The following is a 72,089-nucleotide window of genomic DNA, read 5'->3' on the forward strand; positions in this document are numbered from 1 at the left end:
AAATCATTTTCGGCTAGTTTTCTTTGATCAGTGTTTAAATCAATATAGGGCTTTAACCAGCATGATTGTGTAAAAGACAAAACCCTATGTATTTTTTTTACAATTAAACCATGCTGTATACAAAGTTGAAGCTGTTTTAAGTGGATAATGTATTCGCTTTTATTCGATAAATCAGCTATAAGTTTTTGCTGCTTACCTCCTGGAGGAACTTTGTTTTCTGGACAGAAAGGCAAGTAGTTATGCGAGTCATGCCGATCAGTAGGATGTTCTAAATCCACTTCTAATATATATCCTACATTTCCATCAGCAGAAATATTTTTGAAATCGAAAGATTCTAATTGATCATTACTTAAAAATTTAAATCCTGAAAGCGGTAAGGGTTGACTCATTGCCCAACCATATAAATTATTTGCATCAATATAGCTGAGGTAGTTATTTGGTTTACTTGAATCGAAGTTAGTTATATATTTATTATTAGCTATAGAAATTCTTTGGGTACATTAAGTTAACCCACCCCTTATCGCTCTTTTTAAAAAGTTGTACATGTCTCCGTCACTAATAAGTTCTAAATTTACATTAGTATACTTGAGCATAGCATCCCAAGATATTAACGGTGCTGTAACATAGTTAATAGGGTCAAGCTTATAAATTTTCTGACAAATTTTTCTAAAATTTTCGAAAACATCGGTCAAAACTAAAACATCACTTTCTAAATAAAGTTTTATATAATCTTTTATAGTATTACAGTTAAAAGTTTTCCAAAACTTTTGTGCAAAATTGTAATCATCTATACTACAATTTTCTTCGCTGAGAGAATTGTAAAAACTATCAATGTCAGGAAGCTGGGTATCCTTAAATTTTTCAAAACTATCTAAATAGTCGTAAGGGAAGACAACAATTTACAATTTTTATGAATGGGACCCATGTATTTTCCAGAAAATTGATCAAAATATTTGTCCAGATCGTCAGCGTTTATTTCCTTTTCACAGGCACAGCAATTTCCTTCCTGTTCATGGATTGTGCTAGCAATCGGGTTTTTGGGGGTCGACCAGTACATGTAAAACAAGCTCGTAGTTTTTTCCTTTACTGATTTGCAGAATTTTTGTATGCAGTCAGCGCCTATAAAATTATACAAAATTTGAATTAGTTTTTAAAATACTAAGAAATTAATTATTTATTGTTTTTACATACCTTCATATGTCCACAATTCGTTAAGATCCGGATTATATTTATGTGCTATATAAAATGATACGGCACATGCAGTATGCTTCTGCACTTTTGTTGTTGACGATGTTGAAGACGAATTTAGGCATGTTCTATAGTTTTCAAGAACAGCCTCAATATCGGCATATATCACCACCGGAGGAGATAATTTTTTATGAAAGCCCTTGAATGAAGTTGTAGTGTTTGGTTCAGAGTAAAACGAGGCCACTTTTCCGCATTCAAACTGTAGACAGTTATCACAAAAATATCCTCCTGATTTTGCCTTGGAATGCTGTGAGTAGCATAATCTTTTTACACTTATAATGTAAGCGTAATGCATACTGTCCTGGTTTACGTTATTTATTCCCAATATATTGATGTGGTTGGTTTGAATACATTTGGTTCTAAACGTTGGGCCGATAATTTTATCACCATCAGCGTCGATCTCATAAACATTTATACTGAAGTCTTTATTATTTTTCTCGAAATGGATAATCCCTTTATTCGTTATTGGAAACTCGATTCCTGAAAAATCCAATCTTATTCCGTCATATACAATTATTTCATTATTAATATTAATGTGGTAAGTTGTGGGCTTTGTCATTTTCTCTCGTGAATACTTTTTTTGCTTTGCTGTTATAAAGGTAGCACTCTCATGAGTTTTGTTAGCTATGAATGCCAGTATGCACCATTTGAAACAAAATACGTCAGTATTCTGTACGTTTATAAGTGCATTTCGGGCTCTTATATTCTTCGGGGCCTGAATGTATCCGCTAGCAGGAATGTTTTCTAGCTTTATTATAGTAATTTCAAAATAATTGAAATTTTTTATTGCCCAACCAGAGTCTTTTTCTTGAAACTCACTGCTCGATGCTAGTAAGCTATCTACTGCCATATTAAGTTCATCGATAATGCTTTCATTTTGGTATACAGATTTATAAGATGTCCCAAAATGTTTTGTTGTTTCAACAGTAACTCCTTCGTCTGTTTGTTTAATATAGGTACCATAAACTCTTAGGTTGAATTTAATGGCTCTATATTCTATCATGCAATGCTTTATAATTTCAATTATATTTTTTTGGCAAAGCTGATAAAAATCTTTTAAATCAATAGTGTTTTGGACTGTACTATTGATTCGATATGATTTAACAGGAAAAAAGTTTGAGAGTTAAGAAGAATTATGTTTTCATTATTTTTTACTTCTCTGGCTGATGCTTATCGGTCAATATATGTTGACGTTCCCTTGATGCAAGATATTTATCACCACAAGTAGGACGTAAAAGTTCTAATTTTAAATCAATTTTATTTTTGGTAATCTTAGCTTTTTTCCATGTTTGAGTACTTCCTTACCCTCATCCATTCTCATCCGTTTGAGAGCACTTGATGATGTTGTGGGATGATCGTCCAAATGATTTGGCCTTCTTTTTTGTGGTTGCCGTTTTTCAACATTCATTAAAACATTGAAGGCATTTATAGGTCCATTACAATTTTGATAGTGCTCGTTAAATTCATAATTTTGAACTAAGGTAGAGCATAAGTCACACCTTATTTTTGATTTACACATTAAAACCTCGAAGGCATTCCGAGGCTTTGAGCACTGAGCATAATGAGTTTCAAACTCACTCATCTCCATATTTTTGGTGCACAAATCACAAGCAACGAATGACTCAATTTTTAGGGTTTTGGTTTTAATATTTTTATTCAAAAAATATATTGTTATATGTTGTAATGTTGTTAACAATTTTCACCCACTCGTTATAAAGGTAAAAAGCACGATAATGTTGTTACCAATTTTCACCCACTCGTTTAAAAGGTAAAAAGCACGATTAGAATTGTTAGGCGCGATTGCAAGGACCGATGTGGATCTAATTATTTTATTAGAATACAGTACTGAGGCATTTGAAGAACTGATCCTGAGCAATTTGAGTGGTGTCATTTTTATAGTCCAGAATGTTCACTTAACAGGTTGACATCTACAGGGAGTGCATACAGGCATGTTTTACTCCTAGAACCAATCTGATTGGTTCTCGAACAAGGAGCAGCCCAATACCCCAGTAGAATGGTTATTAGAAGGAAAACGAACACAAGGATTGATAACAAGTTACCGGGGGTGAACGTGGTGTAGGAGGGGTCTGGATGTAGGTAAATATCGAAGGTGTGCAACTTCGACATAGGTTAAGGAAAGGCAATCTCTGTGTAAGCAAGATATGAATAAATGGTCAGTTAAAGTCGGGCCAGCATTGGCATAAGATGTCGCGAAAAAAAAATTATTTTTCACTTAAAACTTTATAAATATTTTAGGTTCAAAAAATTTTGATAAAAATTAATTTTGAGATGTCTAAAAATTTGGCCGATTACCATGAGTCTTACAATTTTGGCTTGGCAGGATTGAATTAATTAAATAGACGTGCTACAGGCAGCGCTCTAGAATATAGTTTACCCAATCGCCGTGATCGACAGTCCACTTCCTGGACAAAGAAGACTTCTCCTTTTCTTCGCGTTTTGCCTTGCAAAATCACAGGAAGCCACAATATGCCGCTTTGAGGGCAGGTGCCTGTCCAAAGTAGACTCAAGGACTCAAACGTGTCGGAGTGCTTTATTAAACGGTGAGGTTGAGCGTTTAGCTCCTTCAACGAAAAGGTAGCATGTCTAGATTTGGCAGGACAAAAAATGATAAACCACCTTAACGCCCAGGCTTAGGGTAGAGTGGTCCGAAACCGACCCTCTAATTGTAATCAATTGAAAAATTGTTAAAAAATGTTTTATTCCTTTGGTATATATGTGGATGCTTTAAAGGAAACCGTTACCTACATTTTGAGCCGCTAAACATATTTTTCGGATCGTAATTGTTGAAGGTGACGTGGCCGTTATGAAATTGAGCAATTCGGCCGTATTAGAAAAGCATGGTCCGAAACCGACCCCCCCATGGTCCCATTCCGACCTTCTATTTCTTAAGAAAGAAAAGAAGGAAATTACTACTTTAAATGCACTTTTCATGTTTGAAGTGAAACACAGCAGTTGTAGAATAATTTTATATTCATATTTTGTACTTTATTTTTACATGAAACCTATTTATTAATTATATTAGGTTTTTTCAGAGAAATGTTGAACAAAAATGAATATATAAAATGAAAGTTTTTTCCGCTTAAATCTTCGTCCCATTTCTGCAATAAACATGCGTTGGAAGTCAACCATGGGTGGATAAACCATATTAGACTCAAAGACACACTGGTTTCGGACCACCGTGTATTTTTTGGTAAATGATTTGCCGTTTACTCAAAACGATGCAAGCTATTTAAATTCAAAATCACGTTCAAAAGTCGTAGCTGTAACAAATCGAAAAAACTTACCTTCAAACTTTTGATGCCGAAAAGAAACACTGTTAACGCGTTTTACCTACAGCTCCAAAATGAATTTTGCGCCTGTCAAAACTGAAAATGTTTGAAAAACATAGGTGATGATACGAGAGGAAAATGGCGGCATACTTCCAAATTGTCGGCAATATAGAAGCTTTCAAAAGCCACCACCGATACATTTTATGGTATTGGTATTATGGATCGGTATTGCTGCCATTGGCAGAGGTTAGCACCATTCCCGTCTGTACTGCCATGCTCAATGGCCTTGTTTAGTTTTAATCGCTTTTGTTTGTCTTTATCTTCCTTTGTATCTATAGGCAGTATTTGAAGAGAAAAATCAAACAATCAAATGTACCGTCCAGCTGGCTGACCACTGTCTGTAACCAAAAATCCATTTTTCAAAAGTCGTTAATATTAAATTCTTATGGTGACATAGTGTTGGGAAAACCTCAAGATTCGATGTTGCGTAACAGACATTTTGATTTTAAATATAGACTGTTTTCAAAAAAAAAAAATCCTCTTAAAATTATTAAAATAAAGGCACTAAACTAAGTTTTTATAAAACAAGAAGTAATGGCATTGAAAGAGAGTCGTTTTTACTATATGTTTGTGGTTACCAATTGTTTGATTTGATGGAGCTGTCCCTGCCATAGAGCGTTTTTCAAAGCACATTTAAAAATAAAAACTTACATTTAAATAGAGATAAAAAGTGAGTTTAACCCAGTTTCACCTTAATATTTCCACTGAGTTGTAGGCACTTCAATTCTTCTTCATAAAAATGTAATACTAAAGTGCAGTTTTGCGCACTTTTGTCTCAATTTTTCTTTCAACTTCACAACCTCAGATATGGAATTTTGCGAAACTTGGAGTTCTGCTGTGACCAAGAGTAAAAAACAAATTTTCCACAGTGAAAATAGAGTAAAGAAGATATCGACAGGCCGGCCGTCATTGAACTTTATTTTTTGTTGAGATAAAGAACTCAGAGAAGAGCGGGGTTAAGTTTAGTATGATCCACAGCTGGAAATAATAAATTAGTAACCCAATCAGCTAGTAGGGCTTAGCGTATGAGCCTTAATTCAGATATGGCATACAGTTTAAAAAGCTCTGATGAGAATTAGGATAATACTGAACACGAGCCAATTCAGTTTAATGATGTGGAACTTGACACCGAAGATATTACAATAACAAGGAAGCACGCTATAATCGACTGCCTCGACAATCAGATACCCTTTACTCTGCTTGACGGAGAAAAAAAAAAATTGAGATATATAAGCAGCAAATAAATATTCTAAAGCACCATCTACCCGCTATTTTGGTATACTCGTATGTTATGTGGGCGGCAAAGAGAAAAAACATTTTATTTGGTCAATCGGTCAGTTAAAATTATTTTTTATCATAAAAACTGTAAGCGCTACCGATTTTCTCGGATTATGGGCGTTAAAGTGGGCGTGGCACCTCGCTGAAACAAACTTGCGCTGCGCAGGAACCCCAGGAATCTGCATGCCAAGTCTGACGGTTCTAGCTTTGTTAGTTTCCGAGATCACAGCGTTCATACGGACAGACGGACATGGCTAGATCGACTCGGCTAGTGATCAAGAATATATATACTTTATGGGGTCGGAAACGCGTCCTTCTACCTGTTATATACTTTCCGACGAATCTAGTATACCCTTTTACTCTACGAGTAACGGGTATAATTATTCATATTTTTACATCCGAACGCAAGTGAATCGTCCCAAGGCAAATCACTTCAGAAAATCTGTTTTTTTTTTCAATGAGTTTTAAACTATTTAAATATTGAATTTAAAATAAATACATATTTACTTCATTTTATTAAAATTTTTTTATTTAATTTTTCTGTTGAATTACAGTTATTGTTCGTAAGTCTAGTTTTTGTTTTGTCAATTTCTAAACATTTTCCGGGTCCTTGCAATCCCTGTCCAACGCACCTGAAAAAAGGACATTTGGTAAAAAATAGTTGTATACCTTTATATTTACCTTTCCAAGCTATGTAAAAAAAAATTCAGTAATTTTATTAAATTGAATTTGAAATTCTTAAAAATATAAAAATTTATATTGCCAATATTATAAGATAATATGTCAAAAAGCCCCAAAACTATAATTTGTTTCACTTTATTTCCCACCAATTATCCGATCGTTCCTATGACAGCTATATGATATAGTCATCCGATTTTAATAAAATTTAGTTCGAAATTCAGATTACTAATTAAAAAATGTTCTTTTCAAGCTTAAAAAACACCAAAGATATAATTTTTATTTCAGGTTTTTCGACTAATTTTCCGATCGTTCCTATGGCAGCTATATGATATAATCGTCCGATTTTGATAAAATTTAATTCGAAATTCAAAACCAAACAAAAAATGTTATTTCCAAGCGTAGGATGTTATATGTTAAAAAACACCGATGATATCATTTTTCCATATTATTTTACCACTAATTTTCCGTTTGTCCCTATAGGAGCTATATGATATAGTCGTCAGATTTTGATAAAATTTAATTCGAAATTCAGAACTAATTTAAAAATGATATATTCAAGCTTAGAAAAGTATATGTTAAAAAACACCAAGCATATAATTTTTTCGTACTATTTTACCACTAATTTTCCGATCGTTCATTTGACAGCTATATGATATAGTCGTATAATTTTGATAAAATTTAATTCAAAATTCTGAACTAAATAAAAAATGTTGTTTCCAAGCTTAGAAGGTTATATGTTAGTGCCCGATAGTTTTTAAACTGAGAGACTAGTTTGGGTAGAAACGGACGGACGGACGGACAGACGGACAGAGTGACAGATGGACAGACTGGCAGACGGACGGACAGACGGACATGGCTAGATCGACTCATCTTGTGACGCTGATCAAGAATGTATATACTTTATGGGTCGGAAACGTCTCCTTCACTGCGTTACAAACTTCTGACTGAAATCATTATACCCTCTGAAAGGGTATAAAAATATTATTTTTATGTGTATACATATTTTAACTACATACTCTGCCTGCCTAACGCAAACGTAATACCAAAAAAATATTGTAAAGCGCCTCTTACTGGCTATTTTAGTATGACATTTTTATGCGTTTTAGGCATTTAGGAGGCGTTACAGTGGGCGTGGCACGCTGAAACAATAGTGCGTTGCGTAGGAAGCCCAGGAATCTGCATTCCAAGTCTGACTGTTCTAGCTCTTATAGTTTCCGAGATCCCAGCGTTCTACGGGAGGACGAGCGGACGGACAGACGGATCGACTCGGCTAGTGACGCTGATCAAAAATATATATACTTTATGAGGTCGGAAACGCTTCCATTTAACTGTTACGTACTTTTCGACGAATCTGGTAGGCCATGGCTAAATAACAGCAGCGGGCCGACGGTTTAGGAACACCTTTTGGCTTTCAAGTCATTGCTTTTCATAGCCTTATAACATAAAAAAATAACTACCAACTTTACGGACGGTATTGGGTTGTTGTTGTTCAAAAAATACGAAAATATAATATATGATCTACTAAATAAATACACTTTCTATATTTTTTACATAAGTATACTTATGGCTCCTTTCTCGCCAAACTAGTTAGTTTTTCCAAAAGTGTTTCTTATATATTGAGCTGTTTAAGATCATCTTAGATTTCCAGGACCTTCAAATGGAGTTTGGATTTGCATGCTCAGGTAGTGTAGGAACTGCTCTGAACTGCTAATGCGACCAATTTTGTTGATTAATAACTTTAAAACGGGTATTTTTACAAGAATGTGTCGTATGCCAAAAGTTGAAGAATCTAAAGGGCTATACAACTTATCATTAAATTTAAAAAGGCTACACAAAATGTAATTAAAACACTTTGGATCATAATCCGATTGTAACAGTTGAAGTGTCATTTTAAGTGAGAATATAAATAGGTGAATAGCGGCGGGTACACACAAGACCTAACAGATCAAATTCCTACAAAAAATAATAATACATTTTCAAACCAGCAATTCCTTTAGTTTTAGCGATACCGCTCGATTGATCACTGTAGGTTTTAATTTTTTTTGCACATCCTTTGCACACCCTTTTGGTGCGCTTCGTGGACTGCTGACCCCAGTGATAAGTATTCGCTGCACCTCAGACAGCGAACAAAGCTTTAATTATTTTCGTTTTATTTTCCCCATTATTTATCTAATCTTTATAATACAGAAAATTGTATTAAAAATTGTGAAATAATAATTAAAATGATAATCCAAAGAGATGAAGATATTATGTCAAAAAACACAGATTTGGATTTAACACTTAAACACTTAAAACCGTCCACGAACTGTGACTAATGTGGTCCTCAAAGCGTTCGAGATTGTGTGGTAACAAGAGTCGGATAACGCATGCTAATGATAAATGCCTGGCTCGGATTGGGACATCGTCTGGGATGGGTACAAGTATAGATACAGATTGCAGTGGTTGTTGCTTTGGCTGTTGTTATTGATTGCCTTCTGCGTAGTCAAGACAGCAGGGTATTCATAATTTTTTCAGATTCGTATCGTTTAAACATTTAAATTTATTAAAATGCGATAAATCATATCGCCCCAGACACACTGGAAGTTAAGAATTCAGGACCCTCAACATGTACGAGTGATGGAACGATTTATGCGCATTGACCATAATTAAAGTGTTAACGGAACGAGTTATTAAGCTACTTTTAATGAGCGGAAAAATTGCCTGAACAGTATAGCAGCACTTCGATACATCTTGGCTTAGCTGCGGTCTCAGCCTTAACCTCAGGCCAGCTATGTATGTATATACATAAGATGTCAAGAAATGTAACATAAGCCGACCACACGTAAGTCTCTCATGCCGCACAGCTGGACACTGAAATCAGTCCTCAGCTCGAGAGGTAAAGGCTGGTTCGCCATATCTTGTGAGCTCTGCAAACAATAAATTTTAACACGTGAGTGGATGCGAATGTAGACGGGTCTCAACTGAAACGGACCGATTGCAAAAGCCAAAATCCCACAACGGCAACGAAATCGCAGAACGATAAGTGATGAATAAGCTGTGTCCCCCGATTGGAAAAGAATCAATGTCAATGACCTGAAAGATGGGAAAAGTATTGTGCAGAATTTCACTATAGAGCTACAAAGGGTTTTATATATATTCCCACTACTCGACTGAAAAAGGCAAAAAACGACGATGACCTCCGCTACCGTAAATAGTATACCCCCTAAATAAAAAAAAAAAAAAAAAAATTGGTGTCATTGGAAAGCATTTTCCAAGCCCTTTCCAATGGTATAATTTTCTCTGTTCTAAAATAAACTGCACATTTTGAACAAAACTCACAAAATTAAAATTTCACACCTTCGCGCACAAGCAGTCATGAGCAAGGACTCGAGGGTAGGGGGAGAGATTCGGGTTCTTGGGTACGCACGTTCACTTTCTCCTGCTCATTCTCAGAACGAGCACGAGGGGTCACAATATTTGAAATGCAATAAAACAGGAGGGATCCGTGGAATACCAAACACACTGATTATGGGATGAGTATACGCTTGCAATTAAAAACAACTCATACAAAATCCATTTAATACCGCCTAAAAACCTCGGCAACCGCTTTAAATAGCTACTTTTAGCTTAAGGCTTAGGAAATTCGAATGGTTGCATCGCGACATCTTCTGCCAATGGTGGCCCGACCTTAACTTACCATTTATTCATATCTTGCTTACACAGAGATTGCCTTTCCTTAACCTATGTCGAAGTTGCACACCTTCGATATTTACCTACATCCAGACCCCTCCTACACCACGTTCACCCCCGGTAACTTGATATCAATCCTTGTGTTCGTTTTCCTTCTAATAACCATTCTGCTAGGGTATTGGGCTGCTCCTTATGTTCGAGAACCAATCGGATTGGTTCTATGAGTACAACACACCTGTATGCACTCCCTGTAGATGTCAACCTGTTAAGTGAACATTCTGGACTATAAAAATGACACCACTCAAATTGCTCAGGATCAGTTCTTCAAATGCCTCAGTACTGCATACCTATGGATCTAACCGTAGAATTTATCGATTCGGAAAACGAGGTTGAGATTGACAACCCGGAATTACCACCCACGCAAGATTCTGATCTCGAAATAATCGAAAACTCGGATCTGGAACTTGTGCAGGTTTCCGAAGCAGAAGATTCGGTTGATCGCCTTCTACAAAGCGTATTTCAACCGGCTGCATCGTCGACCCAAAATAGGGACCCAGGATTGGAGTCTCTTGAGTGGAGCCAGTTTCCATTGGGGACTACAACGCAGTCTTTCTTGGAATCCCTTATCACACACGAAGAAGGTGAAGATGTATTTCAGTGCGCACAGGAATTTCAATTGGACGACGACCTATCCAGGCCAGAAGATGAGGTTTTTCCTAACGACGACCACATCTTTGAAGAACTTATGGGACCTCAACCGCCACCGACTAACCATTATTTAACTTTGCTGGATGATGGAGATGACGACGCATTACTAGATGTTTTATTTGACCTAGATTCTTAACTTTTTAATTATAAATACACCATGCATAAAGAAAAATAAAGTAAAAACTATTTTAAAATTGAGGGCTTATAATTGTTTTTTATTTATTGAACAATTTTTCTTTGCCTTACAAATACTTTTTAACTCTGCGTTGTGAACCAATAGACGATGCATATTAAAGTCGTATCGCAACCAAATTTTCCGTACTTTAGGACAGAAATAACAATAATAAAAAGAGAATTTAGATTTCTGATAGGCGAAGTTGTGTATTTTTAATGTATGCCCTTTTAGGCCGCTGGGAGTAGTAAAGGATTTTGTTTCTGAACACAACTTGCAATGTGCTTCACCATTTCGATGTTTTTAAAAATAAACTGACTTTTCTATAAAAAATTTATCTTTTATAGCATTTGAGGGACAATTCTTAAGTTATATAAACTAACTTTATTTTAACGCTATTGAAAGATTTATATAAATATAAAAAGAGATAGACATACTGATATGTATTTCTGACTTTATTCTCAAGTATTACATAGTTTGAATAAGTATTTTGGTACATATAATGAAGACATATTGTTATCTCATTTACTACACATGAATTGATAGAAGAAATAGTTTTCCTTAAAAATGTACGCTCAAAAGATAGAACTATTCTTGATGCAATTTGAAGGCATGCTTATCGAGCAACACCTACAAAGGATGGAGTTACTAAAAGCTACTTTGGAGGATTTAGAGGAAAAAGAGTTGATCCATTCGAAGTTTGGATTCCATTATAAACTTTGTCCCTGGAGCGACGATGATGCCTCATCTGGACCAGACACATGTCAGTGTCATATGCTGCCTGCACTGAAAGAGGAAGCCCTTAGTCTAATGATTAAATATTATAAGTTAAACAAACGTATTGCTCCAAAACCATAAATAAAACGATTTAATTTTACCTAAATATATATGTATATATATGTTTTTTATTTTTTAAAATGGTTCTTAAACATTTTTATTATTAATTTATCATTAAATAAATAGTCGTTTTTCTTGAATTTGCTTTAAAAAAAATTAGTGTTTTCTTTATACTTTTAAAAAGACCGAACAGCATACAATAATGTCCGCAAGTGTTAGAAAAGTATCCCTGCAGTTGTTGCTTATCAAAAAAAATTTATAAGTGTTAAATTTTAAAAATTTTAAAAATTATTAGTGCGGGATACTTTAAAATAGTTTTTGGTAACCTATCAGAAGGAAAAGATCCTTCAATAATAGATTTTGTCTTTGAATGCTTAGAAAGAAAATGTTCAATTTGTAAAGTATACATTTTAAAAGAGCGTATATTTCTATGCTTATCAATATCAATCATTGAATCGTATTCACAGTATACCAAGCAAGTAACTGCTTCAGCAAGTGGTTCCGAAAATCTTCCTTCGATTCTTATAGTACCTTGAGAGATTAAATTTGAACATATAGTTGAATTTGATTGATCACCAGTTAAATCAAAGGCTAATATAAAACTGTTTGAATCAAACATTTCCTTGGTAATTTGTAGTCCACGATCGTAATGTTTAATTCCACATGATCTAAAAAGCATATTATAACCTCTTGAGCTTTGAATCTTTTCAGCGTTCGAGTAATCGAACTCCAGAGCCTGGGAAGGAACTTGAACTCCGTTAACCAATAGGTTAAAGCGGAGAATTTTTAAATGTTAAAATTAAAATGGGTCTAAGCCTCGGTTTCCTGAGTATGAGCGGTTCTTAACCATACAAAAGGCCAGAAAATTTGGTATTTGATCAATAACTGCGTTGTCTATCGACAGTGTGTTGTTTCCGGATATATTGTAAATGATTTGACTTCAACCTTGCTGAATGGGTACAGAGCATTTTTTGTTTGTAAAACATGATGAGCCAATAAAATTTGATTCAGTACCAGTATCCATTAAATAAAACGCTGTTTATCCAATATTGAAATTTATTCTTAAATCAACATTGTTAACAAGCAGTATGGTTTGATTGAAAATATTTCCATGAACTTTTCCGAATAACTCAACCTTGTTTCTATTTTGAAACATATTTTTAAGGGTTTCATTCGAGTCCCTGCTGTTATTCTTCCAAAATTGGGAAAAAAAACCTTGGGAGGCCAAGTGACTTTCAGATGCGTCACTCCCACAGTTTAAAAACTTCTAAATATTGAATGTAGAATATTGTTTACAACACCAACAGCATTTCCTTCAGTGCTGTTGTTATCATTTTTTTTAAGTTGCACAACAAATGGTAAATAAACACTTGATAAATCTCGATACGTTTCACCATTTCCCAAGCAAACAAATTCGATTGAAGAGGCACCGTCCAAAGAAGCAATTGGGTTGTATGAGACTTCTTCAGTTCTTAGAATAGAACTTTGCGTGGTGTGTGCCGCAACAAATCTAATTCACTTTTCATACATCTAAAAAATAAAAATATCTTTAATATTTAAATTTCTTGCTGATTTTTTTTTATGTTGCGTTTGGGTTTGCGTTTTACGATGTCGTTAGATGTATAATGAAGTCGTTTTTTCCTTTACCTAGCCTTTTATTTCTTTTTCCACTTCCACTTTGAAAACGGGTAATTTTATCAGTTGCTTTATTTGAAAGATTTTTTAAAGCAATTTTACTTTGTTCTTGAATTATATTTCTTAAAGGCTTTCTCCCAAATTCATTGATTACAGCCTTACCAGTCTCAGCAGCCTGATTTTTTATAGCAGTTATGCCCGAAAGAAAAAGTGGTTTTATGTAATTAAAAAGACCGCTGAAAAAATTTCCTATTCCTCGTCCTTGTTGCACTATATGCGGAGATATGTAAATAGTTCCGATGTTGCTTAAGACCCCCCCACCCTGATTTACATAATAATCCTGATAAGATTTCACCATGATGACTATTTTGGTTCTAAATAAATAACATTTGGGTATGCATTATTTATAGTCCTGACCTTCTTCTTCTTCTAAAGTGAAGAGTAACGAAAATGGGAACAGCTGAAGTTTCAAATGGTACCTTATATCCATTGGAATCAGTAATGAGTATTGAGATTTCATTTGGCGACCATATGTCCAAAGGGTAATATTCAATATTTTTAAATTGAATATTTCTTTCCTTTCCATTATAATGCATTACACGAAGACATCGCGGTCTTTTACTATCTACTGACCTTGGTTTTATTATGTCAGTGTAAAAAAAATTCAATCCATTTTCAGGAATATTCGTTTGAACGGATACATTTTTATACCTAAATGTTTCAGCATTTATAAGACTAACAAACTCGGTTTCTTCAACGACATTTTTATCTTGGTTAGGTGTATTTAATGTAATTATTCAGATATATATCTGAAATATGTAAATGCACACTTTATGTTGTCAGGAAATACATTCATTGAGTCATTACTTAACAATGTGATAAAAATCTCTTTTAAATAACCTATATTTGATTTTTATGGAAGTTAATAATACGAAATCCAATTTAATTTATTTTTACCAGTTTGTACTGGATTTTTTGTTCTAACCGATCGCATTAACCTTTCACGTCCTGTTACATATTTAAAATTTTGATAAGGTAAAGTTTCCGTTTTCAATTTTTGTAGTTTTGCTTTGAATTTGCGTTGTCGTTCATTAAGCTTCGCTTTGAGCACTGGTTTCTCTAATCCTATTTTCTTTTTATCAGTTTCACTATCTAAAAAAGAGGTATCACTCACTTTTCGTTTATCTGATACAACATTTTCTTTTTTATTTGAACTAAAATTTTCATTATCACTTTCATGTGGTAAATTGGGAAACTCAAATTTTTCCGGACGTGAGTGATCGTACTTTGATGTTGATTTTGATGTGCTGGGTTTTATATCAATCCAATTAGTGGTTTTGGGATTCGCTTTTTGTTCATTTTGAAAATTCCATGATTAATTACGTTTTTTATTTTAATAGTAACTTAGTTCTTGACGAATTTTGATCCATTTATCGAAATCACTTATTTTGTTATTATTTAATATTGGTAACATTTTATATTTAGTAATTCATTTCCTTTATCAATTTCTGATAGCTGTTAGGATGCATTAAAATTACTTTGCTTAAATTATGTTTATTCTTAATCATTTTTTAATAGTTTTCCAAAAATTCCAGAAAGCAATGAAGTTATTAGAATCGGTAGAAATCCCCCTTTTTGAATAAGGACTTTTCTCTTAGAGTTTAATGTACGCTTTGGGCGCGAAAGGTAGCGCAATGCATTTTTATACTTTTTTAGAGCATTAAGATGGGATTTAGTAACTTTATGGTTTCCCTGTAATGTGTTCAATACAATCTCTGCTATTGTTTTTACCAGGTCACTATTACTATTGCTTATAATTGCCTTACGTAGTCTATTGTCGGCCTTTTTGAGCACATACAATAAATGTTTGTTCGCTTTCAAGCGATTTAGGCTCTTTTTGTAAACCGTTTTCATTTGAATAGCACACAGAATATTCTGAATTAAAAATGTCAGATCTAAATCTTAAGAGATCGTTAATGCCCTGAGTGAGATCAATAAGTAAATATCCGTGAGGTTGCTCCGTTACTTCTTTATATATTCTAAATAGCTCCGTGGGGTTTTCTGGGTAAATTTGTCTTGCTAAACATTGAAATTGAAGCTAATCACGAGGATTTTTGAAAGCAACAATGTATTTGGTATTTAGTGAAATATCTCTGGTGTGCGAAGATTTATGAAATATGTTCTGAGTTACCACTATTACTGATAAATTCCTATGGTGTGATCCTTTTGTAAACAGCTCACACACATTTTTATTAAAGGCTCCCATCATCAAGTCATCCAATATTAAAAGAATTGGTTCATTCGTTTCATTTTCAACTGTTTCAGGGACTCCTTTAAAATATTCAATCTTTTCGAAATTGGGCTTGGCACTCTCCTCTGCATAACACCAAATAATTCGATCTATTGAAATATTTAAAAGATTGGTTGTTTTTCCCGATCCTGAGGGTCCACAAATAAGCATTGTAAAAGGATGTACAAATTGTGTAATCATTTTTTATTAAAAAAATTTATTTTATTCGAAATGAATTTTAATATATTATATTATTACTAATTGCTTATATAATGTTTTTAAGTTATACTAGGTTTTATTAATATTCTCTTGATCGCGTTTCTTGGAGCAGTTCTTCTCGAAATGAGCATCAGATCCGCAATAATTACAATAAATAAGTTGCGTGTATCGATTTTTACGGGGATCATTTCCAAAAAATCTCTTAAAAGAATCCATAATAAGAGACAACCTGATAGGACCATGAATTTCCTTTTACTAAATTTTAAACACATGTGTCACCATTACTATATATTTCATAATTGGTGTTTTCTAAGAATACTAACAGCTTAAATAAATTATTTAATGAACATCGAAGTGTAAGTTTTTTCTTGTGTATTCTACAATTCGTAAACAAATTGGGTAGTTGAGTTAAACTTCTTCCAATATCTATATCGATAATGTGTGTTGATAAATACTTGATTAAAAAATTTCTTCTTTTTAATTTCACCACGAACAAGAACTGTGTGATACTTATTGTGTGGTGTGAGTATTTCTTCAAGACTTGTGTATGGAATATCTCCACCTGACCAATCCAATCCGTTTACGTTCTGCTGGTTAAGGTGCTGCTGCTTAAGAGCTCCATTATCCATTATCTTTTATGTTATATGGCGGTTTGAAATGGAAAAAATTAGGTATAACAGTTCCAGCAGGCATAAACGCCAGCTCCTTAACGAAAACTTGTTTGTTGTTACCAAGTACATATTGAAAATCTACTATAATGCTTGAATTACGATCGACTGTGTTCATCATTGGTTGAGATTTTTTAATCAACTGCGGGCGATGGTTTGGATGCAAAGTAAAAATAATTTCATTGGATTTGACAAAGACGAATGGATGCAACTGCTTACGTATAAGAAATTTATTCAGTTGAAACTGGACCAGTATGACTTCATGATGCCTGATACAATTATTGATCATCCGTGCTTGCACTCCATAAAATGTAACTTTAGATTTAGGAAATCAGATAATCAGTACGTTTTTGTGATTAATCAGTGGGTAACAAAATTGAGTTTGATTCTGAGTCCTGGAGATCATTACTAAGATTAGGCTATTAGATATTTTTTACTACATTTTTATGTTGGAACTCCATATTAAGACAGCAAGTAATATATCTTTACAAGTGTGTATCTTTACAAAAATTTGTTATTTAACTATCTGATTTGGAAGGTATCTATGATAAGGATGTGCAAATAGATTTAACACGATTATGTTTTGAAATTTCAAAAAAAAATGCGTTCAGAAATAAAAAGGGATGTTCTTGTATATAAGCAAGCATTATTGACCAACCATCGTCATCAAATAAAAAATAACACTGATAAATCAACACCTTAAGATGAGCAAACAACAGGTTGTCGATGAAATTCACAAGGCAGCGCGAAAAAACTTCATACGGCGAAAGTTCGTTCAAAAAGGGATAAATGACACATGGCAAATTGATTTAGTTGAAATGATACCATTTTCGAAAGAAAATAAGGGTTTTAGATATTTACTGACCGTTATTGACACGTTCTCAAAGTATGCATACGCCGAGGCAGTTAAGTCAAAGTCTGCCCTGGATGTAGCAGAGGCAATGAAATCTGTTTTTAAAAAGGGTACACCCAAGAATATTCAGTCAGATCAAGGGAAAGAATTTTTTAATTCCACTTTTAGGAAATTAATGGATAAATTTGATATAAATCATTATCATACTTATATGCATATCAAGGCTTCTATATGTGAACGCTTTAATAGAACATTAAAAAATCGTATGTGGAAAATGTTTAGTATGCAGGGTAAATATAAGTGGATTCATAACATCAATTATCTCGTAAATCAATACAATAATTCATATCACCGAACAATTAAAATGAAGCCTATAGATGTCTGCACGAAAAATGAAGAGTTTATTTTAAAATCGGTATATAATATACCAAAAATATTTCCAAAACATAAATTTTTAGTAGGTGATTTTGTTAGAAAAAGTAAATACAAGGGAGCATTTATGAAGGGATACGAACCTAATTGGACCACAGAAGTTTTTAAAGTTTTAAAAGTCAAATCTACATACCCCGTAACATATGAAATACAAGATTATATGGGTACCCCTATTAATGGGTCATTTTATAAAGAGGAACTTCAAAAAGTGAAAGACAAAAATGCTTTCCTAGTAGAGAAAATAATAAAAAGGAAAAATAATCAAGTCTTGTAAAATGGAGCGGTTTCGATTCCAGCCACAACTCATGGATATCTGTAAATGACCTGCTAAAGTAATAAAACGCAATAATAACAAGTTTAATTTTTTATCTATTTATTTACAATTTTTTATTCTTATAATATAAACATATAAACATTTACTTAATAACGAGTTTAATTTTGACTACTTAATATATGTTCAATATTAATCAATCAATAATGACCATGAGCCAATGTATTACAATTATCTGGTAAAATATATCTCTTATCATCCTTATAATTAAGACTTATTTTATTCATAATTTCAGTATAGAGGATGTGCGACCTACTTCGAATAACTCGCTGGGATGCATAAAATGTTTTTTTATATTTTATACATTCTATATAATCTTCATGATTCAGTTTTTTAATAACTAATTTCTTAACTCCTTTAATTTTTTTTATACATTCGTTTTCGTTTCCTTCCTTATCAACTAAACAAGAGTAACTCTACCTGCATGTTCATCATTCATTTTTTCAGGTTCCCTATTATTAGCTTGAACTATATTAAATTGGTTTTCTAGTTTATAATTTGAGGTATCGAATCGTTCAGGATTTTCTTTCATATTTTCGTAAAAGTCTTCCTCTGAAGATAAAATAAATGAATCTGTATCCATATAAATTATTTTCGAAGAAGGACTTTTAAGTAATAGAAAATTATAATAAAATTCATACATTAACCATTTAGATAATTCTAAAACAGCAACTCCTATGTATATTGGCTTATCATACATAATTTTTGATGGTGTTGATTCAATCGCTGCAAGATCTGTCCCAAATATCTCAACGCTATGGAAGTCATGTCTAGCTATGCGTTGCCTGAAGCCTGGCGAATTTTGTCTTGATTTATAATGTTTTACTAATACTATATTTCTACGCTTGGCGACATTTTCCATTGTTTTGCCGTATACTGCATTATTCATTAACTTAAAAAATTTTTTTTCAAAATAATTTTCGGCTATTTTTCTTTGATCAGTGCTTAAATCAATATAGGGCTTTAACTAGCATGATTGTGTAAAAGACAAAACCCTATGTATTTTTTTTACAATTAAACCATGCTGTATACAAAGTTGAAGCTGTTTTAAGTGGATAATGCATTCGCTTTTATTCGATAAATCAGCTATAAGTTTTTGCTGATAACTTTGTTTTCTGGACAGAAAGGCAAGTAGTTATGCGAGTCATGCCGATCAGTAGGATATTCTAAATCCACTTCTAATATATACATTAAATAAATTTACATTAGTATACTTGAGCATAGCATCCCAAGATATTGACTGTGCTGTAACATAGTTAATAGGGTCAAGATTATAAATTTTCTGACAAACTTTTCTAAAATTTTCGAAAACATCAGTCAAAATTAAAACATCACTTTCTAAATAAAGTTTTATATAATCTTTTATAGTTTTACAGTTGAAAGTTTTCCAAACCTTTTGTGCAAAATTGTAATCATCTATACTACAATTTTCTTCGCTGAGCGAATTGTAAAAACTATCAATGTCAGGAAGCTGGGTATCCTCAAATTTTTCAAAACTATCTAAATAGTCGTAAGGGAAAACATTCTTCCTACGCATTTGCTTAAATTTTTCTCCCTGAAATTTAATACTTAGAATTTTAAAATCTTTGTCCTCCGTGTAGCTCGATAGTTTTTCTAAACTAGAATTTAAAAGTCTAATCGAATCGATATATCTTATTTTATATCTATTTGATGAATTTATTTTAATTGTCTGCATTAGCGCAATATAAAGCTCTTTATTACAGGGTATGGGGCTTAAGTCTCCTTCTAATTCAGTAATGAATAAATGTATGTCATATTTAGATAAGTTATGAAATACTACAGGAAAGAAGGGATCACTTAATTTGTACTTTGGCTTACAATTTTTATTAATCGGGCCCATGTATTTTCCAGAAAATTGATCAAAATATTTGTCCAGGTCGTCAGCGTTTATTTCCTTTTCACAGGCACATCAATTTCCTTCCTGTTCATGGATTGTGCTAGCAATCGGGTTTTTGGGGGTCGACCAGTACATGTAAAACAAGCTCGTAGTTTTTTCCTTTAGTGATTTGCAGAATTTTTGTATGCAGTCAGCGCCTATAAAATTATACAAAATTTGAATTAGTTTTTAAAATACTAAGAAATTAATTATTTATTGTTTTTACATACCTTCATATGTCCACAATTCGTTAAGATCCGGAATATATTTATGTGCTATATAAAATGATACGGCACATGCAGTATTCTTCTGCACTTTTGTTGTTGACGACGTTGAAGACGAATTTAGGCATGTTCTATAGTTTTCAAGAACAGCCTCAATATCGGCATATCACCACCGGAGGAGATAATTTTTTATGAAAGCCCTTGAATGAAGTTGTAGTGTTTGGTTCAGGGTAAAACGAGGCCACATTTCCGCATTGATGTTTGTTGTGGACAGTTATCACAAAAATATCCTCCTGATTATGCCTTGGAATGCTGTGAGTAGCATAATCTTTTTACACTTGTAATGTAAGCGTAATGCATACTGTCTTGGTTTACGTTATTTATTCCCAATATATTGATGTGGTTAGTTTGAATACATTTGGTTCTAAACGTTGGGCCGATTATTTTATCACCATCAGCGTCGATCTCATAAACATTTATACTAAAGGGTTTATTTGTTATTGGAAACTCGATTCCTGAAAAATCCAATCTTATTCCGTCATATACAATTATTTCATTATTAATATTATTGTGGTAAGTTGTGGGCTTTGTCATTTTCTCTTGTAAATACTTTTTTTAGCACTCTCATGAGTTTTGTTAGCTATGAATGCCAGTATGCACCATTTGAAACAAAATACGTCAGTATTCTGTACGTTTATAAGTGCATTTCGGGCTCTTATATTCTTCGGGGCAGGAATGTTTTCTAGCTTTATTATAGTAATTTCAAAATAATTGAAATTTTTTATTGCCCAACCAGAGACTTTTTCTTGAAAGTCACTGCTCGATGCTAGTAAGCTATCTACTGCCATATTAAGTTCATCGATAATGCTTTCATTCTGGTATACAGATTTATATGATGTCCAAAAATGTTTTTTTGTTTCAAAAGTAACTCCTTCGTCTGTTTGTTTAATATAGGTACCATAAACTCTTAGGTTGAATTTAATGGCTCTATATTCTATCATGCAATGCTTTATAATTTCAATTATATTTTTTTGGCATTGCTAATAAAAACTTTTAAATCAATAGTGTTTTGGACTGTACTATTGATTCGATATGATTTTACAGGAGTTTTCCAATGATACCAAATTTTTTTTTTTTAGTGAGGGGGTATTTATTTAGGTATAAAAAAAAAATTTGGTATCATTGGAAAACATTTTTTAAGCCCTAAAATAAAAACTGCACATTTTGAACAAAACTCACAAAATTAAAATTTCACACCTTCGCGCACAAGCAGTCATGAGCAAGGACTCGAGGGTAGGGGTGAGATTCGGGTTCGTGGGTACGCACGTTCACTTTCTCCTGCTCATTCTCAGAACGAGCACGAGGGGTCACAATATTTGAAATGCAATAAAACGGGAGGGATCCGTGGAATACCAAACACACTGATTATGGGATGAGTATACGCTTGCAATTAAAAACAACTCATACAAAATCCATTTAATACCGCCTAAAAACCTCGGCAACCGCTTTAAATAGCTACTTTTAGCTTAAGGCTTAGGAAATTCGAATGGTTGCATCGCGACATCTTCTGCCAATGGTGGCCCGACCTTAACTTACCATTTATTCATATCTTGCTTACACAGAGATTGCCTTTCCTTAACCTATGTCGAAGTTGCACACCTTCGATATTTACCTACATCCAGACCCCTCCTACACCACGTTCACCCCCGGTAACTTGATATCAATCCTTGTGTTCGTTTTCCTTCTAATAACCATTCTGCTAGGGTATTGGGCTGCTCCTTATGTTCGAGAACCAATCGGATTGGTTCTATGAGTACAACACACCTGTATGCACTCCCTGTAGATGTCAACCTGTTAAGTGAACATTCTGGACTATAAAAATGACACCACTCAAATTGCTCAGGATCAGTTCTTCAAATGCCTCAGTACTGCATACCTATGGATCTAACCGTAGAATTTATCGATTCGGAAAACGAGGTTGAGATTGACAACCCGGAATTACCACCCACGCAAGATTCTGATCTCGAAATAATCGAAAACTCGGATCTGGAACTTGTGCAGGTTTCCGAAGCAGAAGATTCGGTTGATCGCCTTCTACAAAGCGTATTTCAACCGGCTGCATCGTCGACCCAAAATAGGGACCCAGGATTGGAGTCTCTTGAGTGGAGCCAGTTTCCATTGGGGACTACAACGCAGTCTTTCTTGGAATCCCTTATCACACACGAAGAAGGTGAAGATGTATTTCAGTGCGCACAGGAATTTCAATTGGACGACGACCTATCCAGGCCAGAAGATGAGGTTTTTCCTAACGACGACCACATCTTTGAAGAACTTATGGGACCTCAACCGCCACCGACTAACCATTATTTAACTTTGCTGGATGATGGAGATGACGACGCATTACTAGATGTTTTATTTGACCTAGATTCTTAACTTTTTAATTATAAATACACCATGCATAAAGAAAAATAAAGTAAAAACTATTTTAAAATTGAGGGCTTATAATTGTTTTTTATTTATTGAACAATTTTTCTTTGCCTTACAAATACTTTTTAACTCTGCGTTGTGAACCAATAGACGATGCATATTAAAGTCGTATCGCAACCAAATTTTCCGTACTTTAGGACAGAAATAACAATAATAAAAGGAGGATTTAGATTTCTGATAGGCGAAGTTGTGTATTTTTAATGTATGCGCTTTTAGACCGCTGCGAGTAGTAAAGGATTTTGTTTCTGAACACAACTCGCAATGGTACTTCACCATTTCGATGTTTTTAAAAATAAACTGACTTTTCTCTAAAAAATGTATCTTATATAGCATTTGAGGGACAATTCTTACGTTATATATACTAACTTTATTTTAACGCTATTGAAAGATTTATATAAATATAAAAAGAGATAGACATACTGATATGTATTTCTAACTTTATTCTCAAGTATTACATAGTTTGAATAAGTATTTTGGTGCATATAATGAAGACATATTGTTATCTCATTTACTCCTTATGAATTGATAGAAGTGTATAGTTTTTGACAAGTATAAAAGACCATGTAATTTCTGGTTAAAGAATTAGTATACAACAGTTAGGTACTAGTGCACGACGAATCCAAACTTACGCTGATCAATAATGGTATGCATATAAATTAAAAGTAAATACTTTATCACCTAATTTTGTTGAATTTTATAGGACTTCTTAGAGACCTTAAATGACGTGAAGCCTGTGATTGGCTACACAAAAATTGAAAATCTATGTATTGGATTTGAGTATAAGATCACTGGATGTAAGCTGAAAAAGACACCATATGGAACTAAAATAGCTCTGTATTTAACTGATAAGGACGATAAAGATGTTTGGATATTTCTACCTAAAAGTTATGTGAACAAATTTTCTACAAAGACACCATTTAGGAAATTAAATGAGAATGGAATAAGTCATATGGTATATAAAGGAAAAGATCTGAACAGATTTAGTTGTGCTCAAATTGAATTTTTATCAGTAAATAAGTAAAGTAAATAAGATTCTTCAATATAAAGAGCTGAGTTTTTAAATCCAACAACAGTCTTAAATCAGTCTCAAAAAGAAATAGTTTTCCTTAAAAATGTACGCTCAACAGATAGAACTATTCTTGATGCAATTTGAAGGCATGCATTTCAAGCAACACCTACAAAGGATGGAGTTCCTAAAAGCTACTTTGGAGGATTTAGAGGAAAAAGAGTTGATCCATTCGAAGTTTGGATTCCATTATAAACTTTGTCCCTGGAGCGACGATGATGCCTCATCTGGACCAGACACATGTCAGTGTCATATGCTGCCTGCACTGAAAGAGGAAGCCCTTAGTCTAATGATTAAATATTATAAGTTAAACAAACGTATTGCTCCAAAACCATAAATAAAACGATTTAATTTTACCTAAATATATATGTATATATATGTTTTTTATTTTTTAAAATGGTTCTTAAACATTTTTATTATTAATTTATCATTAAATGAATAGTCGTTTTTCTTGAATTTTCTTAAAAAAGAATTTAGTGTTTTCTTTTTACTTTTAAAAAGACCGAACAGCATACAATAATGTCCGCAAGTGTTAGAAAAGTATCCCTGCAGTTGTTGCTTATTAAAACAAAATTTATAAGCGTTAGATTTTAAAAATATTAAAAATTATTAGTGCGGGATACTTTAAAATAGTTTTTGGTAACCTATCAGAAGGAAAAGATCCTTCAATAATAGATTTTGTCTTTGAATGCTTAGAAAGAAAATGTTCAATTTGTAAAGTATACATTTTAAAAGAGCGTATATTTCTATGCTTATCAATATCAATCATTGAATCGTATTCACAGTATACCAAGCAAGTAACTGCTTCAGCAAGTGGTTCCGAAAATCTTCCTTCGATTCTTATAGTACCTTGAGAGATTAAATTTGAACATATAGTTGAATTTGATTGATCACCAGTTAAATCAAAGGCTAATATAAAATTGTTTGAATCAAACATTTCCTTGGTAATTTGTAGTCCACGATCGTAATGTTTAATTCCACATGATCTAAAAAGCATATTATAACCTCTTGAGCTTTGAATCTTTTCAGCGTTCGAGTAATCGAACTCCAGAGCCTGGGAAGGAACTTGAACTCCGTTAACCAATAGGTTAAAGCGGAGAATTTTTAAATGTTAAAATTAAAATGGGTCTAAGCCTCGGTTTCCTGAGTATGAGCGGTTCTTAACCATACAAAAGGCCAGAAAATTTGGTATTTGATCAATAACTGCGTTGTCTATCGACAGTGTGTTGTTGCCGGATATATTGTAAATGATTTGACTTCAACCTTGCGAATGGGTACAGAGCATTTTTTGTTTGTAAAACATGATGAGCCAATAAAATTTGATTCAGTACCAGTATCCATTAAATAAAACGCTGTTTATCCAATATTGAAATTTATTCTTAAATCAACATTGTTAACAAGCAGTATGGTTTGATTGAAAATATTTCCATGAACTTTTCCGAATAACTCAACCTTGTTTCTATTTTGAAACATATTTTTAAGGGTTTCATTCGAGTCCCTGCTGTTATTCTTCCAGATTGGGAAAAAAAAACCTTGGGAGGCCAAGTGACTTTCAGATGCGTCACTCCCACAGTTTAAAAACTTCTAAATATTGAATGTAGAATATTGTTTACAACACCAACAGCATTTCCTTCAGTGCTGTTGTTATCATTTTTTTTAAGTTGCACAACAAATGGTAAATAAACACTTGATAAATCTCGATACGTTTCACCATTTCCCAAGCAAACAAATTCGATTGAAGAGGCACCGTCCAAAGAAGCAATTGGGTTGTATGAGACTTCTTCAGTTCTTAGAATAGAACTTTGCGTGGTGTGTGCCGCAACAAATCTAATTCACTTTTCATACATCTAAAAAATAAAAATATCTTTAATATTTAAATTTCTTGCTGATTTTTTTTTATGTTGCGTTTGGGTTTGCGTTTTACGATGTCGTTAGATGTATAATGAAGTCGTTTTTTCCTTTACCTAGCCTTTTATTTCTTTTTCCACTTCCACTTTGAAAACGGGTAATTTTATCAGTTGCTTTATTTGAAAGATTTTTTAAAGCAATTTTACTTTGTTCTTGAATTATATTTCTTAAAGGCTTTCTCCCAAATTCATTGATTACAGCCTTACCAGTCTCAGCAGCCTGATTTTTTATAGCAGTTATGCCCGAAAGAAAAAGTGGTTTTATGTAATTAAAAAGACCGCTGAAAAAATTTCCTATTCCTCGTCCTTGTTGCACTATATGCGGAGATATGTAAATAGTTCCGATGTTGCTTAAGACCCCCCCACCCTGATTTACATAATAATCCTGATAAGATTTCACCATGATGACTATTTTGGTTCTAAATAAATAACATTTGGGTATGCATTATTTATAGTCCTGACCTTCTTCTTCTTCTAAAGTGAAGAGTAACGAAAATCGGAACAGCTGAAGTTTCAAATGGTACCTTATATCCATTGGAATCAGTAATGAGTATTGAGATTTCATTTGGCGACCATATGTCCAAAGGGTAATATTCAATATTTTTAAATTGAATATTTCTTTCCTTTCCATTATAATGCATCATCGCGGTCTTTTACTATCTACTGACCTTGGTTTTATTATGTCAGTGTAAAAAAAATTCAATCCATTTTCAGGAATATTCGTTTGAACGGATACATTTTTATACCTAAATGTTTCAGCATTTATAAGACTAACAAACTCGGTTTCTTCAACGACATTTTTATCTTGGTTAGGTGTATTTAATGTAATTATTCAGATATATATCTGAAATACCGACTTCCCAATCATCGTTCATGTCTTCTGGAATGTTAACAATGTTTGTAAATGCACACTTTACGTTGTCAGGAAATACATTTATTGAGTCGTTACTTAACAATGTGATAAAAATCTCTATTAAATAACCCATATTTGATATTTATGGAAGTTAATGATACGAAATCCAATTTAATTTATTTTTACCAGTTTGTACTGAATTTTTTGTTCTAACCGATTGCATTAACCTTTCACGTCCTGTTACATATTTAAAATTTTGATAAGGTAAAGTTTCCGTTTTCAATTTTTGTAGTTTTGCTTTGAATTTGCGTTGTCGTTCATTAAGCTTCGCTTTGAGCACTGGTTTCTCTAATCCTATTTTCTTTTTATCTGTTTCACTATCTAAAAAAGAGGTATCACTCACTTTTCGTTTATCTGAAACAACATTTTCTTTTGTATTTGAACTAAAATCCTCATTATCACTTTCAGGTGGTAAATTGGGAAACTCAAATTTTTCCGGACGTGAGTGATCGTACTTTGATGTTGATTTTGATGTGCTGGGTTTTATATCAATCCAATCAGTGGTTTGGGCTTCAATTGTTTTGGTTGTAATAGGATTCGCTTTTTGTTCATTTTGAAAATTCCATGATTTATTACGTTTTTTGTTTTGATAGTAACTTAATTCTTGACGAATTTTGATCCATTTATCGAAATCACTTATTTTGTTATTATTTAATATTGGTAAAAATTTTATATTTATTAATTCATTTCCCCTATCATTGTTTATCAATTTCTGATAGCTGTTAGGATGCATTAAAATTACTTTGCTTAAATTATGTTTATTCTTAATCATTTTTTAATAGTTTTCCAAAAATTCCAGAAAGCAATGAAGTTATTAGAATCGGTAGAAATCCCCCTTTTTGAATAAGGACTTTTCTCTTAGAGTTTAATGTACGTTTTGGGCACGAAAGGTAGCGCAATGCATTTTTATACTTTTTTAGAGCATTAAGATGGGATTTAGTAACTTTATGGTTTCCCTGTAATGTGTTCAATACAATCTCTACTATTGTTTTTACCAGGTCACTATTACTATTGCTTATAATTGCCTTACGTAGTCTATTGTCGGCCTTTTTGAGCACATACAATAAATGTTTGTTCGCTTTCAAGCGATTTAGGCTCTTTTTGTAAACCATTTTCATTTGAATAGCACACAGAATATTCTGAATTAAAAATGTCAGATCTAAATCTTAAGAGATCGTTAATGCCCTGAGTGAGATCAATAAGTAAATATCCGTGAGGTTGCTCCGTTTCTTCTTTATATATTCTAAATAGCTCCGTGGGGTTTTCTGGGTAAATTTGTCTTGCTAAACATTGAAATTGAAGCTTATCACGAGGATTTTTGAAAGCAACAATGTATTTGGTATTTAGTGAAATATCTCTGGTGTGCGAAGATTTATGAAATATGTTCTGAGTTACCACTATTACTGATAAATTCCTATGGTGTGATCCTTTTGTAAACAGCTCACACACATTTTTATTAAAGGCTCCCATCATCAAGTCATCCATTATTAAAAGAATTGGTTCATTCGTTTCATTTTCAACTGTTTCAGGGACTCCTTTAAAATATTCAATCTTTTCGAAATTGGGCTTGGCACTCTCCTCTGCATAACACCAAATAATTCGATCTATTGAAATATTAAAAAGATCATTCTTTTTGGTGATTAGATTTTCTAAAAAGGTTGTTTTTCCCGATCCTGAGGGTCCACAAATAAGCATTGTAAAAGGATGTATAAATTGTGTAATCATTTTTTATTAAAAAAATTTATTTTATTCGGAATGAATTTTAATATATTATATTATTACTAATTGCTTATATAATGTTTTTAAGTTATATTAGGTTTTATTAATATTCACTTGGTCGCGTTTCTTGGAGCAGTTCTTCTCGAAATGAGTATCAGATCCGCAATAATTACAATAAATAAGTTGCGTGTATCCATTTTTACGGGGATCATTTCCAAAAAATCTCTTAAAAGAATCCATAATAAGAGACAACCTGATAGGACCATGAATTTCTTTTTACTAAATTTTAAACACATGTGTCACCATTACTATATATTTCATAATTGGTGTTTTCTAAGAATACAAACAGCTTAAATAAATTATTTAATGAACATCGAAGTGTAAGTTTTTTCTTCTGTATTCTACAATTCGTAAAAAAATTGGGTAGTTGAGTTAAACTTCTTCCAATATCTATATCGATAGTGTTTGTCGATAAATACTTGATTAAAAAATTCTTTTTAATTTCACCACGAACAAGAACTGTGTGATACTTATTGAGTGGTGTGAGTATTTCTTCAAGACTTGTGTATGGAATATCTCCACCTGACCAATCCAATCCGTTTACGTTCTGCTGGTTAAGGTGCTGCTGCTTAAGAGCTCCATTATCCATTATCTTTTATGTTATATGGCGGTTTGAAATGGAAAAAATTAGGTATAACAGTTCCAGCAGGCATAAACGCCAGCTCCTTAACGAAAACTTGTTTGTTGTTACCAAGTACATATTGAAAATCTACTATAATGCTTGAATTACGATCGACTGTGTTCATCATTGGTTGAGATTTTTTAATCAACTGAGGGTGTGCTTGCTAGGGCTTTCTCCTTTATATACCGGTAAGACTAGAACATATTAACAGTTTATTTAAAGTAGTCTTACAGGAAACAGGACCACGAAGTCATTTTTGGATTCGAGTATTATGTTGTTCATAACATAAAATTGAAATGTGGTCTGCCAACTACTCGAAAATTTTTGCCGATGGTTTGGATGCAGCAAAGTAAAAATAATTTCGTTGGATTTGACAAAGACGAATGGATGCAACTTCTTACGTATAAGGAATTTATTCAGTTGAAACTGGACCAGTATGACTTCTTGATGCCTGATACAATTATTGATCATCCGTGCTTGCACTCCATAAAATGTAACTTTAGATTTAGGAAATCAGATAATCAGTACGTTTTTGTGATTAATCAGTATGGTAACAAAATTGAGTTTGATTCTGAGTCCTGGAGATCATTACTAAGATTAGGCATATTTTTTACTACATTTTTATGTTGGAACTCCATATTAAGACAGCAAGTAATATATCTTTACAATAATCATATTATTCCTAAGTGTGTATCTTTACAAAAATTTGATATTCAACTATCTGATTTAGAAGGTACCTATGATAAGGATGTGCAAATAGATTTAACACGATTATGTTTTGAAATATCAAAAAAGATGCGTTCAGAAATAAAAAGGGATGTTCTTGTATATAAGCAAGCATTATTGACTAAGCAACCATCGTCATCAAATAAAAAATAATACTAATAAATCAACACCTTAAGATGAGCAAACAAAAAGTTGTCGATAAAATTCATAAGGCAGCGCGAAAAAACTTCATACGGCGAAAGTTCGTTCAAAAAGGGATAAATGACACATGGCAAATTGATTTAGTTGAAATGATACCATTTTCGAAAGAAAATAAGGGTTTTAGATATTTACTGACCGTTATTGACACGTTCTCAAAGTATGCATACGCCGAGGCAGTTAAGTCAAAGTCTGCCCTGGATGTAGCAGAGGCAATGAAATCTGTTTTTAAAAAGGGTACACCCAAGAATATTCAGTCAGATCAAGGGAAAGAATTTTTTAATTCCACTTTTAGGAAATTAATGGATAAATTTGATATAAATCATTATCATACTTATACGCATCTCAAGGCTTCTATATGTGAACGCTTTAATAGAACATTAAAAAATCGTATGTGGAAAATGTTTAGTATGCAGGGTAAATATAAGTGGATTCATAACATCAATTATCTCGTAAATCAATACAATAATTCATATCACCGAACAAATAAAATGAAGCCTATAGATGTCTGCACGAAAAATGAAGAGTTTATTTTAAAATCGGTATATAATATACAAAAAATATTTCCAAAACATAAATTTTTAGTAGGTGATTTTGTTAGAATAAGTAAATACAAGGGAGCATTTATGAAGGGATACGAACCTAATTGGACCACAGAAGTTTTTAAAGTTTTAAAAGTCAAGTCTACATACCCCGTAACATATGAAATACAAGATTATATGGGTACCCCTATTAATGGGTCATTTTATAAAGAGGAACTTCAAAAAGTGAAAGACAAAAATGCTTTCCTAGTAGAGAAAATAATAAAAAGGAAAAATAATCAAGTGCTTGTAAAATGGAGCGGTTTCGATTCCAGCCACAACTCATGGATATCTGTAAATGACCTGCTAAAGTAATAAAACGCAACAATAACAAGTTTAATTTTTTATCTATTTATTTACAAATTTTTATTCTTATAATATAAACATTTACTTAATAACGGGTTTAATTTTGACTACTTAATATATGTTCAATATTATAATGACCATGAGCCAATGTATTACAATTATCTGGTAAAATATATCTCTTATCATCCTTATAATTAAGACTTATTTTATTCATAATTTCAGTATAGAGGATGTGCGACCTACTTCGAATAACTCGCTGGGATCCATAAAATGTTTTTTTATATTTTATACATTCTATATAATCTTCATGATTCAGTTTTTTAATAACTGATTTCTTAACTCCTTTAATTTTTTTTATACATTCGTTTTCGTTTCCTTCCTTATCAACTAAACAAGAGTATGCCTTAGCCTTCAGTCCAGCAAAAGAAGGCATAACCCTACCTGCATGTTCATCCTTCATTTTGCCAGGTTCCCTATTATTAGCTTGAACTATATTAAATTGGTTTCCTAGTTTATAATTTGAGGTATCAAATCGTTCAGGATTTTCTTTTATAGTTTCGTAAAAGTCTTCCTCTGAAGATAAAATAAATGAATCTGTATCCATATAAATTATTTTCGAAGAAGGACTTTTAAGTAATAGAAAATTATAATAAAATTCATACATTAACCATTTAGATAATTCTAAAACAGCAACTCCTATGTATATTGGCTTATCATACATAATTTTTGATGGTGTTGATTCAATCGCTGCAAGATCTGTCCCAAATATCTCAACGCTATGGAAGTCATGTCTAGCTATGCGTTGCCTGAAGCCTGGCGAATTTTGTCTTGATTTATAATGTTTTACTAATACTATATTTCTACGCTTGGCGACATTTTCCATTGTTTTGCCGTATACTGCATTATTCATTAACTTAAAAAATTTTTTTTCAAAATAATTTTCGGCTATTTTTCTTTGATCAGTGCTTAAATCAATATAGGGCTTTAACTAGCATGATTGTGTAAAAGACAAAACCCTATGTATTTTTTTTACAATTAAACCATGCTGTATACAAAGTTGAAGCTGTTTTAAGTGGATAATGCATTCGCTTTTATTCGATAAATCAGCTATAAGTTTTTGCTGATAACTTTGTTTTCTGGACAGAAAGGCAAGTAGTTATGCGAGTCATGCCGATCAGTAGGATATTCTAAATCCACTTCTAATATATATCCTACATTTCCATCAGCAGAAATATTTTTGAAATCGAAAGATTCTAATTGATCATTACTTAAAAATTTAAATCCTGAAAGCGGTAAGGGTTGACTCATTGCCCAACCATATAAATTATTTGCATCAATATAGCTGAGGTAGTTATTTGGTTTACTTGAATCGAAGTTAGTTATATATTTATTATTAGCTATAGAAATTCTTTGGGTACATTGAGTTAACCCACCCCTTATCGCTCTTTTTAAAAAGTTGTACATGTCTCCGTCACTAATAAGTTCTAAATTTACATTAGTATACTTGAGCATAGCATCCCAAGATATTAACGGTGCTGTAACATAGTTAATAGGGTCAAGCTTATAAATTTTCTGACAAATTTTTCTAAAATTTTCGAAAACATCGGTCAAAACTAAAACATCACTTTCTAAATAAAGTTTTATATAATCTTTTATAGTATTACAGTTAAAAGTTTTCCAAAACTTTTGTGCAAAATTGTAATCATCTATACTACAATTTTCTTCGCTGAGAGAATTGTAAAAACTATCAATGTCAGGAAGCTGGGTATCCTTAAATTTTTCAAAACTATCTAAATAGTCGTAAGGGAAGACAACAATTTACAATTTTTATGAATGGGACCCATGTATTTTCCAGAAAATTGATCAAAATATTTGTCCAGATCGTCAGCGTTTATTTCCTTTTCACAGGCACAGCAATTTCCTTCCTGTTCATGGATTGTGCTAGCAATCGGGTTTTTGGGGGTCGACCAGTACATGTAAAACAAGCTCGTAGTTTTTTCCTTTAGTGATTTGCAGAATTTTTGTATGCAGTCAGCGCCTATAAAATTATACAAAATTTGAATTAGTTTTTAAAATACTAAGAAATTAATTATTTATTGTTTTTACATACCTTCATATGTCCACAATTCGTTAAGATCCGGATTATATTTATGTGCTATATAAAATGATACGGCACATGCAGTATGCTTCTGCACTTTTGTTGTTGACGATGTTGAAGACGAATTTAGGCATGTTCTATAGTTTTCAAGAACAGCCTCAATATCGGCATATATCACCACCGGAGGAGATAATTTTTTATGAAAGCCCTTGAATGAAGTTGTAGTGTTTGGTTCAGAGTAAAACGAGGCCACTTTTCCGCATTCAAACTGTAGACAGTTATCACAAAAATATCCTCCTGATTTTGCCTTGGAATGCTGTGAGTAGCATAATCTTTTTACACTTATAATGTAAGCGTAATGCATACTGTCCTGGTTTACGTTATTTATTCCCAATATATTGATCTGGTTGGTTTGAATACATTTGGTTCTAAACGTTGGGCCGATAATTTTATCACCATCAGCGTCGATCTCATAAACATTTATACTGAAGTCTTTATTATTTTTCTCGAAATGGATAATCCCTTTATTCGTTATTGGGAACTCGATTCCTCAAAAATCCAATCTTATTCCGTCATATACAATTATTTCATTATTAATATTAATGTGGTAAGTTGTGGGCTTTGTCATTTTCTCTCGTGAATACTTTTTTTGCTTTGCTGTTATAAAGGTAGCACTCTCATGAGTTTTGTTAGCTATGAATGCCAGTATGCACCATTTGAAACAAAATACGTCAGTATTCTGTACGTTTATAAGTGCATTTCGGGCTCTTATATTCTTCGGGGCCTGAATGTATCCGCTAGCAGGAATGTTTTCTAGCTTTATTATAGTAATTTCAAAATAATTGAAATTTTTTATTGCCCAACCAGAGTCTTTTTCTTGAAACTCACTGCTCGATGCTAGTAAGCTATCTACTGCCATATTAAGTTCATCGATAATGCTTTCATTTTGGTATACAGATTTATAAGATGTCCCAAAATGTTTTGTTGTTTCAACAGTAACTCCTGTAGCAGGATTGCTACGTCGTAGTATGTATGTATGTGTATGTTATTGTATTCCTTCTAGATCAGTCGTGTAAGTTCTAAGAATAAGTTGTTGTTGTTGTTGTACGATGCCGCTCACTGTTCTCTAACTCTCTCTCTCAATCTCATCGCTCTCACACTCTCTCAGTGAATCGGGGGTTGATGCGGATCGTGAGCTGAGAGCGAGAGTAGTTGAACGCCGACCGTGATCCTGAACAGACCAAATTAAATTAAATAAAAGAAAAGACTAGAAGTCATATTTGTGTTGGTGTTTAACTTCAGGGGAATACGTTATACCCCTACAAAATCAGAAGTGGGCCGATCACGAGCCAATTAATTACAAAAAGTAAATAAAATGGAATTAAATAACGCTTCGATCGAACAATTAAAAAGGTGGTTGAGTGTGTTGAAGCTATCAACAACCGGAACGAAAAAGGAATTGATCTTACGGTTAAATAAAGTACCAAAGGAAGTTCGTGGAAAAGTTGACGAAATGGCGAAACAAAAAGGAGATGAAGACGGCGATAAAAGTAAGGGTAATGATTGCAGCGACGAAATTTTCGAAGACGGCGGCGGAATTTTCCAGAAAGAAGGCGGCGGCAGAAGTAATGGCAAAGACGGAGACAAAAGTAATGGCAAAGACGGCGGCATTCAGAGCTACGACGAAGAAGACGGCGAAAAAAGTAAAGGCGAGGACGGCGGCATTGAGAATTACAGCGAAGAAGACGGCGAAACTAACGGTGAAGATGATGAAGCCAGTGACGAAGTGGCTGGCAGCATTCTTAGAATTAGAGGCAAACGGAGCAACGGAAAAGGCGGCGAACAAAACGAAGACGGTGGAAGGAACGACAATTATGCAGAAGGCGACATGCACAACCAGGCTGGAGACCAGTCTAGAAACGCAAGAAGCAGCGAACGTAAAGCGGCGGTGGAAAATTTTAACGAGAGCATCGACGTCTCGTTGGGCATGGCAACACAGGTGTTGAGTGAGTTTTCTGGCGAGTCGTGTGCCCGCAAATGGACTACTCAATTGCAAAATATCGCGACCATTTACGGAATAAAAGGAAAATTTGTAAAGATGCTAATGTTGAGCAAAATAAAGGGAAAAGCTTATGAGTGGCTGCACGCAGATGCAGACCGCGTGTTGCTACCGTTGGATGACCTAATGGCAGAGCTGATCTCAACGTTTAGGGGAAAATCATCGAAGTTGGAGATACGACGCAAATTCGAAGGGCGCAAATGGAAAAATAGCGAAAGTTTCGGGAGTTATGTCGACGATAAGATAATGCTTGCTCAGGGCATTAATATTGATGCAGATGAAATGTTGAGCTGCATCATTGAAGGTATCCCCAATCAAGGGCTACGCAATCAGGCGCATATTCAATGCTTTGTGGATGTTGGGCACATAAAGAGGGCGTTTGCGGATGTAAGCTTGCCAAAGCTATATGGAGTTGGCAGGCCGACTACATCAACGGATCCCAAGGACAGCAAGGAGACTCGTTGTTTCAATTGCAATGCCAAAGGGCATTGGGCGTATGAGTGCAGGAAGTCGAAACGGGAGAAAGGATCATGCTATGCGTGCGGAGAGATGGGACACTTTGTTGCGAGATGCTTGAAAAACAAAAACAAGAACGAGGGCGAAAACAAATATGTAAGATATGTTGAAATTAATTTTGTTAACGATTCTAATACCAGGTTAATTGCAGAATGCCTCATAGATACAGGAAGCCCAATTTCATTTATTAAAATATCCAAAGTGCCAGAAGACATTTCAAAATTACCAGTTTTAAGTTCATATTATGGTTTAAACAAAAGTTACCTAAAAACTTATGGAAAAATACTATGTTATGTTTTGAAAAATTTAAATAAAGTACATTTTAATTTAGTTGTTGTGGCAAATGAATCTATGAGTCATGATGTAATCTTGGGACGAGATTTTATGGATGCTTGTAATCTAAATTTGAACCTTGACACTTTGAAAATGGTTACGGTTGAGAATATTGAAAATCCTTCTGATGTTAGTGATGAAAAGCAGATAGTTAGCGACAATGTTAGTGATGAAAAGCAGATAGTTAGCGATGATGTTAGTGATGAAAAGCAGATAGTTAGCGATGATGTTAGTGATGAAAAGCAGATAGTTAGCGATGATGTTAGTGATGAAAAGCAAATAATTGGTGATGTTGTTAGTAATGTTAGGAATAAAAACACAAATTTTAGCGATGTTAATTATGGAACTAGGGACAGCAGGGAAACAAATAAAGAAAATTTTAGTAAAATCAGAGATGAAGAAGAAGCTATGAATAAAAATTATATTGAGCCTGAAATAAACCTAGTGGAAAAGGAATTATTTAATATAAATTTAACGGATGAAAGTGTAGAATATAAAGTTGGTGATAATGTGAATTATAATGTTAGGTGTCAGTTTGTTAGGATGGTAGAGAGTTGTTATGTAAATAAAGAAAGGCCAAAGGAACCGGAGGTTAGATGCGAAATGAAATTGAGATTAGAGGATTCAAAACCATTCAGTTGTTCGCCCAGACGTTTAGCTTACACAGAGAAAGAAAAATTACAGGTGATATTAGACGAATACTTAAGGGAAGGAATTATAAGGCCGAGTGAGTCTGAGTATGCATCTCCAATAGTGTTAGTTAAAAAGAAGTCAGGCGACTTACGACTATGTGTAGACTACCGAAAGCTTAACAAGACTATGGTGAAAGATAATTATCCGTTACCTTTGATTGACGATTTATTAGATACATTAGTAAATAAAACAATATTTTCGAAATTGGATTTAAAACATGGCTACTTTCATGTATTTGTGGATAGTGAATCGATAAAATATACCTCATTTATGACGCCTTTAGGACAATTTGAGTTTATGCGGATGCCAATGGGGCTAAAGAATGCACCAGCGGTGTTTCAACGATTTATCAATAAGATTTTTGCAGATATGATAAGGGATGGTAAGGTAGTTATATACATGGACGATATCATGATTGCGAGTAAAGAAATGCAAGAACATTTAAGTGTTCTTAGAGAAGTTTTTGATCGATTAGCAAGGAACAAACTAGAATTAAGAATGGACAAGTGTGAGTTTCTACAAGCAAGTGTACAATACTTAGGATTTTTGGTAACTAGCAAGGGAATACAGGCTAACGACAAAGGAATAGAAGCTGTTAGAGATTTTCCCGTTCCAGACAAAGTACACAATGTTAGAAGCTTTCTAGGCTTGTGTTCGTATTTTAGAAGGTTCATTAAAGATTTTTCGATAATCGCTAAACCTCTATATGAATTGTTGAAAAAGGATAAAGAATTTGTATTTGAAGAAAAGGAATTGCAATGTTTTGAAATGCTTAAGAAAAAATTAGTGGAAGCTCCAGTGTTGGGATTATATTATTACAAGGACGAGGTAGAATTGCATACAGACGCCAGCGCACAAGGTTTTGGGGCAGTTTTGCTGCAAAGGAAAGAGGATAAAAAGCTTCATCCTATATTTTATTTTTCAAAAGCAACAACAAAAGACGAAGCAAAGTATCATAGTTTTGAACTGGAAACGTTAGCAATAATTTACGCTCTTAGAAGATTTAGAATTTATGTGCAGGGCAGACGATTTAGAATAGTCACAGACTGTAACTCACTGACGTTGACGTTAAACAGAATTGAGTTAAACCCTCGTATTGCACGGTGGGCATTAGAATTGCTAGAGTATGACTTTGAATTAGTCCATAAATCGGGAAAACTTATGCAACACGTTGACGCTTTAAGTAGAAATACACACATAATGGTAGTTGAAACGAATAGCTTTGAAGATAATTTAATTATTTGTCAAGCGAAAGATGAAAAATTAAAAGATGTTAGAAAAAGGTTAGAAAATGAGGAAGATAAAATGTTTGAGATGAGGAATGGAGTTATATATAGAAAGTCGAATAATGGAAAGCTGTTATTTTGTGTTCCAGAAGAAATGGAGGAAAAGATATTATACAAATATCACAATGAATTAGGTCATTTAGGAAGAGATAAAGTTATGGACGCAATTCTTAGATCATATTGGTTTTCGAATATGAAAGAAAAAGTGGTTAGACATATTCAAAATTGTATAAGATGTGTAGCATATTCGCCAAAGTCAGGGAAAGGGGAAGGACTGTTGCACAGTATACCAAAAGGAAATGTGCCATTTGAAATTATACATATTGATCATTATGGACCGGTTGATAATGGAAGAGCAAAGAAACATCTCTTTGTGGTTATAGACGGATTTACTAAATATGTTAGGTTATACGCAACAAAAACGACGAACACAAAGGAAGTTATTATAGCATTGAAAGACTACTTTAGGTCTTACAGCAGGCCAACTTGTATAGTTTCGGATAGGGGAAGCTGTTTTACGTCGGAAGATTTTGGAAAATTTATGGAAGAATGTAATATTAAACATGTCAAAATTGCGACTGGGTCACCTCAAGCGAATGGACAAGTAGAAAGGATTAATAGAATTGTGGGACCAATGATAGCTAAGTTAGCAGATCCAGAAGAGAAAATTCATTGGGACACAGTTGTGGAAGATGTTGAGTTTTCATTGAACAACACGAAGCAAAGAAGCATAGCACAAATGCCAAGTAAAATGTTGTTTGGAATCGAGCAGAAAGGAAAAGTTATTGATGAATTGAGACAAAAGTTAGAAGAATTAGATAATGTTAGTGATGTTAGAGATTTAGACAAAATTAGAAAAGATGGTTCAGAAGCGCAAAGAAAATTACAAAAAGACAACGAACAGAGATATAATGAAAAAAGAACAAAGAGTTCGGAGTACAAAGTAGGAGACTATATCATGGTAAAAAATTTTGATAGCTCAGTAGGAGTCGCAAGAAAGCTAATACCTAAACACAAGGGCCCTTATGTTATAGATAAAGTTTTGAGGAATGATAGATACTTAATAAAAGATGTTGAAGGTTTTCAATTATCGCGTTGCCCTTATCAAGGTGTCTGGAGTAGCCAAAATATTAAGCATTGGATTGGAAAACGAAAATAAAGTTGTGAATATATCTAAGAATTTGTAAATACAAAACTAAATTATAGAAACTAAGATAAATATAAGCAAAAAAAAAAAATTAATTGTAAATTAACACAAGATCAGGGGATCTTAAAATGTCAGGACGGCCGAATTGTAGCAGGATTGCTACGTCGTAGTATGTATGTATGTGTATGTTATTGTATTCCTTCTAGATCAGTCGTGTAAGTTCTAAGAATAAGTTGTTGTTGTTGTTGTACGATGCCGCTCACTGTTCTCTAACTCTCTCTCTCAATCTCATCGCTCTCACACTCTCTCAGTGAATCGGGGGTTGATGCGGATCGTGAGCTGAGAGCGAGAGTAGTTGAACGCCGACCGTGATCCTGAACAGACCAAATTAAATTAAATAAAAGAAAAGACTAGAAGTCATATTTGTGTTGGTGTTTAACTTCAGGGGAATACGTTATACCCCTACACTCCTTCGTCTGTTTGTTTAATATAGGTACCATAAACTCTTAGGTTGAATTTAATGGCTCTATATTCTATCATGCAATGCTTTATAATTTCAATTATATTTTTTTGGCAAAGCTGATAAAAATCTTTTAAATCAATAGTGTTTTGGACTGTACTATTGATTCGATATGATTTAACAGGAAAAAAGTTTGAGAGTTAAGAAGAATTATGTTTTCATTATTTTTTACTTCTCTGGCTGATGCTTATCGGTCAATATATGTTGACGTTCCCTTGATGCAAGATATTTATCACCACAAGTAGGACGTAAAAGTTCTAATTTTAAATCAATTTTATTTTTGGTAATCTTAGCTTTTTTCCATGTTTGAGTACTTCCTTACCCTCATCCATTCTCATCCGTTTGAGAGCACTTGATGATGTTGTGGGATGATCGTCCAAATGATTTGGCCTTCTTTTTTGTGGTTGCCGTTTTTCAACATTCATTAAAACATTGAAGGCATTTATAGGTCCATTTCAATTTTGATAGTGCTCGTTAAATTCATAATTTTGAACTAAGGTAGAGCATAAGTCACACCTTATTTTTGATTTACACATTAAAACCTCGAAGGCATTCCGAGGCTTTGAGCACTGAGCATAATGAGTTTCAAACTCACTCATCTCCATATTTTTGGTGCACAAATCACAAGCAACGAATGACTCAATTTTTAGGGTTTTGGTTTTAATATTTTTATTCAAAAAATATATTGTTATATGTTGTAATGTTGTTAACAATTTTCACCCACTCGTTATAAAGGTAAAAAGCACGATAATGTTGTTACCAATTTTCACCCACTCGTTTAAAAGGTAAAAAGCACGATTAGAATTGTTAGGCGCGATTGCAAGGACCGATGTGGATCTAATTATTTTATTAGAATACAGTACTGAGGCATTTGAAGAACTGATCCTGAGCAATTTGAGTGGTGTCATTTTTATAGTCCAGAATGTTCACTTAACAGGTTGACATCTACAGGGAGTGCATACAGGCATGTTTTACTCCTAGAACCAATCTGATTGGTTCTCGAACAAGGAGCAGCCCAATACCCCAGTAGAATGGTTATTAGAAGGAAAACGAACACAAGGATTGATAACAAGTTACCGGGGGTGAACGTGGTGTAGGAGGGGTCTGGATGTAGGTAAATATCGAAGGTGTGCAACTTCGACATAGGTTAAGGAAAGGCAATCTCTGTGTAAGCAAGATATGAATAAATGGTCAGTTAAAGTCGGGCCAGCATTGGCATATGATGTCGCGAAAAAAAAATTATTTTTCACTTAAAACTTTATAAATATTTTAGGTTCAAAAAATTTTGATAAAAATTAATTTTGAGATGTCTAAAAATTTGGCCGATTACCATGAGTCTTACAATTTTGGCTTGGCAGGATTGAATTAATTAAATAGACGTGCTACAGGCAGCGCTCTAGAATATAGTTTACCCAATCGCCGTGATCGACAGTCCACTTCCTGGACAAAGAAGACTTCTCCTTTTCTTCGCGTTTTGCCTTGCAAAATCACAGGAAGCCACAATATGCCGCTTTGAGGGCAGGTGCCTGTCCAAAGTAGACTCAAGGACTCAAACGTGTCGGAGTGCTTTATTAAACGGTGAGGTTGAGCGTTTAGCTCCTTCAACGAAAAGGTAGCATGTCTAGATTTGGCAGGACAAAAAATGATAAACCACCTTAACGCCCAGGCTTAGGGTAGAGTGGTCCGAAACCGACCCTCTAATTGTAATCAATTGAAAAATTGTTAAAAAATGTTTTATTCCTTTGGTATATATGTGGATGCTTTAAAGGAAACCGTTACCTACATTTTGAGCCGCTAAACATATTTTTCGGATCGTAATTGTTGAAGGTGACGTGGCCGTTATGAAATTGAGCAATTCGGCCGTATTAGAAAAGCATGGTCCGAAACCGACCCCCCCATGGTCCCATTCCGACCTTCTATTTCTTAAGAAAGAAAAGAAGGAAATTACTACTTTAAATGCACTTTTCATGTTTGAAGTGAAACACAGCAGTTGTAGAATAATTTTATATTCATATTTTGTACTTTATTTTTACATGAAACCTATTTATTAATTATATTAGGTTTTTTCAGAGAAATGTTGAACAAAAATGAATATATAAAATGAAAGTTTTTTCCGCTTAAATCTTCGTCCCATTTCTGCAATAAACATGCGTTGGAAGTCAACCATGGGTGGATAAACCATATTAGACTCAAAGACACACTGGTTTCGGACCACCGTGTATTTTTTGGTAAATGATTTGCCGTTTACTCAAAACGATGCAAGCTATTTAAATTCAAAATCACGTTCAAAAGTCGTAGCTGTAACAAATCGAAAAAACTTACCTTCAAACTTTTGATGCCGAAAAGAAACACTGTTAACGCGTTTTACCTACAGCTCCAAAATGAATTTTGCGCCTGTCAAAACTGAAAATGCTTGAAAAACATAGGTGATGATACGAGAGGAAAATGGCGGCATACTTCCAAATTGTCGGCAATATAGAAGCTTTCAAAAGCCACCACCGATACATTTTATGGTATTGGTATTATGGATCGGTATTGCTGCCATTGGCAGAGGTTAGCACCATTCCCGTCTGTACTGCCATGCTCAATGGCCTTGTTTAGTTTTAATCGCTTTTGTTTGTCTTTATCTTCCTTTGTATCTATAGGCAGTATTTGAAGAGAAAAATCAAACAATCAAATGTACCGTCCAGCTGGCTGACCACTGTCTGTAACCAAAAATCCATTTTTCAAAAGTCGTTAATATTAAATTCTTATGGTGACATAGTGTTGGGAAAACCTCAAGATTCGATGTTGCGTAACAGACATTTTGATTTTAAATATAGACTGTTTTCAAAAAAAAAAAAATCCTCTTAAAATTATTAAAATAAAGGCACTAAACTAAGTTTTTATAAAACAAGACGTAATGGCATTGAAAGAGAGTCGTTTTTACTATATGTTTGTGGTTACCAATTGTTTGATTTGATGGAGCTGTCCCTGCCATAGAGCGTTTTTCAAAGCACATTTAAAAATAAAAACTTACATTTAAATAGAGATAAAAAGTGAGTTTAACCCAGTTTCACCTTAATATTTCCACTGAGTTGTAGGCACTTCAATTCTTCTTCATAAAAATGTAATACTAAAGTGCAGTTTTGCGCACTTTTGTCTCAATTTTTCTTTCAACTTCACAACCTCAGATATGGAATTTTGCGAAACTTGGAGTTCTGCTGTGACCAAGAGTAAAAAACAAATTTCCCACAGTGAAAATAGAGTAAAGAAGATATCGACAGGCCGGCCGTCATTGAACTTTATTTTTTGTTGAGATAAAGAACTCAGAGAAGAGCGGGGTTAAGTTTAGTATGATCCACAGCTGGAAATAATAAATTAGTAACCCAATCAGCTAGTAGGGCTTAGCGTATGAGCCTTAATTCAGATATGGCATACAGTTTAAAAAGCTCTGATGAGAATTAGGATAATACTGAACACGAGCCAATTCAGTTTAATGATGTGGAACTTGACACCGAAGATATTACAATAACAAGGAAGCACGCTATAATCGACTGCCTCGACAATCAGATACCCTTTACTCTGCTTGACGGAGAAAAATAAAAATGGAGATATATAAGCAGCAAATAAATATTCTAAAGCACCATCTACCCGCTATTTTGGTATACTCGTATGTTATGTGGGCGGCAAAGAGAAAAAACATTTTATTTGGTCAATCGGTCAGTTAAAATTATTTTTTATCATAAAAACTGTAAGCGCTACAGATTTTCTCGGATTATGGGCGTTAAAGTGGGCGTGGCACCTCGCTGAAACAAACTTGCGCTGCGCAGGAACCCCAGGAATCTGCATGCCAAGTCTGACGGTTCTAGCTTTGTTAGTTTCCGAGATCACAGCGTTCATACGGACAGACGGACATGGCTAGATCGACTCGGCTAGTGATCAAGAATATATATACTTTATGGGGTCGGAAACGCGTCCTTCTGCCTGTTATATACTTTCCCACGAATCTAGTATACCCTTTTACTCTACGAGTAACGGGTATAATTATTCATATTTTTACATCCGAACTTCAAATACTTTTTCATTCATTTGTTGTCCCTGCAAGTGAATCGTCCCAAGGCAAATCACTTCAGAAAATCTGATTTTTTCCAATGAGTTTTAAACTATTTAAATATTGAATTTAAAATTCATACATATTTACTTCATTTTATTTAAATTGTTTTATCTAATTTTTCTGTTGAATTACAGTTATTGTTCGTAAATATACTTTTTGTTTTGTCAGTTTCTAAACATTTTCCGGGTCTTTGCAATCCTTGTCCAACGCACCTGAAAAAAGGGCATTTGGTAAAAAATAATTGTATACTTTTATATTTTCCTTTCCAAGCTATGTAGAACCCATTGCGGAATTTTTATTGGCACAAAACATTTCATCCAGCCACCTTCGGGTAACGGAACCAGAGTATTTTAAATTATGTTGCTGTATGATATAGTAGCCCGAGTTTGATAATATGTAATTCGAAATTCAAAACCAATAATAAAATGTTATTTCCAAGCGTAGGAGGTTATATGTTAAACAAGAAAGGAAGTTAACCGAAGTTTGTATACCCTTGCAGTTATAAAATAAATTCAGTAATTTTATTAAATTGAATTTGAAATTCTTAAAAATATAAAAATTTATATTCCCAATATTATAAGATAATATGTCAAAAAGCACCAAAGCTATTATTTGTTTCACATTATTTCCCACCAATTATCCGATCGTTCCTATGACAGCTATATGATACAGTCATCCGATTTTAATAAAATTTAGTTCGAAATTCAGATTACTAATTAAAAAATGTTATTTTCAAGCTTAAAAAACATCAAAGATATAATTTTTATTTCATGTTTTCCGACTAATTTTCCGATCGTTCCTATGGCAGCTATATGATATAGTCGTCCGATTTTGATAAAATTTATTCGAAATTCAAAACCAAATAAAAAATGTTATTTCCAAGCGTAGGAGGTCATAAGTTAAAAAATACCGATTGTTCCTATGGGAGCTATATGATATAGTCGTCCGATTTTGATAAAATTTAATTCGAAATTCAGAACTAATTTAAAAATGTTATATCCAAGCTATATGTTAAAAAACACGAAAGATTTTATTTTTTTTTTAAATTTTTTTCCCGATAGTTCCTATGGGAGCTATAGGATATAGTTGTCCGATCCGGCTGGTTCCGACAAAACATTTCATCCCGCCACCTTCGGGTAACGGAACCAGAGTATTTTAAATTTTGTTGCTATATGATATAGTAGCCCGAGTTTGATAATATGTATTTCGAAACTCAAAACCAATAATAAAATGTTATTTCCAAGCGTAGGAGGTTATATGTTAAACAAGAAAGTCTTCAAAAATGTGAAAGGCACTCTTCTAGCTTTAAAAGTGTTATCGTTATTACTAAGGTTTCGAATGGTACCTTAATCAACTTTTTAAATTGCTAAAGAAATTAAAAAGTGCGCAACTGTGCGCCATATTCTTTCACCCAAAATAATTTGTTTTTAATTTTAAAATGTTTTGCATTAAACTTAGAAGGTAAAATGTTTTTATTTTCTTTGGTTGCACTCTGTTAACAATACAAAGTACATACAAACAAATTCATGTATGGGCATTTTTATTTTATTTCAAACCTACCTTAGATTTTTTCCACTTAAACAATTTAAGGTCTTAAATCGACACGACCTATATGGGATATAGCGTCAGCAATGTCCCGATCATCGATATGAATTAAGTGGTGGTACTGAATTCCGGCGTCTAAAAACATATATCCATCAATTACAATTAGCTTAACTTTTTATTAACACAGGCACTTATTTACCTTTTAAATATTTTTCCAAATGGTTCATGCCAAAACTTAGCCAAAGGTCTTCCATTTTACTCGTACTTTTTTTTCTTTCATGAGGCGCTATCCACAGACACTATACAACACGTTTTCTAGAGCAGTGCTGAGTAACTGTGCGAACGCGCAATATGCATTGTGTGCGCACAGTTGCGCACTTTTTAATTTCTTTAGCAATTTGAAAAGTTAATTAAGGTACCATTCGAAACCTTAGTGATAACGATAATACTTTTAAAGCTAGACGAGTGCCTTTCACATTTTTCAAGCCTTTTCTATATAAAAACTATAAAATAATATGTCTGGAGCATTTATCAACACAAGTCTTTAAAATATACGACTATACCTTCATTTACAATTCATATACATTTGTACTCACAAAAATTTTTAAAATTCATGGTATTATATTTTTTTTAAAAAACTTTTGTATTTAGATTGGTTTTTTTAACGGTTTTTTAAAAAATCTTATTTTTTCTGTGTTTGTACGCTGCGATAGTCACCAGATTTTTACTTCGTTCAGAGGTGAGTTTGTTTGATTTTACATCACTGGAGCTAGGAACAATACTTGAAAAAAGTATATATATTTATAATAAGGATCACTAACCGAGTCGATCAAGCCATGTCGCAAACTACCAGAGCTAGACATTTTTGAGCTTCTAAGAAACAGTGCAATTATTATTTGGTCAGGTCCAACTTGTCACTTGTCATATGCTTAAAAGGTTTTAAGCTGTCAACAATTTTCAGGTAAAATGCAATAGGTTTAAGGCCCACGATGATCTTACATATTAGGCTGTTTGTCACCTAAAATGTGTTTACTCAGTTATGAGCTTAAATTTAACTTATAGTCCGTTTTTATTTTATAGGTCATGCGTTGCCTAAAATGCTGTCCATCTTTTTTCTAATTATGTTTTATTTGCGTGCTAAAAATAGATTTACTTCAACTGGGTAGATCTATAAAGATTTCCTAATCTTATTACTTTTCCTATATTATTAATTATATAAAGCCAGTAGCTATTAAAAGCGGTTGCGTAGGTTTTTTAGGCGGTTTTAAATGTACATATTTTGTATGAGTTGTTTTTAATTGCAAGCGTATACTCATCCCAGAATCAGTGTGTTTGGTATTCCACGGATCCCTCCCGTTTTATTGCATTTCAAATATTGTGACCCCTCGTGCTCGTTCTGAGAATGAGCAGGAGAAAGTGAACGTGCGTACCCACGAACCCGAATCTCACCCCTACCCTCGAGTCCTTGCTCATGACTGCTTGTGCGCGAAGGTGTGAAATTTTAATTTTGTGAGTTTTGTTCAAAATGTGCAGTTTTTATTTTAGGGCTTAAAAAATGTTTTCCAATGATACCAAATTTTTTTTTTATACCTAAATAAATACCCCCTCACTAAAAAAAAAAAATTTGGTATCATTGGAAAACTCCTGTAAAATCATATCGAATCAATAGTACAGTCCAAAACACTATTGATTTAAAAGTTTTTATTAGCAATGCCAAAAAAATATAATTGAAATTATAAAGCATTGCATGATAGAATATAGAGCCATTAAATTCAACCTAAGAGTTTATGGTACCTATATTAAACAAACAGACGAAGGAGTTACTTTTGAAACAAAAAAACATTTTTGGACATCATATAAATCTGTATACCAGAATGAAAGCATTATCGATGAACTTAATATGGCAGTAGATAGCTTACTAGCATCGAGCAGTGACTTTCAAGAAAAAGTCTCTGGTTGGGCAATAAAAAATTTCAATTATTTTGAAATTACTATAATAAAGCTAGAAAACATTCCTGCCCCGAAGAATATAAGAGCCCGAAATGCACTTATAAACGTACAGAATACTGACGTATTTTGTTTCAAATGGTGCATACTGGCATTCATAGCTAACAAAACTCATGAGAGTGCTAAAAAAAGTATTTACAAGAGAAAATGACAAAGCCCACAACTTACCACAATAATATTAATAATGAAATAATTGTATATGACGGAATAAGATTGGATTTTTCAGGAATCGAGTTTCCAATAACAAATAAACCCTTTAGTATAAATGTTTATGAGATCGACGCTGATGGTGATAAAATAATCGGCCCAACGTTTAGAACCAAATGTATTCAAACTAACCACATCAATATATTGGGAATAAATAACGTAAACCAAGACAGTATGCATTACGCTTACATTACAAGTGTAAAAAGATTATGCTACTCACAGCATTCCAAGGCATAATCAGGAGGATATTTTTGTGATAACTGTCCACAACAAACATCAATGCGGAAATGTGGCCTCGTTTTACCCTGAACCAAACACTACAACTTCATTCAAGGGCTTTCATAAAAAATTATCTCCTCCGGTGGTGATATGCCGATATTGAGGCTGTTCTTGAAAACTATAGAACATGCCTAAATTCGTCTTCAACGTCGTCAACAACAAAAGTGCAGAAGAATACTGCATGTGCCGTATCATTTTATATAGCACATAAATATATTCCGGATCTTAACGAATTGTGGACATATGAAGGTATGTAAAAACAATAAATAATTAATTTCTTAGTATTTTAAAAACTAATTCAAATTTTGTATAATTTTATAGGCGCTGACTGCATACAAAAATTCTGCAAATCACTAAAGGAAAAAACTACGAGCTTGTTTTACATGTACTGGTCGACCCCCAAAAACCCGATTGCTAGCACAATCCATGAACAGGAAGGAAATTGCTGTGCCTGTGAAAAGGAAATAAACGCTGACGACCTGGACAAATATTTTGATCAATTTTCTGGAAAATACATGGGCCCGATTAATAAAAATTTTAAGCCAAAGTACAAATTAAGTGATCCCTTCTTTCCTGTAGTATTTCATAACTTATCTAAATATGACATACATTTATTCATTACTGAATTAGAAGGAGACTTAAGCCCCATACCCTGTAATAAAGAGCTTTATATTGCGCTAATGCAGACAATTAAAATAAATTCATCAAATAGATATAAAATAAGATATATCGATTCGATTAGACTTTTAAATTCTAGTTTAGAAAAACTATCGAGCTACACGGAGGACAAAGATTTTAAAATTCTAAGTATTAAATTTCAGGGAGAAAAATTTAAGCAAATGCGTAGGAAGAATGTTTTCCCTTACGACTATTTAGATAGTTTTGAAAAATTTGAGGATACCCAGCTTCCTGACATTGATAGTTTTTACAATTCGCTCAGCGAAGAAAATTGTAGTATAGATGATTACAATTTTGCACAAAAGGTTTGGAAAACTTTCAACTGTAAAACTATAAAAGATTATATAAAACTTTATTTAGAAAGTGATGTTTTAATTTTGACTGATGTTTTCGAAAATTTTAGAAAAGTTTGTCAGAAAATTTATAATCTTGACCCTATTAACTATGTTACAGCACAGTCAATATCTTGGGATGCTATGCTCAAGTATACTAATGTAAATTTATTTAATGTATATATTAGAAGTGGATTTAGAATATCCTACTGATCGGCATGACTCGCATAACTACTTGCCTTTCTGTCCAGAAAACAAAGTTATCAGCAAAAACTTATAGCTGATTTATCGAATAAAAGCGAATGCATTATCCACTTAAAACAGCTTCAACTTTGTATACAGCATGGTTTAATTGTAAAAAAAATACATAGGGTTTTGTCTTTTACACAATCATGCTAGTTAAAGCCCTATATTGATTTAAGCACTGATCAAAGAAAAATAGCCGAAAATTATTTTGAAAAAAAATTTTTTAAGTTAATGAATAATGCAGTATACGGCAAAACAATGGAAAATGTCGCCAAGCGTAGAAATATAGTATTAGTAAAACATTATAAATCAAGACAAAATTCGCCAGGCTTCAGGCAACGCATAGCTAGACATGACTTCCATAGCGTTGAGATATTTGGGACAGATCTTGCAGCGATTGAATCAACACCATCAAAAATTATGTATGATAAGCCAATATACATAGGAGTTGCTGTTTTAGAATTATCTAAATGGTTAATGTATGAATTTTATTATAATTTTCTATTACTTAAAAGTCCTTCTTCGAAAATAATTTATATGGATACAGATTCATTTATTTTATCTTCAGAGGAAGACTTTTACGAAACTATAAAAGAAAATCCTGAACGATTTGATACCTCAAATTATAAACTAGGAAACCAATTTAATATAGTTCAAGCTAATAATAGGGAACCTGGCAAAATGAAGGATGAACATGCAGGTAGGGTTATGCCTTCTTTTGCTGGACTGAAGGCTAAGGCATACTCTTGTTTAGTTGATAAGGAAGGAAACGAAAACGAATGTATAAAAAAAATTAAAGGAGTTAAGAAATCAGTTATTAAAAAACTGAATCATGAAGATTATATAGAATGTATAAAATATAAAAAAACATTTTATGGATCCCAGCGAGTTATTCGAAGTAGGTCGCACATCCTCTATACTGAAATTATGAATAAAATAAGTCTTAATTATAAGGATGATAAGAGATATATTTTACCAGATAATTGTAATACATTGGCTCATGGTCATTATAATATTGAACATATATTAAGTAGTCAAAATTAAACCCGTTATTAAGTAAATGTTTATATTATAAGAATAAAAATTTGTAAATAAATAGATAAAAAATTAAACTTGTTATTGTTGCGTTTTATTACTTTAGCAGGTCATTTACAGATATCCATGAGTTGTGGCTGGAATCGAAACCGCTCCATTTTACAAGCACTTGATTATTTTTCCTTTTTATTATTTTCTCTACTAGGAAAGCATTTTTGTCTTTCACTTTTTGAAGTTCCTCTTTATAAAATGACCCATTAATAGGGGTACCCATATAATCTTGTATTTCATATGTTACGGGGTATGTAGACTTGACTTTTAAAACTTTAAAAACTTCTGTGGTCCAATTAGGTTCGTATCCCTTCATAAATGCTCCCTTGTATTTACTTATTCTAACAAAATCACCTACTAAAAATTTATGTTTTGGAAATATTTTTTGTATATTATATACCGATTTTAAAATAAACTCTTCATTTTTCGTGCAGACATCTATAGGCTTCATTTTATTTGTTCGGTGATATGAATTATTGTATTGATTTACGAGATAATTGATGTTATGAATCCACTTATATTTACCCTGCATACTAAACATTTTCCACATACGATTTTTTAATGTTCTATTAAAGCGTTCACATATAGAAGCCTTGAGATGCGTATAAGTATGATAATGATTTATATCAAATTTATCCATTAATTTCCTAAAAGTGGAATTAAAAAATTCTTTCCCTTGATCTGACTGAATATTCTTGGGTGTACCCTTTTTAAAAACAGATTTCATTGCCTCTGCTACATCCAGGGCAGACTTTGACTTAACTGCCTCGGCGTATGCATACTTTGAGAACGTGTCAATAACGGTCAGTAAATATCTAAAACCCTTATTTTCTTTCGAAAATGGTATCATTTCAACTAAATCAATTTGCCATGTGTCATTTATCCCTTTTTGAACGAACTTTCGCCGTATGAAGTTTTTTCGCGCTGCCTTGTGAATTTCATCGACAACCTGTTGTTTGCTCATCTCAAGGTGTTGATTTATCAGTGTTATTTTTTATTTGATGACGATGGTTGGTCAATAATGCTTGCTTATATACAAGAACATCCCTTTTTATTTCTGAACGCATTTTTTTTGAAATTTCAAAACATAATCGTGTTAAATCTATTTGCACATCCTTATCATAGATACCTTCCAAATCAGATAGTTAAATAACAAATTTTTGTAAAGATACACACTTGTAAAGATATATTACTTGCTGTCTTAATATGGAGTTCCAACATAAAAATGTAGTAAAAAATATCTAATAGCCTAATCTTAGTAATGATCTCCAGGACTCAGAATCAAACTCAATTTTGTTACCCACTGATTAATCACAAAAACGTACTGATTATCTGATTTCCTAAATCTAAAGTTACATTTTATGGAGTGCAAGCACGGATGATCAATAATTGTATCAGGCATCATGAAGTCATACTGGTCCAGTTTCAACTGAATAAATTTCTTATACGTAAGCAGTTGCATCCATTCGTCTTTGTCAAATCCAATGAAATTATTTTTACTTTGCATCCAAACCATCGCCCGCAGTTGATTAAAAAATCTCAACCAATGATGAACACAGTCGATCGTAATTCAAGCATTATAGTAGATTTTCAATATGTACTTGGTAACAACAAACAAGTTTTCGTTAAGGAGCTGGCGTTTATGCCTGCTGGAACTGTTATACCTAATTTTTTCCATTTCAAACCGCCATATAACATAAAAGATAATGGATAATAGAGCTCTTAAGCAGCAGCACCTTAACCAGCAGAACGTAAACGGATTGGATTGGTCAGGTGGAGATATTCCATACACAAGTCTTGAAGAAATACTCACACCACTCAATAAGTATCACACAGTTCTTGTTCGTGGTGAAATTAAAAAGAAGAAATTTTTTAAATTTTTTTTTAAATTTTTTACATTATCGATATAGATATTGGAAGAAGTTTAACTCAACTACCCAATTTGTTTACGAATTGTAGAATACGCAAGAAAAAACTTACACTTCGATGTTCATTAAATAATTTATTTAAGCTGTTAGTATTCTTAGAAAACACCAATTATGAAATATATAGTAATGGTGACACATGTGTTTAAAATTTAGTAAAAGGAAATTCATGGTCGTATCAGGTTGTCTCTTATTATGGATTCTTTTAAGAGATTTTTTGGAAATGATCCCCGTAAAAATCGATACACGCAACTTATTTATTGTAATTATTGCGGATCTGATGCTCATTTCGAGAAGAACTGCTCCAAGAAACGCGATCAAGAGAATATTAATAAAACCTAGTATAACTTAAAAACATTATATAAGCAATTAGTAATAATATAATATATTAAAATTCATTTCGAATAAAATAAATTTTTTTAATAAAAAATGATTACACAATTTGTACATCCTTTTACAATGCTTATTTGTGGACCCTCAGGATCGGGAAAAACAACCAATCTTTTAAATATTTCAATAGATCGAATTATTTGGTGTTATGCAGAGGAGAGTGCCAAGCCCAATTTCGAAAAGATTGAATATTTTAAAGGAGTCCCTGAAACAGTTGAAAATGAAACGAATGAACCAATTCTTTTAATAATGGATGACTTGATGATGGGAGCCTTTAATAAAAATGTGTGTGAGCTGTTTACAAAAGGATCACACCATAGGAATTTATCAGTAATAGTGGTAACTCAGAACATATTTCATAAATCTTCGCACACCAGAGATATTTCACTAAATACCAAATACATTGTTGCTTTCAAAAATCCTCGTGATAAGCTTCAATTTCAATGTTTAGCAAGACAAATTTACCCAGAAAACCCCACGGAGCTATTTAGAATATATAAAGAAGAAACGGAGCAACCTCACGGATATTTACTTATTGATCTCACTCAGGGCATTAACGATCTCTTAAGATTTAGATCTGACATTTTTAATTCAGAATATTCTGTGTGCTATTCAAATGAAAATGGTTTACAAAAAGAGCCTAAATCGCTTGAAAGCGAACAAACATTTATTGTATGTGCTCAAAAAGGCCGACAATAGACTACGTAAGGCAATTATAAGCAATAGTAATAGTGACCTGGTAAAAACAATAGTAGAGATTGTATTGAACACATTACAGGGAAACCATAAAGTTACTAAATCCCATCTTAATGCTCTAAAAAAGTATAAAAATGCATTGCGCTACCTTTCGTGCCCAAAACGTACATTAAACTCTAAGAGAAAAGTCCTTATTCAAAAAGGGGGATTTCTACCGATTCTAATAACTTCATTGCTTTCTGGAATTTTTGGAAAACTATTAAAAAATGATTAAGAATAAACATAATTTAAGCAAAGTAATTTTAATGCATCCTAACAGCTATCAGAAATTGATAAACAATGATAGGGGAAATGAATTAATAAATATAAAATTTTTACCAATATTAAATAATAACAAAATAAGTGATTTCGATAAATGGATCAAAATTCGTCAAGAATTAAGTTACTATCAAAACAAAAAACGTAATAAATCATGGAATTTTCAAAATGAACAAAAAGCGAATCCTATTACAACCAAAACAATTGAAGCCCAAACCACTGATTGGATTGATATAAAACCCAGCACATCAAAATCAACATCAAAGTACGATCACTCACGTCCGGAAAAATTTGAGTTTCCCAATTTACCACCTGAAAGTGATAATGAGGATTTTAGTTCAAATACAAAAGAAAATGTTGTTTCAGATAAACGAAAAGTGAGTGATACCTCTTTTTTAGATAGTGAAACAGATAAAAAGAAAATAGGATTAGAGAAACCAGTGCTCAAAGCGAAGCTTAATGAACGACAACGCAAATTCAAAGCAAAACTACAAAAATTGAAAACGGAAACTTTACCTTATCAAAATTTTAAATATGTAACAGGACGTGAAAGGTTAATGCGATCGGTTAGAACAAAAAATTCAGTACAAACTGGTAAAAATAAATTAAATTGGATTTCGTATCATTAACTTCCATAAATATCAAATATGGGTTATTTAATAGAGATTTTTATCACATTGTTAAGTAACGACTCAATAAATGTATTTCCTGACAACGTAAAGTGTGCATTTACAAACATTGTTAACATTCCAGAAGACATGAACGATGATTGGGAAGTCGGTATTTCAGATATATATCTGAATAATTACATTAAATACACCTAACCAAGATAAAAATGTCGTTGAAGAAACCGAGTTTGTTAGTCTTATAAATGCTGAAACATTTAGGTATAAAAATGTATCCGTTCAAACGAATATTCCTGAAAATGGATTGAATTTTTTTTACACTGACATAATAAAACCAAGGTCAGTAGATAGTAAAAGACCGCGATGTCTTCGTGTAATGCATTATAATGGAAAGGAAAGAAATATTCAATTTAAAAATATTGAATATTACCCTTTGGACATATGGTCGCCAAATGAAATCTCAATACTCATTACTGATTCCAATGGATATAAGGTACCATTTGAAACTTCAGCTGTTCCGATTTTCGTTACTCTTCACTTTAGAAGAAGAAGAAGGTCAGGACTATAAATAATGCATACCCAAATGTTATTTATTTAGAACCAAAATAGTCATCATGGTGAAATCTTATCAGGATTATTATGTAAATCAGGGTGGGGGGGTCTTAAGCAACATCGGAACTATTTACATATCTCCGCATATAGTGCAACAAGGACGAGGAATAGGAAATTTTTTCAGCGGTCTTTTTAATTACATAAAACCACTTTTTCTTTCGGGCATAACTGCTATAAAAAATCAGGCTGCTGAGACTGGTAAGGCTGTAATCAATGAATTTGGGAGAAAGCCTTTAAGAAATATAATTCAAGAACAAAGTAAAATTGCTTTAAAAAATCTTTCAAATAAAGCAACTGATAAAATTACCCGTTTTCAAAGTGGAAGTGGAAAAAGAAATAAAAGGCTAGGTAAAGGAAAAAACGACTTCATTATACATCTAACGACATCGTAAAACGCAAACCCAAACGCAACATAAAAAAAAATCAGCAAGAAATTTAAATATTAAAGATATTTTTATTTTTTAGATGTATGAAAAGTGAATTAGATTTGTTGCGGCACACACCACGCAAAGTTCTATTCTAAGAACTGAAGAAGTCTCATACAACCCAATTGCTTCTTTGGACGGTGCCTCTTCAATCGAATTTGTTTGCTTGGGAAATGGTGAAACGTATCGAGATTTATCAAGTGTTTATTTACCATTTGTTGTGCAACTTAAAAAAAATGATAACAACAGCACTGAAGGAAATGCTGTTGGTGTTGTAAACAATATTCTACATTCAATATTTAGAAGTTTTTAAACTGTGGGAGTGACGCATCTGAAAGTCACTTGGCCTCCCAAGGTTTTTTTTTCCCCAATCTGGAAGAATAACAGCAGGGACTCGAATGAAACCCTTAAAAATATGTTTCAAAATAGAAACAAGGTTGAGTTATTCGGAAAAGTTCATGGAAATATTTTCAATCAAACCATACTGCTTGTTAACAATGTTGATTTAAGAATAAATTTCAATATTGGATAAACAGCGTTTTATTTAATGGATACTGGTACTGAATCAAATTTTATTGGCTCATCATGTTTTACAAACAAAAAATGCTCTGTACCCATTCGCAAGGTTGAAGTCAAATCATTTACAATATATCCGGCAACAACACACTGTCGATAGACAACGCAGTTATTGATCAAATACCAAATTTTCTGGCCTTTTGTATGGTTAAGAACCGCTCATACTCAGGAAACCGAGGCTTAGACCCATTTTAATTTTAACATTTAAAAATTCTCCGCTTTAACCTATTGGTTAACGGAGTTCAAGTTCCTTCCCAGGCTCTGGAGTTCGATTACTCGAACGCTGAAAAGATTCAAAGCTCAAGAGGTTATAATATGCTTTTTAGATCATGTGGAATTAAACATTACGATCGTGGACTACAAATTACCAAGGAAATGTTTGATTCAAACAGTTTTATATTAGCCTTTGATTTAACTGGTGATCAATCAAATTCAACTATATGTTCAAATTTAATCTCTCAAGGTACTATAAGAATCGAAGGAAGATTTTCGGAACCACTTGCTGAAGCAGTTACTTGCTTGGTATACTGTGAATACGATTCAATGATTGATATTGATAAGCATAGAAATATACGCTCTTTTAAAATGTATACTTTACAAATTGAACATTTTCTTTCTAAGCATTCAAAGACAAAATCTATTATTGAAGGATCTTTTCCTTCTGATAGGTTACCAAAAACTATTTTAAAGTATCCCGCACTAATAATTTTTAATATTTTTAAAATCTAACGCTTATAAATTTTGTTTTAATAAGCAACAACTGCAGGGATACTTTTCTAACACTTGCGGACATTATTGTATGCTGTTCGGTCTTTTTAAAAGTAAAAAGAAAACACTAAATTCTTTTTTAAGAAAATTCAAGAAAAACGACTATTCATTTAATGATAAATTAATAATAAAAATGTTTAAGAACCATTTTAAAAAATAAAAAACATACATATACATATATATTTAGGTAAAATTAAATCGTTTTATTTATGGTTTTGGAGCAATACGTTTGTTTAACTTATAATATTTAATCATTAGACTAAGGGCTTCCTCTTTCAGTGCAGGCAGCATATGACACTGACATGTGTCTCGTCCAGATGAGGCATCATCGTCGCTCCAGGGACAAAGTTTATAATGGAATCCAAACTTCGAATGGATCAACTCTTTTTCCTCTAAATCCTCCAAAGTAGCTTTTAGGAACTCCATCCTTTGTAGGTGTTGCTTGAAATGCATGCCTTCAAATTGCATCAAGAATAGTTCTATCTGTTGAGCGTACATTTTTAAGGAAAACTATTTCTTTTTGAGACTGATTTAAGACTGTTGTTGGATTTAAAAACTCAGCTCTTTATATTGAAGAATCTTATTTACTTTACTTATTTACTGATAAAAATTCAATTTGAGCACAACTAAATCTGTTCAGATCTTTTCCTTTATATACCATATGACTTATTCCATTCTCATTTAATTTCCTAAATGGTGTCTTTGTAGAAAATTTGTTCACATAACTTTTAGGTAGAAATATCCAAACATCTTTATCGTCCTTATCAGTTAAATACAGAGCTATTTTAGTTCCATATGGTGTCTTTTTCAGCTTACATCCAGTGATCTTATACTCAAATCCAATACATAGATTTTCAATTTTTGTGTAGCCAATCACAGGCTTCACGTCATTTAAGGTCTCTAAGAAGTCCTATAAAATACAACAAAATTAGGTGATAAAGTATTTACTTTTAATTTATATGCATACCATTATTGATCAGCGTAAGTTTGGATTCGTCGTGCACTAGTACCTAACTGTTGTATACTAATTCTTTAACCAGAAATTACATGGTCTTTTATACTTGTCAAAAACTATACACTTCTATCAATTCATAAGGAGTAAATGAGATAACAATATGTCTTCATTATATGCACCAAAATACTTATTCAAACTATGTAATACTTGAGAATAAAGTTAGAAATACATATCAGTATGTCTATCTCTTTTTATATTTATATAAATCTTTCAATAGCGTTAAAATAAAGTTAGTATATATAACGTAAGAATTGTCCCTCAAATGCTATATAAGATACATTTTTTAGAGAAAAGTCAGTTTATTTTTAAAAACATCGAAAAGGTGAAGTACCATTGCGAGTTGTGTTCAGAAACAAAATCCTTTACTACTCGCAGCGGTCTAAAAGCGCATACATTAAAAATACACAACTTCGCCTATCAGAAATCTAAATCCTCCTTTTATTATTGTTATTTCTGTCCTAAAGTACGGAAAATTTGGTTGCGATACGACTTTAATATGCATCGTCTATTGGTTCACAACGCAGAGTTAAAAAGTATTTGTAAGGCAAAGAAAAATTGTTCAATAAATAAAAAACAATTATAAGCCCTCAATTTTAAAATAGTTTTTACTTTATTTTTCTTTATGCATGGTGTATTTATAATTAAAAAGTTAAGAATCTAGGTCAAATAAAACATCTAGTAATGCGTCGTCATCTCCATCATCCAGCAAAGTTAAATAATGGTTAGTCGGTGGCGGTTGAGGTCCCATTCGTTCTTCAAACATGAGGTCGTCGTTAGGAAAAACCTCATCTTCTGGCCTGGATAGGTCGTCGTCCAATTGAAATTCCTGTGCGCACTGAAATACATCTTCACCTTCTTCGTGTGTGATAAGGGATTCCAAGAAAGACTGCGTTGTAGTCCCCAATGGAAACTGGCTCCACTCAAGAGACTCCAATCCTGGGTCCCTATTTTGGGTCGACGATGCAGCCGGTTGAAATACGCTTTGTAGAAGGCGATCAACCGAATCTTCTGCTTCGGAAACCTGCACAAGTTCCAGATCCGAGTTTTCGATTATTTCGAGATCAGAATCTTGCGTGGGTGGTAATTCCGGGTTGTCAATCTCAACCTCGTTTTCCGAATCGATAAATTCTACGGTTAGATCCATAGGTATGCAGTACTGAGGCATTTGAAGAACTGATCCTGAGCAATTTGAGTGGTGTCATTTTTATAGTCCAGAATGTTCACTTAACAGGTTGACATCTACAGGGAGTGCATACAGGTGTGTTGTACTCATAGAACCAATCCGATTGGTTCTCGAACATAAGGAGCAGCCCAATACCCTAGCAGAATGGTTATTAGAAGGAAAACGAACACAAGGATTGATATCAAGTTACCGGGGGTGAACGTGGTGTAGGAGGGGTCTGGATGTAGGTAAATATCGAAGGTGTGCAACTTCGACATAGGTTAAGGAAAGGCAATCTCTGTGTAAGCAAGATATGAATAAATGGTAAGTTAAGGTCGGGCCACCATTGACAGAAGATGTCGCGATGCAACCATTCGAATTTCCTAAGCCTTAAGCTAAAAGTAGCTATTTAAAGCGGTTGCCGAGGTTTTTAGGCGGTATTAAATGGATTTTGTATGAGTTGTTTTTAATTGCAAGCGTATACTCATCCCATAATCAGTGTTTTTGGTATTCCACGGATCCCTCCCGTTTTATTGCATTTCAAATATTGTGACCCCTCGTTATCTTCTGAGAATGAGCAGGAGAAAGTGAACGTGCGTACCCACGAACCCGAATCTCACCCCTACCCTCGAGTCCTTGCTCATGACTGCTTGTGCGCGAAGGTGTGAAATTTTAATTTTTTGAGTTTTGTTCAAAATGTGCAGTTTATTTTAGAACAGAGAAAATTATACCATTGGAAAGGGCTTGAAAAATGCTTTCCAATGACACCAATTTTTTTTTTTTTTTTTTTTATTTAGGGGGTATACTATTTACGGTAGCGGAGGTCATCGTCGTTTTTTGCCTTTTTCAGTCGAGTAGTGGGAATATACGGGAGCGGCGGTTTTCGCAGCGGAGGTTTGGACGCTGCCGAGACTGCCGCTGCGATGACCGCCGCTGCGGTCTTATACTCTAGTTTTTCTTATATGTTATACGATTCCTTTTGAGGAGTGTGTCTAGGAAAAATGAGCTGAAGAATCACTTTAATGTTAAAGTTGTATAAGACTTATAGGATCACTTTTTAGGGCTGAGGATATCGAAATTGTTTTTGTCTACGATAAAGTTAGGCGGGTGTGTATAGAAAAATTAGCTAGTGGAATCACTTTAAGGTTTATTATTATATGTTTTAAATTTCTTATTGGGAACACTTTTCAGGGTTTATATCTAAAGGCCACCCAATAATATTTATGTGTAGGATAAAAAGTTTAGTTTTAAGAATTTCTTAAAACGGTGCACTGAAGCGGAAAATTGTACCGAATTTCAAATTCTGCCTCCTCCCGTATATTCCCACTACTCGACTGAAAAAGGCAAAAAACGACGATGACCTCCGCTACCGTAAATAGTATACATTTATATTTATATATATAGTATACCCTCACTAAAAAAAAAAAAAAAAAATTTGGTATCATTGGAAAGCATTTTTCAATCCCTAAAATAAAAACTGCACATTTTTAACAAAACTCACAAAATTAAAATTTCACACCTTCGCGCACAAGCAGTCATGAGCAAGGACTCGAGGGTAGGGGGTGAGATTCGGGTTCGTGGGTACGCACGTTCACTTTCTCCTGCTCATTCTCAGAAGATAACGAGGGGTCACAATATTTGAAATGCAATACAAAGGGAAGGTTCCGTGGAATACCAAACACACTGATTCTGGGATGAGTATACGCTTGCAATTAAAAACAACTCATACAAAACACATTTAAAACCGCCTAAAAAACCTACGCAACCGCTTTTAATAGCTACTGGCTTTATATAATTAATAATATAGGAAAAGTAATAAGATTAGGAAATCTTTATAGATCTACCCAGTTGAAGTAAATCTATTTTTAGCACGCAAATAAAACATAATTAGAAAAAAGATGGACAGCATTTTAGGCAACGCATGACCTATAAAATAAAAACGGACTATAAGTTAAATTTAAGCTCATAACTGAGTAAACACATTTTAGGTGACAAACAGCCTAATATGTAAGATCATCGTGGGCCTTAAACCTATTGCATTTTACCTGAAAATTGTTGACAGCTTAAAACCTTTTAAGCATATGACAAGTGACAAGTTGGACCTGACCAAATAATAATTGCACTGTTTCTTAGAAGCTCAAAAATGTCTAGCTCTGGTAGTTTGCGACATGGCTTGATCGACTCGGTTAGTGATCCTTATTATAAATATATATACTTTTTTCAAGTATTGTTCCTAGCTCCAGTGATGTAAAATCAAACAAACTCACCTCTGAACGAAGTAAAAATCTGGTGACTATCGTAGCGTACAAACACAGAAAAAATAAGATTTTTTAAAAAACCGTTAAAAAAAAACAATATAAATACAAAAGTTTTTTAAAAAAAATGTAATACCATGAATTTTAAAAATTTTTGTGAGTACAAATGTATATGAATTGTAAATGAAGGTATAGTCGTATATTTTAAAGACTTGTGTTGATAAATGCTCCAGACATATTATTTTATAGTTTTTATATAGAAAAGGCTTGAAAAATGTGAAAGGCACTCGTCTAGCTTTAAAAGTATTATCGTTATCACTAAGGTTTCGAATGGTACCTTAATTAACTTTTCAAATTGCTAAAGAAATTAAAAAGTGCGCAACTGTGCGCACACAATGCATATTGCGCGTTCGCACAGTTACTCAGCACTGCTCTAGAAAACGTGTTGTATAGTGTCTGTGGATAGCGCCTCATGAAAGAAAAAAAAGTACGAGTAAAATGGAAGACCTTTGGCTAAGTTTTGGCATGAACCATTTGGAAAAATATTTAAAAGGTAAATAAGTGCCTGTGTTAATAAAAAGTTAAGCTAATTGTAATTGATGGATATATGTTTTTAGACGCCGGAATTCAGTACCACCACTTAATTCATATCGATGATCGGGACATTGCTGACGCTATATCCCATATAGGTCGTGTCGATTTAAGACCTTAAATTGTTTAAGTGGAAAAAATCTAAGGTAGGTTTGAAATAAAATAAAAATGCCCATACATGAATTTGTTTGTATGTACTTTGTATTGTTAACAGAGTGCAACCAAAGAAAATAAAAACATTTTACCTTCTAAGTTTAATGCAAAACATTTTAAAATTAAAAACAAATTATTTTGGGTGAAAGAATATGGCGCACAGTTGCGCACTTTTTAATTTCTTTAGCAATTTAAAAAGTTGATTAAGGTACCATTCGAAACCTTAGTAATAACGATAACACTTTTAAAGCTAGAAGAGTGCCTTTCACATTTTTGAAGACTTTCTTGTTTAACATATAACCTCCTACGCTTGGAAATAACATTTTATTATTGGTTTTGAGTTTCGAAATACATATTATCAAACTCGGGCTACTATATCATATAGCAACAAAATTTAAAATACTCTGGTTCCGTTACCCGAAGGTGGCGGGATGAAATGTTTTGTCGGAACCAGCCGGATCGGACAACTATATCCTATAGCTCCCATAGGAACTATCGGGAAAAAAATTTAAAAAAAAAATAAAATCGTTCGTGTTTTTTAACATATAGCTTGGATATAACATTTTTAAATTAGTTCTGAATTTCGAATTAAATTTTATCAAAATCGGACGACTATATCATATAGCTCCCATAGGAACAATCGGTATTTTTTAACTTATGACCTCCTACGCTTGGAAATAACATTTTTTATTTGGTTTTGAATTTCGAATAAATTTTATCAAAATCGGACGACTATATCATATAGCTGCCATAGGAACGATCGGAAAATTAGTCGGAAAACATGAAATAAAAATTATATCTTTGATGTTTTTTAAGCTTGAAAATAACATTTTTTAATTAGTAATCTGAATTTCGAACTAAATTTTATTAAAATCGGATGACTGTATCATATAGATGTCATAGGAACGATCGGATAATTGGTGGGAAATAATGTGAAACAAATAATAGCTTTGGGGCTTTTTGACATATTATCTTATAATATTGGGAATATAAATTTTTATATTTTTAAGAATTTCAAATTCAATTTAATAAAATTACTGAATTTATTTTATAACTGCAAGGGTATACAAACTTCGGTTAACTTCCTTTCTTGTTTAACATATAACCTCCTACGCTTGGAAATAACATTTTATTATTGGTTTTGAATTTCGAATTACATATTATCAAACTCGGGCTACTATATCATACAGCAACATAATTTAAAATACTCTGGTTCCGTTATCCGAAGGTGGCTGGATGAAATGTTTTGTGCCAATAAAAATTCCGCAATGGGTTCTACATAGCTTGGAAAGGAAAATATAAAAGTATACAATTATTTTTTACCAAATGCCCTTTTTTCAGGTGCGTTGGACAAGGATTGCAAAGACCCGGAAAATGTTTAGAAACTGACAAAACAAAAAGTATATTTACGAACAATAACTGTAATTCAACAGAAAAATTAGATAAAACAATTTAAATAAAATGAAGTAAATATGTATGAATTTTAAATTCAATATTTAAATAGTTTAAAACTCATTGGAAAAAATCAGATTTTCTGAAGTGATTTGCCTTGGGACGATTCACTTGCAGGGACAACAAATGAATGAAAAAGTATTTGAAGTTCGGATGTAAAAATATGAATAATTATACCCGTTACTCGTAGAGTAAAAGGGTATACTAGATTCGTCGGAAAGTATATAACAGGTAGAAGGACGCGTTTCCGACCCCATAAAGTATATATATTCTTGATCACTAGCCGAGTCGATCTAGCCATGTCCGTCTGTCCGTATGAACGCTGTGATCTCGGAAACTAACAAAGCTAGAACCGTCAGACTTGGCATGCAGATTCCTGGGGTTCCTGCGCAGCGCAAGTTTGTTTCAGCGAGGTGCCACGCCCACTTTAACGCCCATAATCCGAGAAAATCTGTAGCGCTTACAGTTTTTATGATAAAAAATAATTTTAACTGACCGATTGACCAAATAAAATGTTTTCCACGACCACTCTAACGGTTAAAACGCTTAAATCTCTTTGCCGCCCACATAACATACGAGTATACCAAAATAGCGGGTAGATGGTGCTTTAGAATATTTATTTGCTGCTTATATATCTCCATTTTTATTTTTCTCCGTCAAGCGGAGTAAAGGGTATCTGATTGTCGAGGCAGTCGATTATAGCGTGTTTCCTTGTTATTGTAATGTCTTCGGTGTCAAGTTCCACATCATTAAACTCAATTGGCTCGTGTTCAGTATTATCCTAATTCTCATCAGAGCTTTTTAAACTGTATGCCATATCTGAATTACCGCTCATACGCTAAGCCCTACTAGCTGATTGGGTTACTAATTTATTATTTCCAGCTGTGGATCATACTAAACTTAACCCCGCTCTTCTCTGAGTTCTTTATCTCAACAAAAAATAAAGTGCAATGACTGCCGGCCTGTCGATATCTTCTTTACTCTATTTTCACTGTGGGAAATTTGTTTTTTACTCTTGGTCACAGCAGAACTCCAAGTTTCGCAAAATTCCATATCTGAGGTTGTGAAGTTGAAAGAAAAATTGAGACAAAAGTGCGCAAAACTGCACTTTAGGATTACATTTTTATGAAGAAGAATTGAAGTGCCTAGAACTCAGTGGAAATATTAAGGTGAAACTGGGTTAAACTCACTTTTTATCTCTATTTAAATGTAAGTTTTTATTTTTAAAAGTGCTTTGAAAAACACTCTATGGCAGGGACAGCTCCATCAAATCAAACAATTGGTAACCACAAACATATAGTAAAAACGACTCTCTTTCAATGCCATTACGTCTTGTTTTATAAAAACTTAGTTTAGTGCCTTTATTTTAATAATTTTAAGAGGATTTTTTTTTTTTGAAAACAGTCTATATTTAAAATCAAAATGTCTGTTACGCAACATCGAATCTTGAGGTTTTCCCAACACTATGTCACCATAAGAATTTAATATTAACGACTTTTGAAAAATGGATTTTTGGTTACAGACAGTGGTCAGCCAGCTGGACGGTACATTTGATTGTTTGATTTTTCTCTTCAAATACTGCCTATAGATACAAAGGAAGATAAAGACAAACAAAAGCGATTAAAACTAAACAAGGCCATTGAGCATGGCAGTACAGACGGGAATGGTGCTAACCTCTGCCAATGGCAGCAATACCGATCCATAATACCAATACCATAAAATGTATCGGTGGTGGCTTTTGAAAGCTTCTATATTGCCGACAATTTGGAAGTATGCCGCCATTTTCCTCTCGTATCATCACCTATGTTTTTCAAACATTTTCAGTTTTGACAGGCGCAAAATTCATTTTGGAGCTGTAGGTAAAACGCGTTAACAGTGTTTCTTTTCGGCATCAAAAGTTTGAAGGTAAGTTTTTTCGATTTGTTACAGCTACGACTTTTGAACGTGATTTTGAATTTAAATAGCTTGCATCGTTTTGAGTAAACGGCAAATCATTTACCAAAAAATACACGGTGGTCCGAAACCAGTGTGTCTTTGAGTCTAATATGGTTTATCCACCCATGGTTGACTTCCAACGCATGTTTATTGCAGAAATGGGACGAAGATTTAAGCGGAAAAAACTTTCATTTTATATATTCATTTTTGTTCAACATTTCTCTGAAAAAACCTAATATAATTAATAAATAGGTTTCATGTAAAAATAAAGTACAAAATATGAATATAAAATTATTCTACAACTGCTGTGTTTCACTTCAAACATGAAAAGTGCATTTAAAGTAGTAATTTCCTTCTTTTCTTTCTTAAGAAATAGAAGGTCGGAATGGGACCATGGGGGGGTCGGTTTCGGACCATGCTTTTCTAATACGGCCGAATTGCTCAATTTCATAACGGCCACGTCACCTTCAACAATTACGATCCGAAAAATATGTTTAGCGGCTCAAAATGTAGGTAACGGTTTCCTTTAAAGCATCCACATATATACCAAAGGAATAAAACATTTTTTAACAATTTTTCAATTGATTACAATTAGAGGGTCGGTTTCGGACCACTCTACCCTAAGCCTGGGCGTTAAGGTGGTTTATCATTTTTTGTCCTGCCAAATCTAGACATGCTACCTTTTCGTTGAAGGAGCTAAACGCTCAACCTCACCGTTTAATAAAGCACTCCGACACGTTTGAGTCCTTGAGTCTACTTTGGACAGGCACCTGCCCTCAAAGCGGCATATTGTGGCTTCCTGTGATTTTGCAAGGCAAAACGCGAAGAAAAGGAGAAGTCTTCTTTGTCCAGGAAGTGGACTGTCGATCACGGCGATTGGGTAAACTATATTCTAGAGCGCTGCCTGTAGCACGTCTATTTAATTAATTCAATCCTGCCAAGCCAAAATTGTAAGATTCATGGTAATCGGCCAAATTTTTAGACATCTCAAAATTAATTTTTATCAAAATTTTTTGAACCTAAAATATTTATAAAGTTTTAAGTGAAAAATAATTTTTTTTTGGCCTAATCATAATACTTATTTTTAATAAAAAAATTGCAAGCAACTCAAAAGTGTGATTGTAAAATGTTTTCAGTTTGTAAGAAAAGAAAGTTCGTTACATCAACAGTAAAGAAATCGCAAAGGTTATACAGTTTTCAGTTTAACCAAAAACGTTTGGCGCTGTTTCTCAGATAACAAAAGAAACATTTTTTTTAATTGGGCAAAGTTTTTTAGCCTGATCCTTAAACTTTCATGATCCTTAAACTATTAGACTTACAAAGTGAGAAGAGTGAAATAAGCGTTTCGAAAATAATTTTTTTTAACTTAAGGTGTTTTAAATCTGGCATTTTTTGAACTGGTTAACCTATTTTTTATTTTTTAATCAATATAGGGGTGGTCAAATGTATTTTCACAAAATAAAAGTGAAATATACTCGTAACTGGAACTTTTGGCATCAATGGAAAACTAATTTAAATGCCGTTTGAATGATACACTACTTTTCTTAATCCATTCAGTACTTATAAAAAATTCCGAATTTGTGTGAAAGTCTACTTTAAAAATTTTTTCCTTCGTCTTGAAAATTCAAATTTTTTGATGCAAAAAGTTTGTTTTAACAAATTATTAGAATCTGCAAATAGAATTTTTCAAAAATAGTTTTTTTTTATATTTTTTATGATTTTTTGAAATTTCTTAGTAATAAGCACTTGAGCCACTTTTTCGCCTTTTTATACACCTTCTACGCCTTCTACACTAGTGAAGGAGGCGACCCTTTAAAATATTTATATTCTTGATCAGCGTCACTAGACGAGACGATCTAGCCATTTCCGTCTGTCCGTCTGCCCGTCTGTTTGTACGCAACTATCCTTTCAGTTTTAAAGCTATCGGTTTGAAACTTTCCCAAAAAATCTTGTTTCTGTTGCATGTAGTATATAAGTCGGAACCAGCCGGATCGGACAGCTATATCTTATAGCTCCCATAGGAACGATCGGGGAAAAAAATTAAACAAAGTTATATCCTCGGTGTTTTTTATACCCTTGCAGAGGGCATAATAATTTCAGTCAGAAGTTTGCAACGCAGTGAAGGAGACGTTTCCGACCCCATAAAGTATATATATTCTTGATCAGCGTCACAAGACGAGTCGATCTAGCCATGTCCGTCTGTCCGTCCGTCTGTTTTGACGCAAACTTGTCTCTCAGTTTTAAAGCTATCGGTATAAAACTTTCCCAAAAGTCGGATCGGATGATATAGTCGTAAAATTTAAATAAAATTTAATTTGAAATTCAGAACTAATTAAACAATGTTATTTTCAAGCTAATAAGGTTATATGTTAAAAAGCACAAAAGATATAATTTTTATTTAATGTTTTCCTACTAATTTTCCGATAGTTCCTATGGCAGCTATATGATATAGTCGTCCGATTTTGATCAAATTTAATTGGTGGTCGTGGAAAACATTTTATTTGGTCAATCGGTCAGATAAAATTATTTTTTATCATAAAACCTGGAAGCGCTACAGATTTTCTCGGATTATGGGCGTTAAAGTGGGCGTGGCACCTCGCTGAAACAATATTGGGCTGCGCAGGAACCCCAGAAATCTGCATGCCAAGTCTGACGGTTAGTTTCCGAGATCTAGCTTTGTTAGTTTCCGAGATCTCAGCGTTCATACGGACAGACGGACATGGCTAGATTGACTCGTCTATAGACGCTGATCAATATATGTACGAGTATATACTTTATTGGGTCGGAAACGTCCCCTTCACTGCGTTGCAAACTTCTGATTGAATTCATTATACCCTCTGCAAGGGTATAATTGTCCACTTATTATTAACTTTTGAAAAAATAATGAATAGAAAAAAAATTTAAATAAAATTTTTGTTGTACTGTCCCTGTAATCATCCTATCCTTATTTTACTATCCTTATTTTTATTATCCTTACTGTACTATCCTTTCTTTACTATCCCTAACTCTGCAGTATACATTTACATATTATTTAGCTGTTTGTTTTTGTTTAAAAAGACTAGCTTATCGACAACGCTCGATGATAGCTGCGTGCGACGCTCACTTATAAGTTGCCCAGCCTTAATGAATACTCTTTCAGGCTCACACGAAAATGCGGGAGCGCAGAAGTATTCTTTACGTATTCGTAAACGTAATATATATTCGGATATTTTATTAATAATAAAATTAAGTAATAAAATTAAGTACCACCACACTCACGAAAACATTAATGTCATCGATGTTGGCATCGATGTTTCTTCACCTCTACTCTATGGTTCCCTGGGCGGATGGGTATAGTGTGAACTTAACGGTACTTTGCACCAGTTAGAGGTTCAGATATGTTTGTCACAAATGTTTTTGCCTAACCCAAGTAGGCACTTCTGGGTCACGCCGCGGGATAAGGGGGTTATAGTGAGCGCCTTGTCCCTGTTCCGGGACGCTTTAACGGCAGGACGATCATGTAACGACGATGGACGGACGGGCGATGCGGGCACTGCGCTGAGGTTAAGCTATCGGAGGTTAGCTGCCTTTATAATACTTATAGTTTTGGGCGGCTTGTGGGCATTAGAATGGGCATGGCAAAATGTTTTTTGACGAGACCTGTTAAAATTTTGTTCTAGCATTATAGATACAGGGGCTACAATCTTTAGCGAACTTTGGACCTTCTGAAACAAACTTGCGCTGCGCAGGAATCCCAGGTACTCTACGAGTACCGGGTAAGCCAGGAAAAGGCAATGGAATTATGGAGGTACAAACTTTGTTCTAATATAAAATTGAAGATCAACGGCCTCCATGTGGTGTTCCCTGGATACCAGTTTAAACATAAAAAGGATGTGGAGTTCGGCAATCCGAAATTAGTATACCCTTACAGTTATAATTCTTAACTTAAATTCGAAATTCATAAAAATTATATACCCAATAGTATAAAATAATATTTCAAAAAACACAGAATCTATAATTTGTTTCATATTTTTTTTCCCACCAATTTTCCGATTGTTCCTATGGCGGCTATGTTATACATTCACACGTTTAGATAAAATTAAATTCGAAATTCAGAACTAATTAATAAGTGTTATTTTTAACAGAGGAGTTTATATTTAAAAACACCAAAATATAGTTTGTTAAATTTTTTTATTTTTCCTAAGGGAGCTTTCGACGTATATACTACCTGCAAATTAAAGAAGACCTTTGGAAAAGTTTCATTCTGAGAGACTAGTTTGACTAAAAATGGACATGGCTAGATCTACTCGTCTAGTGTTGCTGATCAAGAATATATATATATAATATATGGGGTCGGAAACGTCTCCTTAACTGCGCTCCAAACTTCTGACTGAAATCATAATACCCTCTGCAAGGGTATAAATATATAATCGAAAGCAAAATCGAGTGACAGAAAATATTATTGAATGCGAATATGGTTTTTTGAATTTTATTAAATCAGACCCGGGAATGTTATAGTCTGTCTGTTGATGCACTTCCAGCAGTACAAACATGTGGCCAAACAATACCAAGTACGTGCTTGTTACGCGCGGGGCACTATTATCAAATTGGGCAAACAATGCGAGTTCGCGAAGAAGGTATATAAAGCAAAACGCTGACCATTCACGACTGCAAACGCTCAGAGGGCTCTTGAAATTGTACATACAACTCCAAGGCAACGTAAAATACATAAAAATTATAACAAAGGAATATAGAGCTAATAATAGGATTAATTCTTGGTCTTAACTAAGAATATATTGACAGTGCCCAAAACTAAGTTCTTGTCTAGACGGGAGAAAACAATGACTGTGGGAACGTTGATATTATGATAGCTTTTTGAGTTCTATTACAATGAAGGAGTGGTGAAAATTCTAGACGGAGGGTCTCAATACATAATTTCTCTAAATCATCTACCGCTATGGGTAGGGATGTTATTGATAACAAATGTTGAATTTTTACGTTGAACTGTGGATAATTTTCTAAGATTGGTTCTAATGCTTGAGTAGAGATCATATTGCACGGATATATACACATATATATTCATATTCATAAAAACGGATACTTCGCTCCGACACCTTTTTATTTAATCCTGCGTGATGAGATCTCGACGCTCTGGATCCTCTGTTTTGGAAGATGCTAAAATTGATTTATATATGTATATACGTGCGATACATGATGGCGGCTCACAAAAACATAACACGACAACTACGTTGCACAAAAAAATAGCACTATAGCTATATAAATATGTATATATGTATGCATTGTACGGGAATTCCATAGTGGCACAGGTCGGTTTCAATAGTTGAGCTGGTCAATGCAGCTCCAATTTCTTGCAATAGTTGTCGGTCTTGCTTCACTTGTATTCAAAAAATTTGCATGTACTGGCTTTTTGTTATCTATTGTTGTTGGCGATTTACTGTTATTTGTAGTTAATTTATCGCCCTTTATCGGTTTATCGGTTTATTGTTTTTTTCTTTTCGTTTTTTTCTGAACACTTTTGCCTCGACTGCTTTTTCCTTCTTAGGCTCCGATGTGGGTCACTATTTTCTCCAGGGCGTGGTGCTGGTCGCGGCGTCGCTGAATGGAACGTTTGTACATCTTGACGACCTTAAGGAGCACCTTCATGGTCTTGTTTAAATCCTGTATATTATCCTTGTGGTCAACGATCTCCACTATGTTGATGACATTGGCGGTGCTGCCGTCGACTTTGGACGGCTTACTGCCTATCTCGAGGGGTCCTTATTGCCTCCAGTTTGTTTTTTTGCACTCTTCGTCCTCCAGGGTTGGGATGTGGTCTTTCTTCGGGATAAGGGTGTCCTCCAGGAAAGGATTTAGGTCTCCTTAGAAACACGAGTTTTTTTCAGTACTTCTAGACCGGAGCCAGAGGAGATCACAACAAATTCTGTCGGCCTTCTACATTTGGGTCGGCGTCTTTTATTCCGCTCTAGAGCTTTCGCTAGCCCTCCCGTATTGGATGAATTAACTAGGTGTTCCCACCTAGGGATAATGTTTCACTATTTCCCTTATCTGAGAAGTTATTGACCGGTCGATCGTGGTCGTTGTTCTGGTCACCTGACACCCGCAAATTTGCCGAATTGCAATTTCTTTTGCCTTTACTAGCCTGAGTCAGGGTGGTTACATGTACCCCTCCCTCTGTCACAATATTCATTGTTTGTTTCTATATGGGCGTACGTAACAGGCTCGAAGTGATCGATGCGGAACGCATTGAATGACTTCGCAAAAAGGAATCTGCGTACGACCATTGTCTTTGGTTTTGTTGTTTCCTTTTTTTTCAGGCGCCCAGTGACGTGTGGCTTCGACCCACGCCTTAGAAGAGCTAGTCGGGCCTCGCACGGAAACATACCTGTAAAGGGAGAAGGGAAAGAAAACAAAACAAACATTCGAATACCAAAAAAATAGAAAAAAATATGGTATTAGCTGTGGGTGCCTTCATCATGGTTTTCTTTAACCGAGGCTCAAGCTGCATTGTGGAGAATATTCCCATTATTATTATTATATATATTTTTTTTCCCCCCGAAAAAAGTACAAGTATACGGTTTATTAAAATTATTTTTTATTTATTTATAAACTTTTTTATCTTAATAATAAACGTTATTCCTAGGCTCCTTTGCGATGTCTTGTCGTGCCTGTAGTCCCAGGTTTCGGCTCCTTTTGTGGAGCTTCCGGGCGGCGCGGTTCATGCGCCTGCCCGCCTTCCTTGACGCTTGGCGATTCGTCTCTGGCACTGCTGCAGTTGTCGGTGGACCTGCCGCAACTGGCATTGGTTGTCGGATTCCTCTCGTGTGAGGGCATGGCACATTTGCATCCAGCATTGCTGGATGCCCTCTTCTTCGAGCTGGATACTCCGGCTCAAGCCGTGCATCCACTCAAACAAGAGCGCCAGATACGACGTTTCATCCTCGCACCGCACCTGCAGCTTACGTAGCCGACAGGCGGTGCGGATGGC

The 72,089-nt window shown here is 33.6% G+C and overlaps 3 protein-coding genes across 6 annotated transcripts; 2 read left to right on the forward strand and 1 right to left on the reverse strand.

Annotated features, from left to right (window-relative positions):
- Positions 1 to 9,442: 9,442 nt before the first annotated feature.
- LOC127010738 (uncharacterized) lies at positions 9,443 to 22,987 on the forward strand. 4 transcript variants are annotated; one of them, XM_050885379.1, is made up of 3 exons: positions 9,457 to 9,486; positions 10,260 to 10,346; positions 22,256 to 22,987. In XM_050885379.1, the coding sequence occupies exon 3, from the start codon at positions 22,410 to 22,412 to the stop codon at positions 22,923 to 22,925; it is 516 nt and encodes a 171-aa protein (XP_050741336.1). In that variant the 5' UTR covers positions 9,457 to 9,486; positions 10,260 to 10,346; positions 22,256 to 22,409; the 3' UTR covers positions 22,926 to 22,987. The 4 variants fall into 4 exon arrangements, with proteins under 4 accessions (XP_050741337.1, XP_050741336.1, XP_050741335.1 ...); XM_050885378.1 differs by lacking the exon at positions 10,260 to 10,346 and adding an exon at positions 22,115 to 22,201; XM_050885377.1 differs by lacking the exon at positions 22,256 to 22,987 and adding an exon at positions 10,401 to 11,132.
- LOC127010751 (uncharacterized) lies at positions 20,196 to 34,324 on the reverse strand. Its single transcript, XM_050885426.1, has 4 exons — positions 34,307 to 34,324; positions 33,188 to 33,443; positions 32,900 to 33,115; positions 20,196 to 20,426 (listed from the first exon to the last, which is right to left on the reverse strand). Exons 1-4 carry the CDS (start codon positions 34,322 to 34,324, stop codon positions 20,302 to 20,304), a joined length of 615 nt encoding a protein of 204 aa, XP_050741383.1. The 3' UTR covers positions 20,196 to 20,301.
- Positions 34,275 to 36,080, forward strand: LOC127010736 (uncharacterized). Its single transcript, XM_050885375.1, has 2 exons — positions 34,275 to 35,846; positions 35,902 to 36,080. Exons 1-2 carry the CDS (start codon positions 34,551 to 34,553, stop codon positions 35,911 to 35,913), a joined length of 1,308 nt encoding a protein of 435 aa, XP_050741332.1. The 5' UTR covers positions 34,275 to 34,550; the 3' UTR covers positions 35,914 to 36,080.
- Positions 36,081 to 72,089: the final 36,009 nt, after the last annotated feature.

The sequence above is a fragment of the Drosophila biarmipes genome, chromosome 2L (assembly GCF_025231255.1).
Source record: "Drosophila biarmipes strain raj3 chromosome 2L, RU_DBia_V1.1, whole genome shotgun sequence".
NCBI classification, from domain to species: Eukaryota; Metazoa; Arthropoda; class Insecta; order Diptera; family Drosophilidae; genus Drosophila; species Drosophila biarmipes.

Coding starts and splice junctions, on each gene's coding strand:
- LOC127010751 (XM_050885426.1), bottom strand. Junction 33,116..33,187: donor CGAATTGTGGACATATGAAG/GTATGTAAAAAC, acceptor ATAATTTTATAG/GCGCTGACTGCATACAAAAA. Junction 20,427..32,899: donor GGGTCCCATTCATAAAAATT/GTAAATTGTTGT, acceptor ATAATTTTATAG/GCGCTGACTGCATACAAAAA.
- LOC127010736 (XM_050885375.1), top strand. CDS start 34,551: ATGGAATTAAATAACGCTTCGATCGAACAATTAAAAAGGTGGTTGAGT.
- LOC127010738 (XM_050885380.1), top strand. CDS start 10,555: ATGCCTCAGTACTGCATACCTATGGATCTAACCGTAGAATTTATCGAT.